This window comes from Oculina patagonica, chromosome 11, assembly GCF_052425735.1.
Source record: "Oculina patagonica isolate OP01 chromosome 11, crgOcupat, whole genome shotgun sequence".
Taxonomy (NCBI): Eukaryota; Metazoa; Cnidaria; class Anthozoa; order Scleractinia; family Oculinidae; genus Oculina; species Oculina patagonica.
This window is the reverse complement of record NC_135768.1, coordinates 20927894-20998160: the sequence shown is the minus strand read 5'-3', so window position 1 is coordinate 20998160 and position 70267 is coordinate 20927894. Positions and strand designations below refer to the sequence as shown.

The 70267-nt window shown below is 38.0% G+C and overlaps 6 protein-coding genes across 14 annotated transcripts in view; 4 read left to right on the top strand and 2 right to left on the bottom strand.

Annotated features, from left to right (window-relative positions):
* The first annotated feature begins 960 nt into the window (after positions 1-960).
* LOC144631034 (dual specificity protein phosphatase 10-like) lies at positions 961-10723 on the top strand. The gene is made up of 3 exons (XM_078489396.1): positions 961-1720; positions 7313-7666; positions 8309-10723. The coding sequence occupies exons 1-3, from the start codon at positions 1261-1263 to the stop codon at positions 8530-8532; spliced, it is 1038 nt and encodes a 345-aa protein (XP_078345522.1). The 5' UTR covers positions 961-1260; the 3' UTR covers positions 8533-10723.
* Positions 10724-22661: 11938 nt separating this feature from the next.
* LOC144630681 (armadillo repeat-containing protein gudu-like) lies at positions 22662-49121 on the top strand. 3 transcript variants are annotated; one of them, XM_078489053.1, is made up of 23 exons: positions 22662-22756; positions 26256-26434; positions 29562-29919; positions 30385-30551; positions 31208-31399; positions 32467-32523; positions 32853-32970; positions 33572-33631; positions 34052-34198; positions 34426-34498; positions 35032-35168; positions 41315-41551; positions 41734-41844; positions 42305-42465; positions 43942-44008; positions 44167-44348; positions 44591-44654; positions 45317-45367; positions 46000-46077; positions 46708-46818; positions 46938-46981; positions 47733-47907; positions 48832-49121. In XM_078489053.1, the coding sequence occupies exons 2-23, from the start codon at positions 26274-26276 to the stop codon at positions 48934-48936; spliced, it is 2856 nt and encodes a 951-aa protein (XP_078345179.1). In that variant the 5' UTR covers positions 22662-22756; positions 26256-26273; the 3' UTR covers positions 48937-49121. The 3 variants fall into 3 exon arrangements, with proteins under 3 accessions (XP_078345179.1, XP_078345178.1, XP_078345180.1); XM_078489052.1 differs by lacking the exon at positions 22662-22756 and adding an exon at positions 25881-25981; XM_078489054.1 differs by lacking the exon at positions 22662-22756 and adding an exon at positions 26034-26108.
* On the top strand, positions 35557-36514 carry LOC144630717 (uncharacterized). Its single transcript, XM_078489095.1, has one exon. It carries the CDS (start codon positions 35666-35668, stop codon positions 36407-36409), a length of 744 nt encoding a protein of 247 aa, XP_078345221.1. The 5' UTR covers positions 35557-35665; the 3' UTR covers positions 36410-36514.
* Positions 49122-52678: 3557 nt separating the features above from the next.
* Positions 52679-55492, bottom strand: LOC144630143 (uncharacterized). The gene is made up of 2 exons (XM_078488435.1): positions 54679-55492; positions 52679-53644 (listed from the first exon to the last, which is right to left on the bottom strand). The coding sequence occupies exons 1-2, from the start codon at positions 55232-55234 to the stop codon at positions 52932-52934; spliced, it is 1269 nt and encodes a 422-aa protein (XP_078344561.1). The 5' UTR covers positions 55235-55492; the 3' UTR covers positions 52679-52931.
* Positions 55493-56889: 1397 nt separating this feature from the next.
* On the bottom strand, positions 56890-59848 carry LOC144630001 (uncharacterized). Its single transcript, XM_078488265.1, has 2 exons — positions 59146-59848; positions 56890-57505 (listed from the first exon to the last, which is right to left on the bottom strand). The coding sequence occupies exons 1-2, from the start codon at positions 59764-59766 to the stop codon at positions 56909-56911; spliced, it is 1218 nt and encodes a 405-aa protein (XP_078344391.1). The 5' UTR covers positions 59767-59848; the 3' UTR covers positions 56890-56908.
* Positions 59849-63069: 3221 nt separating this feature from the next.
* LOC144630186 (peptide-N(4)-(N-acetyl-beta-glucosaminyl)asparagine amidase-like) overlaps positions 63070-70267 on the top strand; it is a 10820-nt gene continuing 3622 nt past the window's right edge. Inside the window, exons 1-7 of one of the 7 annotated variants that reach the window (XM_078488485.1) lie at positions 63070-63165; positions 64768-64808; positions 65438-65648; positions 66206-66394; positions 67946-68181; positions 69212-69322; positions 70036-70179. In XM_078488485.1, coding sequence (XP_078344611.1) covers positions 64773-64808; positions 65438-65648; positions 66206-66394; positions 67946-68181; positions 69212-69322; positions 70036-70179 — 927 coding nt within the window. In that variant the 5' untranslated portion in view covers positions 63070-63165; positions 64768-64772. Of the gene's footprint in view, positions 63166-64070; positions 64146-64650; positions 64809-65437; positions 65649-66205; positions 66395-67945; positions 68182-69211; positions 69323-70035; positions 70180-70267 lie in introns of those variants that run through there. The other 6 variants (XM_078488489.1, XM_078488488.1, XM_078488487.1 and 3 more) reach the window with 6 other exon arrangements.

The window sequence follows — 70267 nt, the reverse complement described above, 5'->3', positions numbered from 1 at the left end:
ATAATGGTATTAGATTACCAGGGTTTTAATTTGACATAATGGATGGAAAATAAAATTCCATTTTATAAAAGACAAAAATTATCCATTAGTCTAAATTGGAAAAAGGGGGTTGGGGGATCGCTGCGCTTTAAGGATTCAAGGCAGTTCGTGTTTCTTTCTTTGTACAGTTTTCCATAACTGACTTAAATCTGTGTCCGGAGAAAAGACTCGAAAAAAAAAAAAAATCAGTGTTTGCGTTTCAGCAAAGAGCGCAACAAGTTCAAATTTAGCGTCTACCTCACCTAGATACCAGCCTTAGCAAGCGCCTCGGCTGTGTATACACAGCTAAACAAGCAGCGTCGCTTCCTTGTCTGACCCCAGTATTGTTCAGCGACGTTTTTGAAAATTAGAATAATTTATTTCTTGAAATAAATACTTTCGTAGTTAGAAAATGCCCGTACATTTTTGAATTCTGACTGGCACCACTTAACAATAATGATAAAGTTTGAAGAAGGAAGTTGAAATTTCCCTTTTGTTTACACTCGTCCTACGCTGTTTAAAACTGTAGAATATGCTAGTACAATCTATTCCCTTAGGAGGGGCTAGTTTCGACTCTACCCTTTTCGAATCTTTTTTCAAAGATTTTTATCACGATTTCTTTCGATCTTTAAAGATTTCACAGATTCTCGGAGATCACGTCCTTGTTTATTTTTTTTAAACGTTTCTTTTGGCACACAATCTACTAAACGTGATCCGTGTGTTGGGCTTACGGAAACGCACCACTACCCACGGGTAATAATTATTTATAGAACGATCGGACGTTCGTTTCCGCATGGGCCTATTCCTCGGTAGAGCCACTCGTAGGTGTTCGGCCATCTTCGTTGCTTACGTAATAGTGATAACTCCATATTTGGGAGGTGTCGGCAACGCTCGTCAGCAGTTTTTTGTTGCTATTCAATCATTGGCTCCGAATGACATCATCAATTCTTTTGAGCAATCTATTTTTGCCTCAATGTTTCTCAACTAGCTATGCGAAAGGTGTATTACAAACTCTGTTTCTGTGGAAAGCGAAAAGTGCTGTTGCTCGCACTGTCGGAAAGCTGGGGATATTCAAGGCAAAGAGAACATTATTTTTATTTCTAGGAAGCGTATTGGGATTTTACGGCTACACGTGTTGTGTAAGATATAGTGAGTGAGCAAAATTCCCTACGCCAGCTGCCCATCTAGCGTGCGTTTGGTTCGGTGTGTTCTTGTCTGAAAGACTTAAAAAATCTCGTCTTAATGCCTCCACTTCTTTTGATGCCAAGACCAGCTGAGTCGAAAGTTGGATGTGTGAATCGCGCCAAAGATATGAGCAGTGGTAAATGGAAAAGTGTGTCTTCAACTGAACTCGCCCAAACCCTAAATAATGATGTGGGGTCTTCATCATCAAGTTCGGCCGAAATTCTCATTGTTGACTGTAGATCGCTAGTAGCTTTTAACGGACTTCATATTAGAGGAGCTATTCATGTAAATTGCACTGGAATAGGACGAAAAAGACTATCTCAAGGAAAAGCAAAGCTAAAAGACTTAATTTCTTCTGCAGAGGGTAAAGAAAGGTTTATCAGTGGTGGAGTGGGAACGAACTTTGTCATATACGATGAACTATCGAGCGGACCCGACGATTGCAATCCGTGTCGACCGATTTGCTTAGTTTTACAAACTCTTTTAAAAGAAGGAAAAAATATTTCAGTACTGAAAGGTAAGTTCTGCTTATTACGCTTTGTTATGCCTGTAATCAACTTTTATTCAAGCGAAGGAAATCTTTGAGTGCCGCGCGCGTATGTCAACAGTAGACATCAGCGCTCAACGATTTTTTCGCCTGACAATATTTCCGATCTCGTCTGGATTAGCGGTTTTGGTTTCAGGAATTTATTTCGTGGAAAATTCTTGATTCTAGCGAAGAATAAAGCGTCCACAGTTGACAGACACTACAGTATTTACAAATGTAACTTGTGTGTGTGTGCATTTACCCATGGACAAAATGGTCACGTTATTCACACTTCTGTTTACGACAAGAATTTTGTGACGCAAAGTGCGGTTTTTGTGTACGGTCAAATACCGAAACAGCGCAGCATTTTAAGCTTTCTTTTTCAAAGCCAGGCTTTGTTTATATGAACAGGAAATAGACTGACGTCGGAATTTCCATTGCACGAATTCTCTTGGATACACGAAATGATTTATTTCTGAAAAGTGAAATTGAAAGTGCGAATGTCTTTGTAGATTTCGGGGGACCTTGTTTTCTTATATTCGTTCCGATTAGAAAGATGCAACGGCAGTATTTAATATTAAATGTTTTCAAATCAGTGATCTATCTTTGGCTAAGAATCCTGGTCTATATCCTGTAATTGTGAGTATTTATGGTAATTCAGCAAAAAACTAAATGTATAGATCAACAGATTTTGCAGTCCCCTTACCAAATTTCACTTGCTCAACATTGTTGTGTAATACTGCCTGAAATCTGTGATAAGGATCTTGCATGAATTTTCGGTATGAATGCAGTTCTATGAATGACATAGCGCAACAGTTATGAAAGGAATTATATGAACACTGAAAACAATGCAAAAATGTGTTGTAAGTAATTTTTCTGCCTTATTAAGTTCATTTAACTCATTAAAAAATGTTTCATTGCAAGAAATTTGCAATTTTTGGAATCTTTGAGACCTTAAAGATCTGCCTTATAAGGCAAGTGTGTTTTCACTGTGTAAAAAAGAAACAGCATGCCTAAGCTTTGAAAGAATGGTTTGATCATCCTGGCTTTTGGAGTAGCCAGGTTAAAGATTCTTTTTTTTCTTTCAAATTAGCATTTTACGCAAAATGTACCAAAGTAATACACACATAATAATATTTTAAAGTGCATGATTTTTTCCCAAGCAAAGAATTCAAGTGTTTTTTAATTGATTTCGTATAAGGACATAAATAGAAGTGACCGGATACCTAATAAATTTACTCCATCCTGTAAAACCATACTTAGCATTTTAGATGGGGATTAAATATTAATGTGGTATTTTTGATCCCTTGATCAATATAGCCATGTTTTGCTGAATTCCTGTTTTGATCAAGAGAGACTTAAAATGGGTCGTTTTGCTTGTGTCAGGGCATGTTCAAGGAACTTTTGACTTCCTGAGTATATTTTCCTGTTTCAAATGCCCTTGTGATCCCTACAGTTTTTTGCTGTGTCATCCCTAGGTCAGCTCTATTTTGTTATGTAACAAAATTGAATAAACCTGTTAAGCTTGATAGTCAAGTTACAAAATCTTCTGCAAGAAAATTGAATAAGCCTGTCAAGCTCAATAGTTGAGATTCAAAATCTCCTTACTGTTTTCATACCTTTCTTACAGTACATGTTGGGAGAATTTTTAGCTATCAAGATTTGCAATTTCTCAAGGCTGATCATTCCCTAATTTCTCAATGCTTGTTACTTGGTTATTTATAAGTGTTGAGAAATTTAGTGTTGATCACACTTGAGACCACAACTGACACTTGGAATGTTGTCGACTCAGCAAAATACTATTTCTTTATTTACTATATTTTGCACTTTTTTCTGTTCGAATATTGGTCAGCCAGACAGTAAAAAGCAAGAAAAGTGTTCTTTTCTTCCCAGCTATGGAGGGACTCACCCAGAAAATATTTATGTAGTAACAACATGGTCAATGAACTGGAAACCATAATGGTTTGAGGTGACTAAATAGGTCACTTAGTCTTTGGCAGTAGAACATGGTTAGGTCATTTTTCTTTTGGCAAAATTATTAATGCAATTCATTTTCACCAAACTGTGCATCCTTGCTTAAACACAGCAAGAAAAATTACGAGTCTCATAGCTGTTTCATAACCAAATAATTAGATTTTGTCAGTTTGTGCTGATATTTATAATTAACGGGTATTGCTTCAGTGGATTTTGGTGGGCTCATGTAATTAGTTGAAGGGTCAGTTAATTTGTTTAATCAATTGTTCTGTTGTAACTGACCCAGAAATTTGCTGGTTCTGTTGTGATCAAATTAGAGACATTAATCTGTATTTGTAAAGGCGGATTCATTACTTATTTCAACTGTGACACTACATAAACATTCAGTAGGGTTAAAACCCATAGACAGCAATATTTGAAAGCGTGTGTTTGCCCACTGTTGAGGCTAAATCTGATTTTTGGATTCTAATGACCTGGATAAAAACCAAGTGGGCGATAATACCCATATTGCACCCGGTCGATACAGACCACTGAAGGGAAAGACATTACAGCATTGACTTCACCTTTCTGATATTTGTTTCACTCACAAAGTGAACCTATCTGGTTCAATAGTGTTATTACTCAGTGGCAGTTGGGTTCAGTAATTAGATCAAGTTATCAAGACCTCCAGGGCTGACATTGTTGTTGTGATGCCGTGTAGAATTTTATCCCTTGCTCCTTTGAATTTACCACTGAAAAAACCTTATGGTGAGTATTTGCACTAAAATAAGCTGCCTCCTAGAGAATAGTTCCTAGCAGTTATTCATTTAAATAGGGTTATTTACACTGAATGGAAAATTTGTGTTGTTCAATTGATCCATGTTTACAGTTTGCCTTACACAATAAGTATACAAAATAATCTAAATGGCAGTTCCCAATCTGCTATAAAGGCATTTTAATTATGATAATCACATTTGCAAACTAATATTTTTGTATTTATGTTTTCTGATACACTGATGTACTGTAATTTTTAGTGAAGTTTTCAACATTCTAATTCTTGCCTTAGAAGTTTGTATTCATGGTCTGCGTGCCTCCAAACAAATTGTATTTATTTAATAAACTACTGCTGTATAAATGTATACAGTGCTAGGGAATAAGCTCTTTAGTTATTCCAGTTTTTGAAGAGGAAGTTTTAGACCTGCAATTAATTTTAAAAGTTTTTAACAACTTTTATTGAAATGTTTACAACTCTGCATTAAGTGTGTTTCGTCTTGAGTCAGTGGATATATAAAAAGCGAAGGTGACCACTTAATAAGAACAATTTGTTTGCGAACACATGTAGGCTAATCTGTTGTGTCAGCAAAATTAGTTTCTATACGTGACTTGTGTCAAACTTCTGTGTTTTTTGTTGAACCAAAACAGACAGTAGAAACAGGGTCAGTCACCCCATACCAGGCAAGTTGAGAGGGTTGCATTTAGGTTCATAGCTTCGCTTGACTTCCAGCTGGGAGTCACGTAGCTTTCGTGTTTATTACTAAAGGAAAGGCCATTTGTCCAAAGTTCACAGCTACGTTAATCTAGCATCAACAGTGACGTAAGTCGGTTATAAATACAGCTATTTGTGACGGAGAGAAAAAAATATTGAAAGTGTTCAGGTTGTTTGAGCGATCTAACATTCCCCGAGTTTTAGTGAAAGGCGCGTTTGAGCTGCGGACAGTTAAGGTAATTGTAGAAATTTACTTCAAACTGTTTTTAAAATTACGGTATGTTTGTATTTGTTCAACAATTTTGTGTAAACATACCATTAACAGTTCTCAGTTTTTAGTATTGTTTTACTTTATTTCTGTTAAAATTGTTTTCCACGAGTTTACGAAGTTTCACGAAAAAGATTCAAGTTCTGCTACATATATATTTTTTTAATTTTGTAGTTTCCTTACGTTGAATTGTGGATGGACTGATTTATTTTCAAGTTTTCGTAAAATTTGTAGCAAACATTTAACGGTCATCCGTGATTCTTTTACGCCTTTGAAAGAAGAAAGTATGAATCGTCCAACGGGCGTGTTTTTTGTTGCAATTCCTTATCTAAACCTTGTATCGGGGCAGTTCTTCCAAATAACGGTTCTTCCCAATGTTTCAATCTTCTAAAATATTGTTTTGTTTATATTCTGTCAGCTATTGCTTTTGATTGGGTTCTGGTCGTCGGGTCGACTATGAGGTCAAGATGATTAAAAACCTCTTCAATCCTTTGCTGGTAGCGCTGGAATTTCGGTGATTCCGCTGTGAAATTTCTCGTTAAGAGCATAAAAATGTTTTTCAGCCAAAATTCTGCCCGGTTCAAGCCCTGCAGGCTTCAAGGCTGTAGATTGGTGCATCATATTTGTTAAGCTTGGGCGAGCACTCGGATGGGTTCTTTCTGTCAGGTGCTGTCAATCTGCCCGCTTGGCCTTCAATTGGTTTCTTTTATGCGCGAATCTTCGCCGCGCCGTTGAAATTTGCTCGCGTCTTTTGCAGAACAAGAAAATATACTTGGCTCCTAGCAAAACTTGCTTTCTCTTTGTGCAGTTTGTTGAAAAAGCTTGCAAACTGTTCAACAGGTGTTGTGCCAAAAGCCACCAGTGCGTAACCCCGGAAAATAATTAGTCAAGCAACATAGTCTGTAATTGTTAAGTCATAATTAAGTAATACCTGCCTCTTCGATTTCCTCAATGATCTAATGGCGACTTCTTCCTTACGTATGTTTGGCCTGTGTAATTCGAAGCTTCGGTGGACGAATTGACTGCAAGATCTGCAAATATTGGAGCGAAATATGACCGCCCGATGCTGCGAAACACGAAACGGGCTTCTGCAAAGACGACGATCTCGCCTGACGGGTAACTCCACACTTGCTAATAGTACTACAGTGCAGTCGCTTTTTTAGCAGGTGGCTATGGTCACAGTCAATAGACGGTGTTGTTCCATGTTGTCGACCCCTTCGCTGCAAAATTTGCGCAGCACAAATTGCTTTTGCTGTAAAAAAAAGAAAACCCGAGCGACCAGTTACGTTCGCTGTGAACGCGCGAAGCCAAGTTGCAAAGTGTTCGAACTTCAATGGTTTTCTTGTTTGCCACTTCCGTTACGACTTCGATTGACAACAAAGTCACAACTCCGAAATGCGGGACTTTGGCTTTGGTATTTTTATTGTGTAGACCGATAATTCATTTTGGATAGCAAGCTTCTTTGCAATCTAGTCTTTGTAAAGAGTTTTGTTTCAAACGGTACAGTCAAGCAAGCTCTCTTCCGGATTTGGCGAACTAACTTCCGGTTGTTTTGTTTGGTACCCGCTGTCTGAGAGGTTTTGAAGTGAAAGTTTGTTTTGCTCTTGTTTGTAATTGTTTCGCAAGTTTTACACAAAAAGTGATAGTTTTGCGCCCTGGAGAAGGGTTTTCAAACTAAACTCATCTTAACAACGATCTCTTCAAGGAAAACTCTCTTTCAGACGAACAGGCGATTTACGAAGCGATTTGACTCATCCGAAAGTTATTTTTGCTTTGAAAATGGTGCTGGCCTTTTTCCAAGTTTTAATATAGTCAAAACTAATAAGAATTTTCCGTTATACTTTTACTAACTCAGCTGTTACTTTTGTTGCTTCAGGCGGATTGAAGGAGTTTTGCAGAGATTACCAAAACCTTTGTGAAAACGCGCCGGTGAACATCTGTCACGTGACTGATTTCCCGCCATCACCGACGACATGTGACTCGTACCCAGGTCGACCGCAGGGAACCCCTGTCACAGCAATTTTACCTTTCTTGTATCTTGGCAACGAAGAAGGCGCGGCTGATGAGGCTTTGATTGACAGGTTGTCAATCAGGTACATCCTCAACCTGACGCCCCGGTGCCCGAATTTTTTCAGTCAGAGATCTGACATGCATTACAAGCAGATTAAAATCAACGACTCGAATCAGGAGGACATTGGTCAGCATTTTGACGAAGCCATTCAGTTTATTGGTAAGTTGCCCGAGAAAAAGGTTATTTCCCCCAAAGCAAGGAGCACTGCTAACAAATGCAGTCTGAAGGTCTTCTCAGAACGACCTCGGTTGAGCCTGGAAACCAAGCGTCACTCTGCCTCTTTCATATGAAGGGGAATGGGCAAGTTGGTCCATGGGGCGACACGTGACCAGTTGTGACGACACGTGACTAGTTTTGTGACGTACTCTGTTCCCGGATGAACGTAGAAAAGTCCAGAAAAGCACCACCGCTCCAGGCTGAATTGGAATTTAAGAGTGTCCATTATGAATAAAACGGAGGAATGGAGAGCCCAAGGAAAAAAAAATCTTGGAACAAGGTGAAAACTAAAACTGACACGACAATCAAATAAAAATCAGAAAGAGGTGAATCTTTTGAGCGAGGAAACCGACAATAATTGCTCAACTGGGGTAGAAGTGGGTTAGTTGTAGGAAACCGAAACGCGATCGAAAGTGGAACAGTCTTAAAGATTTAAGTTTGGTGTCACGGACTTGAATAATGCCCTATAGTTGGCGCAGTGTCACGCCATGCTTACAACAAACAAGAGGCAATGTTAGAGGTATATCGAAAATCGAGTGTTACAACATAAAAAATAACAGCTTTTTCGTCTTTCTTCTTCCATAGATGAGGCCAGAGAGCAAGGTAGCGGTGTTCTTGTGCACTGTCACGCCGGAGTGTCACGCTCGGCCACCGTGACAGTAGCGTACATTATGAAACGGCAAGGCCTTTGCCTGGGGGAAGCGTACAAGTTTGTCAAGGAGCTAAGGCCGGTGATCTCACCCAACTTAAACTTCATGGGTCAACTTCTGAAGTACGAGAAAAACAAGCGAAACGGCGAGAGTGTCTGAGGTATATAAACACAATGAACAGTTGTTTTGCTTGAATTTGTTTTGAAGCGTTTTTTTGGCGTGGAAAACACACGTGACACGCCAGTGTGTAGTTTCCGGGCCTTCTCAACATAAGGCATCCGGGAGAGGGCTGAAAACAAGGGGAAACCCGCGCATTTCACATAACGTTCGTATGTATTTGTATATAGCGTATCAATATTAGTAATAGTTATATCCGTAATAGTAATAGTAATATAATATAGTGTTGACGATAAATTAATCAATATTAGTGGTTAAGAAGCGTAAAAGAGATGCTGCTTACTCTATATTTTGATAAAAGTGAGATAATTTTGTTAAGTTTTGTAGCTAAGTTGTTTTTCGTAATTGTACGCATGTTGAAGTTTTCTTCAAAACAAGTTGTGTCGCGTTCCTAACGTTGCTACTCGCATGAAACTTCGTGGATTGTCGCCCACGACGATTCGTGACGGGATATCATGACGTAGTAAGCTGCATTCCCAATTTGTGAACTCGGGTCTTCTCGGAAGGCCTCGGATGTCTTCGTAGGCTTTCTGTTGAAACGAGACCTCGGCGCCACAGTTTCGTAAAAGCGTTGGGGCAGATCACAAAATCTTCCTTGTAGCCTGCAGACGACGAAACTTTCTGCTCAATTTGTTTCAAATCTTTAGTTGCAGTAGTGCTAGGTAGATAGATTAGCTTACATTTTGACTACATTTCGCTATAGCTTTTACGCTCATTCCCAGTCTCATAAGTGCGTGCTGTCGCATGCTCTTTTTCCTATATAATACTAAGTACTATGTACTTTTGCCGTATGGAAAATTAACTTATATAAAATGCATATATATATATATAAATATATTATAGTGCGAGAGTGAATCGCACAAAGTATAAATGTAAAAAGGCCAGGGTACAATATAGATCAAGTTGTTAATAAGTTGGATGGGAGACTAATCACAGATTCAAGTACAGATTTCTTATTCTTTAGTCTAAAAATCGCGTAGTCCAACGACCCTCCAACTGCCGTAGTAGCTAAGGAAAGGGCTCTTTAACATCTTTGTTACTAACTGAACATGGTTAACCCTTTAAGTTCCAAGTTACCAAGATCAAAGTTCTCCTCATAATATCAATACTTAATTAAGAGAAAAGGTTGCGAGAATTAATAAAATGATCACAAAGGGAACTTGCTTTAATCTTTTTAACAAGTTCTCGCTACTAATACTATAGGAAAATCTATGGAGATCAACCAGGATAATTTGTGTATGGATATTGGGGCTTAAAGGGTTAAGAAACTTGTGCTTGTTTACTACTAGATGGGAAAGGAATCTGGAGGTTAAATGGGATGTTAATTTATTATTAAGTTAAATCAGAAGTGTGTCGAAATATTTTGAATGAAGTATTGTATTGTCAAACCCGAACTCTGTTAGCAAAAATGGAGTTAGCGAGCTAATGCAGACAGCTATTTCAAGATTTAGTTTCGAATTAACAGACGAATGTCAAGTTCTTGTTTAACGGGCGGACGTTTTATTCCAGTTTGTACATAGTTATGTGTGGGGGGAATGGGTTGGGGGAAGGGAACTAAGTTTGAGAGAATTAAGGGGTTTTACACTGGAAGCTCTCGTTGCGTTACTTTTCCAGGTAGCGTTTCGTTACATTGTGACCCTTGGCACCGTTCCCTATAAACAAATCACAGTTTTTCTCTTACTGCTCTTTTGTACCGTTGTTGTCATTGTTCCTCGCTTTTATGCTTAGCCAAGAAAATATTCGCCCACACTGAACTTAGCTTGAAATCGTGAACTATATTGCAAATCGGCTAGACATTTTTAATAGCATTTTTTCTCGCAGTATTATAAACTGTTGTTCAATCGCTTTTGGTACTTATGTCTTAAACGTTTGTCTTCATGGAAGCCCGAACAACGACGAACATCCAAGGAAATCTCCGACGATGAGTCGGAATTTCCGAAGATGAACGGCGAACTCTTTCGTAAGTATATCGTGTTAAATCTCAGTCACTGTTTTAGTTGTAGCTTTCAGACGCAGACGTAATGATTAAGTTCGTAGATAAAGTAAAATGCATGTTAAGACGATACCATAGTTTAGAAAATGTCAGGTTGATATTTTGTAATAAACAAGTTAATTTGTAGGTCATTAGCTGCTAAAATGTGTTGATTTTTGCAATAAAACAGAGTGAACCTAACATTTGTGTTGCTTGAATTATCTGTAAGAATCACAAGTGAAACATCAGTACAGGAGATCTAGAATCCCACTCTCAAAGCGCTGACTTGTATCGCGATTTTCTGAAGAAAACATGCCCCCCTCCCCCCCCCCCCCCCCCCCCCCCCCAACACACACACATTTTCATTGCTGCAAGTATTCAAAGTAAAACAAGGTTAAGTCTGCGTTCGGGCCTAGTGGTCCATCAGGTCAGAGCTTATCCCGGTTTCAGTAGCATTAGCGATTAGGAGTATTGCTACTCCTTCCTGCATGGGATGCTAGTCCATCACACCAACCCACCATTTATACACCTGGATAGAGAAAGGCGCTATGAGAGTAAAGTGTCTTGCCCAAGAACACAACGACCCTGGCTAGGACTCAAAACCTGGACCGCTTGATCGGGAGACCGGCGCACTAACCATTCGACCACCGTGTCTAGTGTAACAAACCCTGAAATAAACATGTCCCGCAAAATGTTCATTGCAGAAAGCGCTGTAGGAAGTATAATCTGCTTTTCTCAACGACTGCGGCAAAATGCTGCAGCTGTATATTGTGTCAATTATGTGGGTTGTCTACAGGTGTTACACTAAGAAACGTTATTTAGGTTTCGTGTAATTTTTCTCGCAACGGCGCAACAAAATTGTGATACAAGTTGTACAGAACATTTCCTGGTGTAACAGCGCCGTAAGGCTGCATCAAAAGGGTTCGGCCGACGAGCTTTTCATGAACTCTCTTTGACTGAGAGTACGAGAAAGGTGATTTCATTGCCCTGACAAACGAAAGTCCAGGAATTCTCGTTTCGGCATGATCCAGCCGGCCTCACGGCCATCTTGTTTTTATACGTAAGACCTTGCAAAAAATTTTGAAACATTTATATGTTCGTATGTGGTCATTCCTCGAAGGAAATGTTTCAGCTTAAAGGGAGGAGTACAACTTAGCAAACGCGCAAAAACCCGATGGATCATGGAAAGAACACCTCGTCAGATTATCGTGTCAAGAACAGTAATTTTTTCCGCCGATTTCATTTGTGTGCGCCCTTTGTTAGTAACGAGCATCGATTGTGAGTTCGAACATAGACTGTTGAAAGCCTCTCTATTTTTCAACGCAAAAAAAAGCAACAGAAACAGCCAGCGAAGTGAGCCCGTTGCGCCTCCCGTTTTGTGCTGGCGTCCAGTTCCCGCGTTCAACGGTCGAAGATAAAATACGAGAAAATAAAGGGCTGTGAACAGTCTAGTTCGAACACTAACACGACCTATTTGTTGTGCATCACGTGGTAATCTTCCCCGCGTGCTGTTACCTTGTCGTGGTGGGGGAGCTTGCGTGCCTTAATGACCCTGTGAGCTATACCGGCGGGGGCTTAAGCTCCTGGCAGGTACAACCAAGCCGGGCAGGTTACAGGGGAGAGCACAGACTAAAAGCAGCACCTGGTCCTCCACGTTGGGGGGGTTGGGCGTGAAGCTAACAACCCCACCCCGGAAAACAACAACTTGTTACCAAAACTGCAATCACGTGGTAACGTTTGTCTTAACCACGTAAACAACAACACCGTTCCCAGGGTGTTTCTAATTAACGCTGAGAACGCCCAGAGATGTATGTTCAAGCTGGTTCACAAGACAGCTGTAGGGCAACTGCTGCATTGTCGCAATTTTTGAAAAATGTAGAACTTTTTTTTGTTAAAAGTTTGCTGACATTGCGCGGAATAGCAACAAAGAAATAAGTTGTACAAAGATTGTCGAAAAGCTTGCGGTGTTGATCATGGAAATAAAGCGCTAAAAGTAATGAAACAGACTCTCGATCGTTTATCTGCCCAAAATAACGGTTTAGACTGGGACCGCCTCGACAATTCATTTTGCTTACATAACGTATCACAACTAAATACAAAAAAGATGGCGGCAGAAAGAAGTTTGAATTATTGGCGGCAAATCTTGCAGCTGTCCAAAGAAGCTATGTGTGTTTTTATAACATCGTATACGTGGCTGAAGCTGTGAAATTTCGTTTATTTCAGCCCCGTCCGCAAACCAGCACTGCTCTTTCGACCGATCGAATTGAAAAGATCGACAACCGTTTCAGAAACTATCCAAGGATTTGAAGAATTCTACTTTAATACCCGTAGAGAGATAGCATGGGATATACCTGTGCGACGATACAGAAGAATGCAGCTGTTAACAAGCCTTGGCAGCAGCCCAGGAAGTCCTGTCCTTCGAGAAGTCCGGGCAAATATAAAAGGTAAGAGTTAAAAGAAACTAACATCTGGGTTCATCCTCAGTGTAATAACCTGTGAGAAACTCACCAGTGACGTAAAACAAAGAACGACCAAGACAACAAAGAACCTCAAAACAATATAGAGCAGGAAAACAGTAGCACCAAAACACAGAAATATTTAACAGATTTTTACTCTGAAGCAAACCTAACATCTGACCTTGTTTGTCTCTGTTATATAAATTCTATAATCTGCCCTACTGGACCCCAGTGGAATTGTATCAAATCGTGACAACAGGGATAGGCAGTAGAATGAACCAATAATAGAGAACATTCTGTGTTTTTGCACTGGAAGCCGGAGGCGCGGTGACCTCTGGTAGTTTAGTGCAACAGCTTCTGGGAGGTCTGGGTACGGGCCTGGCTGTTTGGTGCCTTCTCTCAGCCTATTTTGTCTAGTTTTTTCATTTAAAATGGCGCTAAAAAGATTAATGTCTTGTGTATCACTAAACCATGAAAATGACAGCGTCAGGAATTTACTAATACAGGAAATATTTTATATATCATCAAAAAGTTAATTTGGTACTTTTTTTAAAAAAAAAAAAAAAAAAAAACTACACATACTTAGCTTAACTTTCATACTGCTATTAGTTTGTTTTGGTTGAACTCAGATGCATACTGTGGTGCCAGATAAATCTAAACTAGAATAATATCCGGTGAAAAAATTTCGCTATATAATACCTTGACAAATAACTATTCTGACAAATTATTTAAAGCTATGGCTGGTGTGAAAAGTAGAATAGCACTCGATCTCAATTCATTTTCCTATCGCGGCCTGTCTGAAAATTTAAATTTATATTTCCGATTGTTTGAGCGTCCAAAATTCAAAATAAAAATAATTAAAACATGTAGTTTATGCGATGGCAACGTTGAAAAAAGCCTATAATTAAAAAGGAAATAAGTTGGAGAAAGTGTGAAAAGTTTTTTAAGGTAAGAAAATTCATGCTTTCGATCGCAGAGACTCCGGTTTAATTTTTGTTGCGCGAAAACTAATTTTTGCAAAATGGTAATAAGCTTTTCATGTTAAAAGGATAAAGATGCGAGTCACTTAGCTACGTCAGATAATTGTCATAATAATGGAAAAACATTGAAAGAAAAACAGCTGGTTGCCAAAGGAAAAACAAGATAAGAATCCATAAGAAGTGTACTTTATTAATAATTTGTCAGTCTTGTTTTTCTAGATTAGCTTTCTGGACAAACAAATAAATCTTCCGCATTGCTAACACGAAATATCAGGATTGAACTTAGTTGACACGAAGAGTTATCTTTGAGATTTAATAACTGCTTTAATGAGTGTTTCAGTGCTTTTAACACCAAAACACCTGAGCGAATGAGAATTCTTCTATTAATATGCAAAATACGTGGCCACTTTGAGAATACTGTTAAATTTATTTGCCTCTAACGCATTGTGGAAGAGATCCGCAAATAAGAAGCGAAAACAACAACAGAAGTACAAATTTATATGTGTATATATTTGCCAATCTTTGCCCTGGAATATGTCCGGCTGGTTTTGTTGATTAGATAAATTTGTTTTAATTCAATGTGTTGTCGTCGAAATGTAAAGGTTTTGGAATTACCGAAATATTATTAGCAAATATGGACAGTGACTATTTACCAGGCGAGGAGATGTGTTTTTCAAGGAGCGATATCGATGTTGTATTACCAGCACTTGAAAACTCGACCAAGAAGAAATTCAACAGTTCATTTACTGCCGAACAAAGGCGATTTGAGAGCTTAGAGAAGCAAATTCGCCGCGAGAAACAAGACATGTCTCAACGGTTGTCCTTGGAGAAGAAATACTTCTTGCGAAGTAATTTGGTTTTAAAAGAGCGAAGGGAACTCTCGTCGAGGCGAACAGCTAGGAGTGTAAACAAAGAACTTGAAAAGCCTGCTGAGGAATCACGAGTCCTGGAAGAAACACAACATAAACATTCGTCGTTTGTTTACGAAGAGAAGACGCAATTAGAGCGGTCACCATATTATTTCCCACCTTTGTACAAAACCGTCGAGAAAGGCTTGAAAGAAATACAAACTGCGACACAATTACAAATGGACTTGGCAAAGAAAGAGCAAGTTGAAACGGAAACCATCAAAAATTGCAGATATTTACGACTTAGTTCCGCTCAAGAGAGAGAAATTGAAACTGAGAAATCCGTACCGTTTGGATCTGAATTTGAACAGAATTCGTCGGCTGAATCTTTCGATAACTAAATCGTGTTGAAAAATAAATATTTTGTGTTCAGGCTAAAGTTTATCCACGGTATAAGCTCTTTATTTATTTTTGCAAGATCATCGCACGAATCCTATCTGATTAAGAGCGATTTTAATGGACAGAAGCGAGTAATGTTTACAGATAGAATGAAAATAAAATTACCGTATCCGGTAGAGTGAATGACCGCAAGGTAATGTGGGATAATCCAGAATGTCATGACCCGATGCACGAAAAACTAAAACACTGTTTTTCTTTCAAATTGTCATGTATAAGAACTAACTTGAAGCCATTCCGAAATAAAACAATTTAAAATGCAAGACTAGAACTACGGAATAGAATCGGGCAGATTCAAAGGGACTGTGTCACGGCTGAGTTTAGTTTCTCTTACTAAATTTTGCCGAATACCAGCTATAAAAATTTTAATGTTAGCGAAGAAATTACTTTTATGGATTTAAATAACAAACCCGTAGTTTCATTACAAACAAGTATGTCTCCCGGGCGTTATAATTAAAAGCTGCAAGCAAACAAAATTAACTTTTGAAAACTGTTTAGCCTAACATTTTTTCAAATATCTCGCAATCTGTTTTTACTTTCTTGAATTTTTGTCCATCCGTACCTTCTTTTGTATTTGGTGTGTTATTGAAATGTTCCTTTACTGTTTTAATTGAGCGGTTATTTTTATATTTCACTCAGTTAGTTGGCCATTTTCGAATGTCAAAAAGTAGCTAAAATTCGTGACAAAGTTCCTTTAATGGCCAATATTTTAACTTTTAGAATCACTCTTTTCTACTGGGCTAGAATGAGATTAAGGTGATTCCCTAGAAATAGAACTGCTCATAGATTTCAAACCAAACTTTGCCAGTTGGTTGCTTACCTTAAGGGAAGTTAAATTTTGAAATAAAAAAGGGGGTCACCGTATTCGTTTAGGAGCAGGAAGACCTTGTATTTTCCATATAATTCCTTATATTTCCTTTGCGAGTACTGCTGAAAGTGCACGTTTTCGGTGATAATGTATTATTCTGCCATAGAAATTGATCTGTATTCATTTTATAGAAAGAATTTGATCGCTACTTTCGAACTAAGAGAAAAAAATGATAGGTCACCGAACTCGTTTACGAGAAAACGACGATTTCTCTCTCTCGCGAGCCAAGCTGCATAGAAAAAAGCCGCCATTTTGTTTATGTGCGCGCGCTAATTACGCGTAAAATTCTGCGCAGTAAGGATGCGCAATGCAATACTAGGGAATCACCTTAAGCGTGGGATTCACAATAGTTATTTCATGATCATTTCCCTCGAGGTTTATGAAGGGAAGAACGGAAAGGTTGTTTCTTTGGTCGGTCATTTACGAGGTGGCCATTTTACCCTTTTCATGGTCACCAACTTGTCATTTTCTTGAATGATTGATTGATTGATTGATTGATTGATTGACAGACAACACAGTTAATCATAGCAGCGAGGCAGATTCGGTACAAGGTGAGAAACATTTTGATTCTTTACATTTCAAATCGGGAAATTGCTGCAGTTTCAGTTACCCAAATGACGTCGCTTTTATGTTCTTCTGTACTGTTATACTACTATAAAAGTTATCTGTGAAAATAACAATTTGAAAAGCTGCCAGATTTATTGAATATCAGGCGGCGAATGGTAGAGGATTTCAATATCGAGAAACTTGGAAAAACGTGTTTTGCGTTTCAAGTTTGGTTCGGTTTGCTCCCTTTGAGACACAGTAAATGCCTTCTACATTTAACAAAACACTGGCAATTTGTTGCAATGTGCAATCGTAAAACATACGATTCAAAAGCAAGATGTTCAAGTGAAAAGTTCAGTTTTCGCAAACATTTCGGCTCACTTGTTACAGTTTTGGCCAAATACCCAGTGAAACCGTCTTTGCTTTCGATTCTAACAAGCAGGCTTTCCTTTCAAAATATGAACAGATAGAGCATATGGTTATAAGAATACTGGAATGAAGTGTAACTTACGAAAGGTCACAAAAGTAATCTCAGTTTAGTCAAAACACTGTCCGCCTCGTCCCCATGGCCAGGCATCGTTTCATTTCGCCGAGTTTTGGCATCTTATGTATCGTCTTTGGCATCTTATTTATCGTGTTTTGGCATCTTATTTATCGTGTTTTGACATCTAATTTATCGTGTTTTGGCATCTTATTTATCGTGTTTTGGCATCTTATTTATCGTGTTTTGACATCTTATTTATCGTGGTTTGGCATCTTATTTATCGTGTTTTGACATCTTATTTATCGTGTTTTGACATCTTATTTATCGTGTTTTGACATCTAATTTATCGTATTTGGCATCTTATTTATCGTGTTTTGGCATCTTATTTATCGTGTTTTGACATCTTATTTATCGTGTTTTGACATCTAATTTATCGTATTTGGCATCTTATTTATCATGTTTTGACATCTTATTTATCGTGTTTTGGCATCTTATTTATCGTGTTTGGACATCTTATTTATCGTGTTTTGGAAACTTATTTATCGTGTTTTGGCATCTTATTTATCGTGTTTTGACATCTTATTTATCGTGTTTTGGCATCTTATTTATTGTGTTTTGGCATCTTATTTATCGTGTTTTGACATCTTATTTATCGTGTTTTGACATCTTATTTATCGTGTTTTGGCATCTTATTTATTGTGTTTTGGCATCTTATTTATCGTGTTTTGACATCTAATTTATCGTATTTGGCATCTTATTTATTGTGTTTTGGCGTCTTATTTATCGTGTTTTGACATCTAATTTATCGTGTTTGGACATCTTTTTTATCGTGTTTTGACATCTTATTTATCGTGTTTTGGCATCTTATTTATTGTGTTTTGACATCTTATTTATCGTGTTTTGACATCTTATTTATCGTGTTTTGGCATCTTATTTATTGTGTTTTGGCATCTTATTTATCGTGTTTTGGCGTCTTATTTATCGTGTTTTGACATCTAATTTATCGTGTTTGGACATCTTTTTTATCGTGTTTTGACATCTTATTTATCGTGTTTTGGCATCTTATTTATTGTGTTTTGACATCTTATTTATCGTGTTTTGACATCTTATTTATCGTGTTTTGGCATCTTATTTATCGTGTTTTGACATCTTATTTATCGTGTTTTGACATCTTATTTATCGTGTTTTGACATCTAATTTATCGTATTTGGCATCTTATTTATCGTGTTTTGGCATCTTATTTATCGTGTTTTGACATCTTATTTATCGTGTTTTGACATCTAATTTATCGTATTTGGCATCTTATTTATCGTGTTTTGGCATCTTATTTATCGTGTTTTGACAACTTATTTATCGTGTTTTGGCATCTTATTTATCGTGTTTTGGCATCTTATTTATCGTGTTTGGACATCTTATTTATCGTGTTTTGGAAACTTATTTATCGTGTTTTGGCATCTTATTTATCGTGTTTTGACATCTTATTTATCGTGTTTTGGCATCTTATTTATTGTGTTTTGGCATCTTATTTATCGTGTTTTGACATCTTATTTATCGTGTTTTGACATCTTATTTATCGTGTTTTGGCATCTAATTTATTGTGTTTTGGCATCTTATTTATCGTGTTTTGACATCTAATTTATCGTATTTGGCATCTTATTTATTGTGTTTTGGCGTCTTATTTATCGTGTTTTGACATCTAATTTATCGTGTTTGGACATCTTTTTTATCGTGTTTTGACATCTTATTTATCGTGTTTTGGCATCTTATTTATTGTGTTTTGGCATCTTATTTATCGTGTTTTGACATCTAATCTATCGTGTTTGGACATCTTTTTTATCGTATTTTGGCATCTTATTTATCGTTTTTTGAAATCTTATTTATCGTGTTTTGGCATCTTATTTATCGTGTTTGGACATCTTATTTATCGTGTTTGGACATCGTATTCATCGTGTTTTGGCATCTTATTTATCGTGTTTTGGCATCTTATTTATCGTATTTTGACATCTTATTTATCGTGTTTTGGCATCTTATTTATAGTATTTTGACATCTTATTTATCGTGTTTGGACATCTAATTTATCGTGTTTGGACATCTTATTTATCGTGTTGTGACATCTTAATCGTGTTTTGACGTCTTATTCATCGTGTTTTGGTATCTTATTTATCGTGTTTTGGCATCTTATTTATCGTGTTTTGGCATCTTATTTATCGTGTTTTGACATCTTATTTATCGTGTTTGGACATCTTATTTATCGTGTTGTGACATCTTAATCGTGTTTTGACGTCTTATTCATTGGCATCTTATTTATCGTGTTTTGGCATCTTATTTATCGTTTTTTGAAATCTTATTTATCGTGTTTTGGCATCTTATTTATCGTGTTTGGACATCTTATTTATCGTGTTTGGACATCGTATTCATCGTGTTTTGGCATCTTATTTATCGTGTTTTGGCATCTTATTTATCGTATTTTGACATCTTATTTATCGTGTTTGGACATCTTTTTTATCGTATTTTGGCATCTTATTTATCGTTTTTTGAAATCTTATTTATCGTGTTTTGGCATCTTATTGATCGTGTTTTGACATCTTATTTATCGTGTTTGGACATCTTATTTATCGTGTTGTGACATCTTAATCGTGTTTTGACGTCTTATTCATTGGCATCTTATTTATCGTGTTTTGGCATCTTATTTATCGTTTTTTGAAATCTTATTTATCATGTTTTGGCATCTTATTTATCGTGTTTTGGCATCTTATTTATCGTGTTTTGACATCTTATTTATCGTGTTTGGACATCTTATTTATCGTGTTTTGACATCTTATTTATTGTGTTTTGACATCTTATTTATCGTGTTTTGACATCTTATTTATCGTGTTTTGACATCTTATTTATCGTGTTTTAGCATCTTATTTATCGTGTTTTGGCATCTTATTTATCGCGTTTTGTTATCTTATTTATCGTGTTTTGGCATCTTATTTATCGTATTTTGACACTTTTTTATCGTACTTTGACATCTTATTTATCGTGTTTTGGCATCTTATTTATCGCGTTTTGTTATCTTATTTATCGTGTTTTGGCATCTTATTTATCGTATTTTGACACTTATTTATCGTGCTTTGACATCTTATTTATCGTGTTTTGGCATCTTATTTATCGTGTTTTGGCATCTTATTTATCGTGTTTTGGCATCTTATTTATCGTATTTTGACACTTATTTGTCGTGCTTTGACATCTTATTTATCGTGTTTTGGCATCTTATTTATCGCGTTTTGTTATCTTATTTATCGTGTTTTGGCATCTTTATTATCGTATTTTGACACTTATTTATCGTGCTTTGACATCTTATTTATCGCGTTTTGTTATCTTATTCATCGTTTTTTGGCATCTTATTTATCGTGTTTTGGCATCTTATTTATCGTGTTTAGGCATCTTATTTATCGTGTTTTGGCATCTTATTTATCGTGTTTAGACATCTTATTTATCGTGTTTGGACATCTTATTTATTGTGTTTTGACATCTTATTTATCGTGTTTTGGCATATTATTTATCGTGTTTGGACATCTTATTTATCGTGTTTTGACATCTGATTTATCGTGTTTTGACATCTTATTTATCGTGTTTTGACATCTTTTTTATCGTATTTTGGCATCTTATTTATCGTGTTTTGGCATCTTATTTATCGTGTTTGGACATCTTATTGATCGTGTTTGGACATCTTATTTATCGTGTTTTGACATCTTATTTATCGTGTTTTGGCATCTTATTTATCGTGTTTGGACATCTTATTTATCGTGTTTTGACATCTTATTCATCGTGTTGTGACATCTTAATCGTGTTTTGACGTCTTATTCATCGTGTTTTGGCATCTTATTTATCGTGTTTTGGCATCTTATTTATCGTTTTTTGAAATCTTATTTATCGTGTTTTGGCATCTTATTTATCGTGTTTTGACATCTTTTTATCGTGTTTTGGCATCTTATTTATCGTGTTGTGACATCTAATTTATCGTGTTTTGACATCTTATTTATCGTGTTTTGACATCTTATTTATCGTGTTTGGACATCTTATTTATCGTGTTTTGGCATCTTATTTATCGTGTTTTGGCATCTTATTTATCGTGTTTTGGCATCTTATTTATCGCGTTTTGTTATCTTATTTATCGTGTTTTGGCATCTTATCTATCGTATTTTGACACTTATTTATCGTGCTTTGACATCTTATTTATCGTGTTTTGGCATCTTATTTATTGTGTTTTGACATCTTATTTATCGTGTTTTGACATCTTATTTATCGTGTTTTGGCATCTTATTTATCGTGTTTTGGCATCTTATTTATCGTGTTTTGACGTCTTAGTTATGGTGTTTTGGCATCTTATTTATCGTGTTTTGATATCTTATTCATCGTGTTTTGGCATCTTATTTATCGTATTTTAGCATTTTTTATCGTGTTTTGGCCTGTTATTATCATGTTTGGGAACTTATTGGTCGTGTTTTGGGGTCTTTTTTTTGAGTTTGGAGTCGTATTTTTCAGGGTTTTGAGCCCCTTTTTTCTGTTTTTTGGTTCTTAGATCTCAACTTCTGGGCTTCCATTTTTCGGGTTTTGGTCGTAGTTTTCAAGGTTTGGGCTCTTATTTTTCTGTCATAAAGGGCGGTCTTTGGGGAACATAACGCATAGTGAAATTCTGTCTCAAGGACTGTACGACAATTTTTAATACAAGACATTTTTTGTGATTGTTCCTAGACAATTAAAGTATTCTTTCAAAATATTCTTAAGATTAACAAACTTGTTGGAACTGACGTCATCAAAAAAACAATTGCGATGCAATGTGAAAAGAGTTGCTGTGTAAGTCCATTTGGGCAAATTCTAAAACTTTCGATATTTCAAGCGTTTCGCTTCAAGGATATAAATTATAACCACTATTTGGAAAATATTTCATCTTCGTAACATGCAGTGTTAAAAGTGCATTGACATTAGCAAACGAAGTGATAAAGAGCATTATTTCTGTAATTCTATCTATTTTAAAAGTCTGTTTGTTTTTTACAATATTTATGCAAAAGCAAACGGTGTAAATGAATGGCGGAAATAAGATATAATTCGTTGACCAATATTTTTATATTTTTTTGATTTGGTGCTAAAATGACTAAACTGCAAATCAACACTCTTTTCATGGATTTTATTAACAAAACTGATTTCCATCAGGGTTATATTTTTCCTTTTAAAACAACTAAAGTAAACAAAACAGTTGATTACTGCGTATTTCGATTGTTCTATTTAACGATAAGCGTTTAACCGAATTTTCATTTAGCCTCTTCATTAGTTTTTTATCTTACGAAGGTATGACAAATCTTTAGCATCCTTTTTATTAAGCATTCTTTGTCCAAAACAAAAAGGTGTTATTTTAGTATTTGTGGTCGTCAATGTCTTAAGGTAATTGGATAAAAATATTAAATTAAACGTAATTCATAAACGAGGCTGTAAAACATTGATGCAGCTGTCGTTCTATAGCTTTCTATTTTTTGTTGTCACAAGTGTGTTTGAAGTCAAATTCGATTCTTCTTTTCATACCCAAGCTATACCACCTCCTATAGCTCTCAAGGTAAGCTTAATATCTATTATTTCGTACTATGGGCAGAATCTTTATTTTGGGAATATTTTTTGATCGTAATTTGCAGAAAAGTCTCAAAACGTATATCATTACAAGCGAGTAATTAAAGTTACTTCATGTGGGGTTTATTTTCCTTCGTAAAGAACATATAGATTATTTCGTGTTGTGGGCATAATCTTTATTTTAAACACATTTTGCGAACGTAATTGGACAGAAAAGTCTTAAAACGTACATCAGAAATCTGTATTTTAAAGATATTTTGTGATAGTAATTGTATAAAAAAAAAAAAAATTTACAATTTCAGAAAAGTCTTAAAACGTATATCATCAAGCGAGTAATTAAAGTTACTTCATGTGTTTTTTTTTTCCTTCGTGGAGAGCATGTGTATTATTTTAAAGATATTTTGCGATCGTATTTGGACTGAAAAGTCTTAAATCGTACATCATTATAGCTTTCTTTATGTTAGTTTTATTTTCCTTCGCGAAGCAAAACATAAAATTTCGCTTTGTTTTCATCGCTTAACAATAGACAAATCCATTTCAAGGACTAAAATTTTATAAAGAACTAACGATCAAAATTTCGAAGTTTTTGGAAACGTAATTTCAATTTGTAACGTCGCATTTTCCTGAATAATATTAAAATATTATAATACGATAATCGCGTGTTTGTTGTATATTAGTAACCAGAGTTGTGTGAGTAGAAATTTATTTAGAAAAAACATAGTTAAATAAAGCAGCGTTGTATTATCCGGGCTTTTTTCAACAAATCTCGTGTATTCAAACAAAATAGATCGTTTCCGCTTCGATGCCCGCCAACAATGGTTTAGAGTTGAGGCAAGGATGGACAAGTTCATATATTCACTGTATTTTTGCCAGCGTAAGCAGAGGTTGGAAATCATGCGGGAAAGGTCTATTCTCTTTCCCTACTATTATTATCCTAGCCTGTCAATATATAGAATTATTAATATCATACTCGGATTTTTTGAAATCAGAATATAACTGCTTTTTCTAGTAGTGCAATTTCAGGCAAAAAGTATATCTTTTTGATTCCCCATGGTACGTTCTCTGTAGAAATGTGTTGCCATGGGAACCATTACATATTTAAATACAAATTTCTTTTCAGCAACATTGGTGTAGAAATATGGATTGTTAGTGTTAGGAATTTTTTAATCTTTTATTATCGATATTGATTCTCCTTATAAAATAACAAACTTCTACTTTTCGATACTTTAAGAACAAACTGAATCAATTGAGGAAGATATGCACGTTTCCGCTTTGCTATTCTCTCTAGATACAATGCTAGTTCATTACAGTTGACCCCTGGGTATTTGTCACCGGTATCTGTAATACTGTGAGAGGGTCAAGTCTAAGAACACAACACAAAGACCTTGGGCAGCACCCGACCAAGATTGCTCGAACTGGAGTCCAGCATGCTAACCGTTAGGCTTCCGCGCCTCCCACATGGTATGACATGGCATGACGTGACATGAAATGACATGACACGATACGACATGACATGGCATGACATGGCATGACGTGACATGTCGTGACATGACATGACATGACGTGACGTGACGAGACATGCATCGACATAGCATAGCATGGCATGGCATGACGTGACACGACACGACGCGTCACGACACAACATGACATACATAAATGACATTTAACAATTATCCTGCGAAATCGCGCGGAATATCGCCTGATACTTAGCCGACGAGGCCGTAGGCCGAGTTGGCTAAAATCAGACGATATTCTGCAAGATTAAGCAGGATAATTGGATGATGTGGCATGAAACGACATGACAGGAAAAGACAGAACTGAATGGACTGAATAGGAAAGGACGTGGTATGACGCAACACATGACGTTGACGTATGACGTAACATGTCATAACATAGCACTCAGCCCATAACTCTGCATTCGAGCCTAGTGGCCTAACACTGGCAGGCCGGCTCTTATTTCCGATTTCCATAACATGAAGCCACTAAGAGTGCTTTGGTTTAGGATTATTTCTACTCCCTCCTGGATGGGATGCTAGTATTCCCCCATTCCCCAGTATTCAATTCGCCAGTACCCATTTATACACTTGGGTGGAGAGAGATAGCCTGCGTTCAGAAGTCTCCTATTTTCTCACGCGTGCAGGCTAGAAGACGTGGGCTTTGGGAGTAAAGGTGTTAACCCAAGAACACAACTCGCGGTCCGGAGTACAATGCACTAACCATTTCCAAGCCGCTGCACCTCCCAGCGCAGGAAACATAGCAAATTTCCCGCCAAACAATACCGTGTAAATACATTAAGTAAAAGGGCCAATCAGCAACGAGGCAGTATAAACGCCGAAATGCCCACTGGGTGGACTCTAATATTTTCTCTCTGTTTAAATTTTTATTAAAGCGCAGTTTTTTTTTACAAAGTAAACAGTTTATATGAAATATTATAACTAGTTTTTTCGTGGCTGTTAAATTCAACCACAAAAGACATAGAAAGGATTCGACTTTCTTTTAATGTAAACTTGCCCTTTTCGCCCGGTGAAAAGAGCTCAGAAAATAATCCCTGTTCAAATGAAATACGGTTATTTTAAAAGTTGTTTTTCGTTTCGCCTTTTTAATAGCCTCATTCCATGGTATCAAAGTCTACTCGATAGTGAAGCTCACGAAACTTGAACAAGAGATACAAGAGAGAATAAATGATCCACTTTCATGCTCAGGGAATTTGTAATAAGTTTTTTCTGTGTTAATTAAACCTCCTAAGCGCTTAAAATAATGAAAATTGCCTTCCGTGTATACTGAAAATAATTCGTGATTCTTTTATTCATAAGCATATTCCAAATTATGGTCGAGAAAATTAACATGTGTTGCAAACAAATTAGCAACCTTTTAATCAAGAAGCTGCATTATTTCTTTAATTTTATTAACTGTAAATACAAAGTCCCTCTTTAGTCGCATTTTGTTGTAAAAACAATGAGATGAAAGTGTTGTATTTTAAACAAGACCTTTTTCATAGCTTCAAACTGATTTCATCATCGGACCATACAAACGTTTTTTAAGCCTGACAAATATTAGAGAAGCGTTTGTTAACATTATATTAAAACCCCCCGCAGCAGAGTCTCAGCGGTACATGCAAACACAACATTAAGCATACGGTTAACAATAAACACACTTTGCCGCACGCAGTCTTAGGCACTTTGCGGCGGCGGAAAAAGATAAAGCGAGCCCAAAGGTAAATAGTTTTCATAAAGCGTTAAAGTGAGTAAACTTCTAAATCCTCTAAGCAGTGTTGATATCTTTCAAAGGGTGTCTAGTCACTTAAATTTAATGCAGCCGATATTAATGCCTTAGTTGCATTGGTAAGCTATATTGTTTAGTTTTAAAATGAGCTCCGGGGTTTAAGTGTCGGAGAAGTGTCTGAATTTAAATATCAGGAAGGGTTTAAGGTTCTTACAGGTAGATAGCAAAGTCTGAAGTACTGACAACCAGCTATTTTATCGGCGTAGGTTTAAAAGCGGCGAAAGATGGCTGAAGTCGAAGAAAACGATGAAGGCCGTTTAGAAGTGGCTGAGGAAGCTGTACGTATTGTAAGGCGATTTAACATGGCTAAAGACAAAGAGGAACGCCAGAAAAAGATCATTGAGTTATGCACTGATATTGCTGGCATACTTGACGCAAAACGTCGGTAAGTCCGTCATATTCACCAACGTAAATGTTGGCATGAAAAATAACTGAAATATTGTTTTGGTTCGCTTCCAAACTCTGTCGACGTTTAACGCAGGGAATAGTCCATCTAATTAAATGTAAAAACAGTCATGTTTTAATTTCTGAAGCTGTATATTTAGAAGATAAGAAAAAATTGAGCATTGTTCATTTTATTCATGAAACATTTATCTCGGCTCAGCGTCAAGGAATACGATAACACAAGCAACTCCTCATATACAAGAAACAAGTGTTTTCAAGGGTGTTTATTTTGGAACGGGTAGCCACTTGACAGAAACAGAGGAGTATACGAGCCCAAACGAGTGCGAATTTTTTATTTTATTTTGATGGTTTAAAATTATCTTTTTACTTTATAAAAAATAAAACAGATGGTTTTAAAAACACGAAATGAAAACGCGCGATTGAGGCCGGAAAGGCGGGAAAATGAAGGCGAGAAACGAGAGAAACCAATTCTCATTCTCATTGGTTTATAAACGCACGTGCATCCTATTTCTTGCGTTTGATTGGATATTTCGTTTAATCTGTGCGATGTTTGTTAGGCTGAACATCTTGATCACAAAATGGTTCTCCGAAAAAGTAAATATTGAAAATGCTGCTCATTTAAATGCAAATTTCAAAGAACATCTTTTTAATTTGCACGTCAAACCGAACTGTCGTAATTTTGTTAGCACTTGAATGGCAATAAGTTATCATTAGTGCCTCGGCGTTTGACAGGACAAAATGAATATTTGGCGTTTTTTCAAAATGAAACAACTGTCCTTTTTCTCATCATTAAAATAATGTTTCAAGTCAGGACGATTCAGTTTTTTTTTTCTTGAATGTTTGGACTAAAACTGGTTAAAATTTTCTCATATTTTATTTTAGATATACGGAAGCTAATATCATTAAATATAACGCCATGTTTTTTTACGTATTTTCACACCAATTCAAACCAAATCATCCCATGCGTTAAATTTTGAACTGTTGTCGGTAAAATCGTTCAACATTTAGCCTAAGGTTCGAATTACAGTTGCTCCTAGCATTTTTTTCATATGTTTTTTTTCTTGCCCGTGTTATAAGAATTCGGCGGTTCATAAAAACTATTTCCCTTTTAATGGTTTTCTCTTTTCCTATCACTTGTTTGTGTGAAAATTTACTCATATTGCAAAGAGAAATTATATCTCGATAAATCATTAAATACTCAACGGATTTCATTTTATTTAACCGACGTACTACTACATATTATAAGAAAAATGACAGGAGCTAGAAGATTTTATTGAGTAAAAAATATGGAAATTCAAAATTCAAGAATGTCTCTTAAAATGTTGTTGCCTTGTTAGACAACAGGTGCGTTTGAAATGCGCATGCCCGAACAGAGCTGTGTTGTGATTGGTCGGAACTGCCATTGACAGTGTCAATAAAAACCACACTTCATTCAAAGGGACTGTGGTTGGAAGAAATTAAACCTCAAAACACAGCTGAGATAATGCAAGTGTTGCCATAGAGAACGCAAGCTTTATTTACAGAGTTTTGAAAAACTGTTTTACGGCGTGAATTTTGCGATCAGTCTTTAGCGGAAAGCGACATATAATTACCGCCGAACTCAAAACGGGCCTTTCAGTCATCTAAGCTCACAGGAGGTGGAAATTTTAGCAATCGGTACGTAGAACTTAACGAAAACTTATTTGTTTTCGAGTAATATTATTTTGAGCATGAATTCATTTAATTTTTAATATTTGGGTGATCTTTTGCCATTATTTCGTGAGCGTTGCGGGTTAAAAAAAAAACTCAACGCGATTTAAAGATTTGTTTTAATTTAATCTGTAACCCTGTGTATTATAATTTTTTTCTGCATTTTGTTTTCGTAAGGTTGCCCCTGGCACCAAATTAAGAGCTGATAAAATGTTCTCTTGCTTAAAATATTCTACGCATACAATATCAACTGAAGCATTTATCTTCAAGACAAATTATTGTTCTGTTCGAAAATACACCGTATTGAGAAACAAATTTTGATCGAAGCTTTGGAAGACCAAAATAATTTTCAGTTCATAAAACCAATTATTTCCAATATTGTTAACGTTTCTTAATATAATCAGACAAAATAAAACAAGATAGTATCCCAGTCGGGTTGTTAAAAATTTTTAAATTTAATGAACGCCTCCAGCTCGCCTCTAGATTCAGCTTAACAAAAATTGGTTTACACTTTTTCGACAACAAAATGTTATCTTCCTAGCGCACTTTTTTAAAGATTTGTAAAATGGTTTCCAAGGCATTCGCAGGGAAAATCTTTTAATGCCGAAGACGTTTCTAGGTCATTATGTATTCATTATTAAAATCTTTTGTTGTGATATTGAAAAACAAAGAGGAAGTTTTAACCATTAGGAAATGAGGAAGAAAAATTAGTGCAAATATCCTTGTAGGAAGAACGAGATTGTTCAGCTCTGTTGTCGAAAATAAAATATTCATAAGCGATAGTACATTGGCACATCTGAGGTTAAAGGATGTTTATAACTGGTTTTTTTTTTGTAGTCCTTTGCTGTGAAGTGTTTATAAAAGAAAATTTATGTTAAAAGTAGAGACATTATCACCTAATGTTTGCCAATTAAATTGCGTGTGAATTGAAGTAGCCTATTGATTCGTTTCTGGGGTTAGCTGCGAAAATAATAGGACCAGTTGGTTTACCTCGGCTAGTTTCGCTCCTTTTTCACCCTTTTTTTCCATTATCATGTTCATAACTAGTACTTGATTACTGTACTGTGTGGAAGGATAGGAATTTCCTACATACGCGTGCTGACGGATTATCATCTTTAAGTTAAAGCATATTGTTATGTTGACAAACTGGTCTGTGACGTGAAAGGACCTTTCAGATTTTTTTTGGGAGCGATACATTGTCTTATTTTTCCGTTTAAAAAATCTTTGTCGAACTGGCTTATACGGGCTAAATTGGAATTTTTTTTGTAAGCTTGTGGTCCTCGCAATTTTAGGAGACTCGTTAAACAAATTTCAAAGTGAAATGTAAACGTGTATTCAAAATGTTTGGGTTTTGAAAACTGAAATCAAACATCGCTGGAAAATATTGCTTAATGTTGTTTTCATAATTTTTTTTGTAGACTCGAAGATTTGGTCGAAAAGCAAAGAACTGAACTTGAAGAGCTTCGTCAGCAAACCGGTTCAGCCAACACTTCCTCGTCATCAGGACGAGGCTCATTAACCCCTGAAAACGCGTGCGCTTCGACGTCCACCCCGCAGGTGTCTGGCACTCCTTCCTCAGGGCGAGGCACTGCTGTGTGTAGCAGGGGTACGGATCCATTGTATGAATGGCCAGAGAGGTCTTCTACTTCTACTTGTACTCGATCAACTAGCCCGTTGTTGTTCCCAGACCTCTCTGACATGACGTCACCTATGGAGTCCCACGAAAATTTGACCAATCAGGAGGGAGAGAAAAATAACAGCGACACGGTTGATGAGGTAAGCATTTAACTTTTTCTTAAAACTAACGAAGGCAACGAAATTGCTTTAGGTCAGTCATGCTTCCTCTGAGGCCAAACGAACTGTTTGTAATATATAGGGTAGGGGGTATTCCCTATTGTAGAGGCAAGGCCGAAAGGGGTACCTTTTTCAGGCTGTTGATATATGAAATAATAATGATAAAATAATAATAATTATTTTTTTTATTTTTTTTATTTTATTAACTACATGTACGTGAAAGGGGTTCATTTAAATGTTACCTTTGTTGTTGTAGGGATAGGAGTTATCTTAAATAGAAATGTGGTTTCCTTGAATCAATCTTGGGTTGAACTTTGTGTAAATATAATAAACAGGTGTCTGTATTTTAGACTAGAGATCCCCGCAAAAGAGATTTCGCCGCATGTTTCTTGCATGAAACCATTTTTTTTAATGTGAATAACTCTCAGCTTTTATTTTAACCTGAAGGATAAACCTGCCTATGAAAAAGAAGAGAAACACTCTGACGAAGGTAACACAGATGAAGAAGAACACCAGCCACAGATGAACAAACAGAATGACGAGGAATCAGAGGAAAATGAAGCCGATCAAGAACAACTTGCAGCAAAGGAAAACGACAGGAAAAACAAACAACGGTAATCGAAAGGGTTTTCTTATCAAGGCATCACTTGTGATAGTTTGCTAGCTATGGTGTGAAAGTGAAGTAGATATGTTGGAATCGGCGAGGGACAGTTGATGTTGGTTAGTAGACAGGAATGTCGCAGACATGTTGCAGCGACAAAATCGTATAGTTCACACCAGGGTACATAAAGCAGGGACATGTTGGTACATGTCCCCTCGTGTGACCAGTACATGATTTTGTCGCTGCTTCGTGTCTCTACTTCATGTTCCTTCGCGCGTACCAACCTTTAAGATGCAGAGATTTCGCCATAAAAAATGGGCTTTGTTCGAGTAATTAAGTTTCGAAACGAGTGAAAATATATTATACAATTCAATCAAGACTTTCTTAGGTGTACATTTGATTTATTTCTTTTCCTGGCGACTCACCCAAATGCGCAAAAACGGTTATTTTGAGAATGATCTGCACTGCGAGTCTTTCTATCTGATAGTCACGAGAGGCTTGTTTCAGTGAAAAAAATAACAATTACATTATCCGTATTTTCCGTACGGTCTCTATACATTGGATAAAAGAATTTCATAATAAATCCTGACCAGTGTAGCTGATTTTATATCACTGAAATTTTGAGGAGAATACAGACATTGATCGCTGTTAATAATTTGTTTCTTTTAGCGCTTCACAACAGAAAAGCACGCGGTCCGGCAAACCGGAAGTAGCAAGTCCGAAAAGGCAAGAACGGAAGAAAATCCCTGCGACACGTGATCAGTCTCCCAGAAAGAGCGGACGAGAAAAACAAGCAAGAGAAAAGACATACAAGACGCTATGGAAAACAAACCAGATGAATCTTTTTGACGACAGTCGGAGGTAAGCGACAAAATATAATCATAATATAATTAAATTCTAATTCTCCTTAATGATTTCTTTACATTTCTTTTAATGCTAGTTCTAAGAATCTGGTATTATATCAAGAGAATAGGGACCCTTAGATCGGTGTACGAGTACGAGATCGACTACGAGTACGACTTTCGAATTTCAATGCAGTTACGTTCCCAGAGCCCTCACTCCTCCCTGTTGCTGACCAGTTGAAAAGAAGATTATCAGTACGAGATTGGTGTAAAATGTGATAACCAAAAAATTAAACCTCGCTAGGTTTGAAAATTCGTACTCGTACTCACTCCAATTTGAAGGTCGCTAATAGAGGGGTTTTCACTTGAGTGTCGAAGGTAAATTGCGTTGCTTTGGTTTTACATTACTACGCTTAGTGATTGGCTTAAAAATCTCGCGCCACTTTCTCCGCCAATCCAGAGTAAAACCAAAACCAATCGTGACTCGCTCGCGCACGTTTTCCCGCGCTTCGTGCCAGCTACATGTATTTGCTTCGAGTTTTGATTGGTTCACTGGATTGTCTGTGTCCTTTGTGATTAGCCAGAGTAATTACTTTGGTTTTGGTTTTACGACACTCAATTGAAACTGCTCTATCTCTTAGTTGGTGGTTGCCTTTCTCTCATCACTTGTTTGCTTGTTAAACAGTGTGTTGATATCGAAAGGAGAAATAAAAGCTTGTCAGTTAAACTTGAATGCAGAACTAAACTTCATTCAAAATTGTTTCAACCACTCTGACCAGTCTTCTTCAGAACAAGACAAATTTGTAGCCGTGTGGGGCTCAAGTCTCCATACAATCAGTTGTTGAGAAATCGGGTTTTATCACTTCAAGTTAAACTAAATTTGAAGACTTCACTGAATGACAAGTTTTATTTATACCTTAATACTACGAAATTCGGACCTTTTTCTGAGGGAAATCACTACATAGTTTTTTTAATTGGTTTAGATTTCTCTTTATTGGCGTTCTAAAGACAGGACGTCTCAAATTAGAGCAATAAATATGTTTTCCTATCTTGTTATTAAAAGCTCGTATCGTTGTTTATCACTAGCGCAAAGGAACGAAAGAACAACGCAAAGAATCGAGCGAAAGACAAAACTTCCGCTGGGTGAGTATTGTACCTCATTTCCTCTATTGTCATAAAGAAGCCACGATATAATGCACAATCTTTAGGTCAGGAAAAACTGAAAGTGGCGGTAAAGTGGTACAGTGATAAATTGCCGCGAGTTTTTAAAAACAATCACTAAGCATAGTAACGCAAAACCAAAGCAAACGCGAACAACTTTCGACATTCAAGTGAAAAGCGCCCTAATGAACAAACCTTATGAAACGATCTTCCCATTTCCCATGTTTACAGCGAACACTGTTAAAACAGAACAAGTCCAATATTACCTTTTCAAATTTCACTTTTAATTTGTTCTTTTATACAAAATTCAGGAGCAAATCTAAAGGAGCGCAGCTCAGAGGCTCAAACAAGAATGCCGCTGACAAGTATCAAAGTGAATCGTCGTCAAGCAGTTGCGACAGCGAAGAAGACGAGGACTTGACGAGAACGGTACACAAGCCAACTTAAAGCCTCAGTCCCAAGCCTTAAAGATATATTCTCCTTACAAATCGCCTTATATTCTTTTAATGTTAGTTCTAGGAATTTGCTTCTCCATCAAAACAATATCCCCTAGTTGTCACCTGTCTGCTTGACAGTGTATTAACTTTGTAAGGAGAATTCGATTTTGAGCAAAATAACTCGGTATTTGTGCATTTTCATAACCAAATAGATCATTAAACATACTAAAGGGAAAAGCAACATTCAACGCTATTTTTAAGATCAGCAAAAATGACATTTTGTACCTAAATATTAAAAAACGCTTAATGCAGGGAAACCATGATGTCGTGAACAGTACGTTAGAAATGAGTTAGAAAAGTTTTCGAATTCGAACGTTTAATTTGCTTTAAAGCTTTCCAAAAACTTATATTTCGAACATGCGGAGTTTGCAGACGAGACCAACAATCAGAATGGCTTTGTTATTTGAATCTGTTTTGTTAAAAGTTGTTTCCTTTTTTTTCACGCAGGTCACCATAGTGAGTAATAAGCTGTGATTCCTTAATGCCATAACATCAATGATCAACTTTGCTATCTTGTTTTCTGTTCTTTGAAGGTGAAACCTGAGTTGACATCCGAGTACTGGGACATTCACAAACTTATCAAATTTTTGAAGGTGAGAGTACTGTAAAAAATTAAAATATTAAAGAGCCCTTTCATGTACGATTATCTAACTGTCAGTAACTGAGAGGAGAAGGTCGCAGTTTCAAGTTTGTCTAAATTATAATCCAATTCCATCCTCGCCATCGTAAGTCATCCTCACTTCCTAATGGGTTCCTGTCATTTGTCGAGTACTGTTCTACAAAATCAAACCATTTTTGTTGGGTTTCCTATACGCAAGCCTCGCGTTTTTAAGTTTGTCCGTAATGTAATTTATTTCCATCCTCGCCATCGTTACTCGTTCTCACATTCTAATGGGTTCCTGTCATTTGTCGAGTATTGCCATACAAAATCAAATCATTATTGTTGGGTTTCCTGCCATTTAGGTAGGTTTTTTAGTTTTTGCATATCATGTTAAAATATGTGATACTTTCAGGTGGGGAACCCAACTGCTACAGTTATAGCGCTGTGCGCTCTTCGTGATGTGAGCCTTGAACAGGAATCAAGTCAGCTGGCGATTCTGGAGCTGGGTGGAATTAATATTCTTCTAAACATCCTCAAAACAGATCACTGGCCTTGTGTGGTAAGATAGACTACTTGTATTTGATTTCGTTTAAACAAAGAAAAAGCGCAAATGGGAAAAGTAAAAATATATTTTCACGAGCTGGACTTGAATCTGAATCTTAAAAATAAAAACGTATCTTGTGGCCTTGCAAACAAACAAGCTTTGTTTGCAAGTGCACACATTTCAGTGTAAAAAACTGTGGTTGTATACTTGAAAGTTAAGCATTTAATGGTTTTGTCTTTAAGGTTGGTTCCCTTAAAATTTTAAGGGTAATAACGAATACAAAAAGGATAAACACGGAGATTTATCGTCTAGGAGGTAAGGTAGCATATGCGGTAACAAAAACAACTACTATAATTGCGGAATAGAGCGGTTTTCACTTGAGTTTCGAAAGTAATTTACACTTGCTTTTATTTTGCATTACAACGCGTCGGGATTGGTTAAAAAACTCGCACCACTTTCTCAACCAATGAGAAGTACAACCAAAATTAATCGTGACTCGCTCACGCACGTTTCCCGCGCTTCGTCCCGGCTACATGTATTTGCTTCGAGTTTTTTGGATCACTGGATTGTTTGTGTCCTTTGTGATTGGCCAGAGTTATTACTTTGGTTTTGGTTTTACGACACTCAATTGAGAACAGCTCTATTAAAATAAATGTAACATCTCCATCATCTCCATCTGTTAGGCGCAGGGCAGAAAAACTAACGAGCAACAATTATTGTTGCATTTTTATCGTGAACTCCTTGATGTAAACTGACAACTTGAAACATGAGTTACTTATTCAACCATTCTACAGGCTTACATTGTATGATGCATCATCAATAAACAGCCTTGCACTCGTTTGTTACAGGTATTCAACAACTTATCGACTGTCTTCAGCACAACATGAAAGAGATCCAGTCCCTCGCTGCGGAGACACTCAGTCACTTGGTAACCTTCCGTCTCGCTTACAGTGCTGTCAGGCGGGGCGGAGGGATCAAACATTTGGTGAGTAGTGATGTCATACTTCAGTCATGGTTTCTCGTTCTCCAATCTCGTCATTACGGACGTAAGGATGTAGGAATGAAAACAAGAAGAATGTTTTCCATCTGGTAATTATAAAATATTCTTAGTGCCGCGCTTTTGTCTGAGCCTTATAACTCCGTCGCTTATGATCCAGCGAAAACTAGATTGACGAAATCGCAAGCAGAAGCGGAAGAACAAACCACCACTGTGCTAGCTTTCAGGCCCTCTTGAGTACTTCCTTTCTGCTTGCAACTCCGACAATTTAAAGATTGATTTAAAGATTAAAGACTGGGTCGGGCATGCCTTTAGCATAGTCGGGTTAAATCGAGCTCCGTCTAAAATCTAAATTTTGAAGGCGTTTTATGGAAGAAATTACTCAATACTTCAAACGAAAAGACAGAAAAACCAGCTCTGAGTCTTCGGAAGGCGCTACCCCGGAGGAAAAGAGAACCAAACTCAGTGAATTTCAGGCTAATAACATGCCCACGCCGTCCGACATGGCCGAAGGCGTCGAAGGCGTCCTACCGAAACTTCAGCTTGTTCTCGACAAACTCGTCAGTTTGGAGACAAAAGTTGACAGCATTAACAAGCATGTTTGCAGCATCGACGCTAAAGTTCTCCAGCTTCAGAACAAGGTGACAACACTCGAAAGTTCAGTAAAGGAAAACGCCAAAACAGTAAATGAGATGGAGGCTGGAGTTACTGCTCTAAATGCCGATGTGGAAGAAATCAAAGCAAAAGCCGATAAAACCAGTAACGAGGTAATTACTCTGCGCCAGCAACAGTGGTATTTAGAAACATACCAAAGAAGGGAGAACCTTCGTTTTCATGGGATTCCTGAACGACTGGATGAGCAGGAAAACACCAGAGAAGTGCTGGTTAACTTTATGATAAACGAGCTCAACCTCGAAGACGCGCCACAAATCGAATTTCAACGGGTACATCGAGTAGGCAGGTTTGACGCATCACAGCACAACCCACGCCAGATCATCGCTCGCTTTCCCCGCTATGGGGACCGGGAGAAAGTTTTTTCTCAGGCAAGACAACTTAAAGGCACAGGTATGGGAATATCTCCCGATCTCCCTAAAGGAGTCGTGGATATCAGAAAGAAGCAGATCGAAACCTTGAAAAAGGCTAAAAAAGAAGGCAAAAGAGCTTATTTCAGTAGAGCAGAGCCGGACAAACTGTACGTAGATGGACATTTAATCCCTGTTTCAGAGTAATTCAGTTTTAAGTTATAAAGTTGTAGGCCTTCGGTTGAACTTTGAAAAATTTGAATATTCTGGAGCTACCGTTATGCAAATTGATAATTAGATTGCAAGATTCGGTTGATAGCAGCTAATCAACAGCTTTGCTGGTTGCTTATTTTAATTACTGCTGTGAAGTGTTTTTTTCTTTGTTTTTTTGTGTTGGTTGCGCTTTTGTTTTTTTCTTTACTTATGGTAGTATTAATTGTCGCATGTAGTGTTCTTTGCATTATCTTATTGTTTTCAGCTTGGTGTATTTTATCTAGCGTTGTTTTTGTTGTTTTTGTTTTGAGTCTATGCCTTGCATTCAGTTTATATCATTATCAGTCGCCATATTGCATATTTTTAGAAGTGATCTTGCTTAAAGCCGTTAATATCTTTTTTATCTGATGGAGGGTAACAATTTCCAATTTAAACTGCTTTCTTTAAATGTAAGAGGGATCCGTTCTTTCGAAAAAAGAAAATGTATTTTCAACTGGTTGCTTAAGCAAAATGCAGATATCTTTTTTCTGCAGGAAACGTACAGTACAAAAGAGATTGAAAATCAGTGGCGGAAACAATGGAGAGGAGAGTTGTTTTTCTCTCACGGTACATCGCGCAGTAAAGGCGTCCTTGTTTTAGTGCGGAAAAATTTGGATTTTAAAGTTAATTCAACGCATACCGATGATTCGGGAAGATTTGTTATTCTAGATACCTTAATTCAGGACTCGCCGTTTCTTCTAGCAAATATCTATGCCCCAACAAAAGGCTCTGAACAATGTCAGTTTTTAGACGAAATTGCTAATCACTTCGCAGACAAAGTATGTCAATCTAAACATTATATTATTACTGGAGGTGATTTTAATGCTACTTTCGATCCAGATCTTGACTGTTCGGGTGGAAGGCCTTCCATAAAGAATTGCATTAAGAACCTCAATGATATTATGTTACAAAATGACCTGGTCGATATATGGAGAGTGCGCAACCCGAACAAAAAGCGCTTCACTTGGAGACAGAAAAATCCATTAATTCAAAGACGACTGGACTTTTGGTTAATCAGCAATTCTTTACAGGACGACATAGAAAATGTAGACATCTTATCTTCCGTCAAAAGTGACCACTCCGCAATTATTTTGAATATTGATAGCGTAAAGAACTTAAACCACGGTCCATCCTTTTGGAAATTTAATAATAGTCTTCTCGATGATGAACAATACATTAAATTGATTGAGCAGCTTGTTCCTGATTGGATTGAGGAGATTAACTATTCTGATGATGCTAGAGTTCAGTGGGATTGGCTAAAATACAATATCCGTAAGGAGACCATTACTTATAGCAAAGCGAAAGCAAAAGAACGGAGAGAAAAAATAAAGCGCATTGAACATAAACTGAAAATTGCTGAGGAAAAATTAGCTGACTCTCCAAATGATGATACACAAAATGAAATTGACACTTTAAAAAGCGCATACGAAAAAGAATACGAGTACATTACGAAAGGAGCAATAATACGATCACGTGCAACTTGGTACGAAAAAGGTGAGAAAAATAATAAGTATTTCCTTAATCTACAAAACAATAAGAAGACAAAAAGCACTATAAGAAAACTTGAACGCAAGAATGGTAATATTACTGTTGACCCGAACTGCATAATGGACGAATTACACTCATTTTACTCAGATCTCTATAAAGAAAAGAACTCCGAAGAGCTAATTTCTGAAAATTGTCCTTTCTTAAATTCTGGGAACATACCTAAGCTTTCACCAGCAATGCGAGAGTTATGCGAAGGAGAGCTAACCCTTGCAGAGTGTTTTAATACTCTATCGAGTTTTCAAAGCAACAAGACACCAGGGAACGACGGACTAACCGTAGAATTCTATAAATGTTTCTGGAAGCTCTTGGGTAGCCCGCTAGTTAATGGTCTAAACTACGCGTACAAACACGGCGAATTATCTTCCTCCCAAAAGCAAGCGCTTATCGTCTTAATTGAGAAGAAAGATAAAGATAGACGACAGGTAAAGAACTGGAGACCAATCTCTTTAATCAATGTCGACGTAAAGATTGGCACGAAAGCTATAGCTAAAAGATTAGAAAAGGTTCTGCCGGAAATCGTACATCATAATCAAAACGCATATGTTAAAGGAAGAACTATTTTCGACGCTGTCCGATCCATCGACGATATTATCAAGCTAACATCATCAAATAATATGAGCTCATTACTGGTAGCAATTGACTTCGAAAAAGCCTTTGATTCAGTGAACTGGAATTTTCTTAGACACGCCTTAAGGAAGTTCAATTTCGGCCCATCTTTTATTAATTGGATTACAGCTTTTTACTCAAATATTTCCAGCTGTGTGATGAATAATGGATTTATTACACAACCTTTTAAACTTTCACGCGGCGTGCGTCAGGGTGATCCTCTCTCGCCCTATCTGTTCATTCTGGTCCTAGAAACACTCGCGATTCATATTAGAAATGACGAATGCATTAGGGGAATGAACGTTGATGGCCACGAAATTAAACTTATCATCTTCGCTGATGATTTCACGGTCTTTCTTAAGGATAGCGCATCTTTTCACTGCCTGTTGGCCAAGCTAGAGTTGTTTGGTCAATACTCCGGTCTGAACGTTAATAGAGAAAAAACTGAGGTTATGAAGCTTGGAATCTCTGATATCTCTGCAGAAGAACTGAAAATAGATGAAATTAAAAAAGTAGTCAAAATTCTAGGGATACATTTCACTTATGATCAAACGCTTTCAGATAAGTTAAATTTTCATACCATCATTGAATCAATTAGAAAGACATTTAACAGCTGGAACTGGAGAGGCCTCACTTTGCTAGGGAAAATACAAATAATCAAGTCGTTCGCCATTCCTAAAATTCTTTATCGCCTCTCTCTTGTCTCAACAAATAAAACTTTTGTTAAAGAGGTCAATCAGGTGCTGTATAATTTTGTGTGGAAAGGCAAGGATAAAGTTAAACGGCTCGCTCTCATAAACAGTGTCGAGAATGGTGGGTTAAATATGCCGCACATTGAGTCTCTCATTAACACGCAAAGGATAGTATGTATCAAAAAGTATTTGGGTGATTCACCCTGTTCCTGGAAAATTATTCTCGACCACTATCTTTACAAAGTCGGGGGGCAGTTTGCTTTTCCACTGCAACTTCGAGTACACAAAGCTCCCATTGGACCTCCCTGATTACTACAGAGAATGTCTTGCAACTTGGACAAAATTTACTGCCTCACCTGTCTCTTCAATGGATGAGATCGTTAACCAGATCTTATGGAACAACAAATTCATTTGTATCGGACAGAAATCAGTTTTTAACCGCAAACTCTTCTCCTTGGGGCTACATAAAGTTGGAGACCTTTTTAATGAGATAAACATTAAGCCACACACCACCTTGCAAAATCTAAATGCCCTGGATCTCTTATTTTTGAACGGTCTTTATGATTGCCTTCCACCTGAATGGAAGAAAGTGATGACCAACGACCCTCCATCGGTGCTCATTAAAACTAACCATATATGGGACGATGTGTTTTTGTACTCGGGCAATGATGCCCTTTTATTAAGTGAATTGTCTTCTAAAAAAATCTACAATATTTTGGTGTCAAAGATTTCGATTAGTCCGTCGGCAAAAAAGAAATTCGATGTTTCATATGCTTCTGCAGAGCACGCCCTTGACTGGAAGAGAATCTACAGCAATGCTTTTAGATCCGCAATAGACACCAAAACGCGTGAATTTCAGTACAAGATACTAAATAGAATACTTCCTTTAAATGATTTCCTCTTCAAAATTGGCAAGTCTAACTCTCCTCTCTGCTCTTTCTGCCAATCCTCAGAGGAAAACATGTCCCACTTCTTTTTCCATTGTCCGTTGGTAGCAAACTTTTGGCAATCAATTAAGCATCTATTGGGGGGTTATGAGCTAATTGAAAGAGAAGTGATCCTAGGGATCACCGACGCAGTTGAAAATGCATTTCTAAAGAATCATCTAATTCTATTAGGAAAACAACATATTTTCAGATGTAAACATAACAACTCTCTTCCTAGCGTAATCAGTTTCACAAAAACTTTGAAAGCAGTTTTTGATTCTGAACGTTTAATTGCTAAAGAAAATAACAAGATCAACTTTCATTATGACAAATGGAAGGATCTGTTAGGCTACCTCCTCTCATTTTAAAATAGCTGGCAAGCTCGTGGCACTTCTTGTCTCGAAACAGCTATCTAATCAATTAAAGGCAACTTACTGAACTGTATGTCGTTATACATATATATTGTCTGTAGGCATGGCACTGTCTTTGTGTTTTATAATTTTTTTTAAGAAAAATGTAAATTTATTAGTGTAATGTAAGAAGTTAATTGTAAGTTATGTACTGTAGGTTATTCTAAGCTATATACTGCAAGTAGTGTATTGTAAATAAGTCACAGAGTTAAGTTATAAGTATAAGTAATGTATTGTAACGTGAAATGTAAGTAAGTTATTGTGTGTATTGTAACCTGCTTGTTGGAAAAAAATAAACAAATTCCAAAAAAAAAAAAAAAAACTCCGACAATTTAGTTTTCACTGGATCATAAACGACGGAGTCGTAAGAATAATCGAAAAAATGAAACGTTCTGATTCTTCCGAATCCGATTCCGTCGAGCTTGTGACTTCTCTTACGACTTTGATTTTCGATTTTCGAACTCTGCTTACGACTCTGTCCGTGTGATTTTCACTAGATCGTCTCGCTCTGCGCTTCTGATTTCGATATTCCGACTCCGTCGCTAATAGACAGGCAGACATTACCCCTCTTGTTCAAATTCTGAATTGCCAAATGCATTTGTGTGCATTTAGAGGCAGCAGAAAAAGCTTCTACTTTTTTACGGAACTAAACGATTGCTTTTAAAAACCTTCTTTCAGGTAAACATTATTCAACCCGAGAACAAAAAACGTGGCAGACCTCCACCTAAAGACGAAGGCGACTTTCAGCTGACTTGTAATGCTTGCATGGCATTGTGGAGCTGCAGCAGGAACCCAAAGAATATCCAGGCTATCCGCGCGGCCGGCGCCGTGCCCATACTCGCTTCCCTATTGGTCAGAGGAACGGATGACGTCATTTTACCCGCCATGGGAATTATTCAGGAATGCGCGAGCGAGGTATGAAAAATAATTTTGTTCCATCGAAAAATGTGCCCATAAGAGACCAAATTTAGGGTGTAAAAAAAGTGATGGAAGGGCTTCGGGTATTGAAGTTCTTTCCCGAATACTTTTTCAAATGTTTTATTTTATTAATAATCTTCACGACAGCGTTTGAACATAGATTGTAATTTGTTCTACAGCCCGCCTTTCGTGAGGATATTCGAAGAGAGGGGATGGTGGAGGGAATTGTCAAGCACCTAAAGAGAGGAGACGTGGCTCTCAAGACCCTTTGCGCGAATGCTTTGTTCAAGGTTGGTGTTGAATTTTTTTTTATTACTTCACAGAGAATCTTGACTTGTTTGACGAGGTCGAGGGCTAAAATAAGAACATCCTTAGGCTCAGCCAAATTTTACGCGTTCTTATAAAAAAGAGTGTAATCATGAACTCAGTTTCTGTCAGATTATTCATTGATAAAGATGAAATGTTCATTTGTCATGAGCGTGGGACAAAAAAACAACTGAGTTGCCGAAGGGAATCGAATGAATCTCTCTTCAGTTACACACATCAATATATCAAGAAAAAATCTTCAAAACACAACTAATTATAAAATAAAGGTACATGTAACGTGTATCAGATAACGCGTATCAGATAAAACCGGATGATGATTTTCGTTTTCACCATTTTGTTCTCGCATAACCTCCTGTTTCGATCCGAGTTTATCACCAAACCAGTTTGTAACTTGATTTTCCTGTTATTTTTCCCGCTACTCAGTGCGCCGAGGATGACTCCACGCGCGAACTGATTTTCCGCTTCGGTGGCCTAGAACTACTTGTCCAAATGATGGCGTCCAGGTCCACAGAGAACAAGCAGCTCCTCGCGGCCACAGTTGGTGCTTTGTGGAAGTGCGCCTTGAACAAAAACAACGTTAGAAGGTAAATAAATCAATTTCACGACTGCGGTGATAACATGGCATAAAGGACGTTTTGAGCAAAAAATAATAATTTCTCGTCACTTCTGGGAAAAAAATTCCAGCGCCTCTACCGTCCGCATCCCCCTCTAATCACCGAACTCCAACTACATTTTTTTTCCTATCATCGGCTTAACACCGATACGAAAAAAATGTAGCTGGAGTTTGGTGTACGTCAGGATCAGCAAAAAGAACAAACAAACTTGTTTTTATTTTGTTGAAAAATCAAAGCTGATTAGAAAGTTGAAATGAAAAGCAGATTTATTTTTTCCAAATATTTCGAATGGACAAAACCCAAGGAAGAAAGATGATACAAATATTAATCAGAACTATAACAAATAATTCTTGAATGTGATTGCTTATCAGCAGCCCGATTTGAGCACTAATAGGACAGTGTACGTGACAGGCTTGTAATTGGACAATGTAATAAAACAGTTTACGCGTCATGCCCGTGTAAACATGTGACAGTACGCGTCGTTTTGCGCGCGCTGTTGTTGTGCATTCTTTTGAGGAAACTGTTATGTTTTTCAGTATTCACAAAGACTTTAATGGTAAAGTTTGTTTGTTTCTCGAATTTTGTCATAGTTTTGATTAATTGGTAACTGGATTTCGTGGCGTCCAATTTTGTCATAATCATACGAGTGATTTAACAAATTGGACTCCCGCTTCGCGGTCGTCCGATTTTGTTAATCACTCGTATGATTACAGACCGAATTGGACTTCACTCAGTCCTATTACCATTATTAATATATAGAATAATTCAGGTGCAAATAACTCAGTTTGTTTTTAAATGGGTTGTTATTACCCAGAACTGATCAGCAAAGACTGTAATTTCGGAAAATTTGTTTATGTGACGTCGTGTCTTTAGTGTTTCATTAGTTCCAATAATTAAAGTTCTAATTGTTCCCAAAACCGTTAGGCGACCGCCTCGTTCCCAGTCGCCCGCGTGATAGAAAATAAAATTAAAATTAATCGGCGAAAAAAACCGCTTTGGCTCCACGCTCGTTTCCAGCTAATAGTCGTGTTATAAATGCTCTAATTCCAAGCTCTCTATTTTCATTGAATCCCCAATCCCTAGAAAAGCCTGTGTAAAAATGTAAAACAGATTTATTTCGGCCAAATATTTCGGATGGACAGAACCCAAAAGAGGATAAGGATCATGTAGAATAAAAAGAATATTTCAGATAGAAATAATTCAGTTTGTTTTAAGATGAGTTGTTCTAAACCAGAACTGATCAGCCAAGTGTGATTTCAGGAAATTTGTTTGTGTGACGTCATGAATTAGTGTTTCATCAGTTTCGATAATTAAAGTTCTAATTGTTCCCAAAACCGTTAGGCAATCGCCTCGTCCCCAGTCGCTCGCGCGATAGAAAATAAATTAATTAGGCTTAACGTTACTGGGAAAAAAGTTCAGTGTTGAAGATGGACTTTTTCGTTTCAGACTTGAGCAGTTTGGTGCAGTAAAAGCTTTAATCTTACTGCTGAAGAACCCAGAGCAGTCAAACGAGGTATTACACATTGTTTTTGCTAAGATTTGTTACATGAAGTACTAGAATTTTTTTAACAGTTTCACTTCTAAACCAACAATTGACAGGAAACAGTTTTTGCAGAGCTTTTTCAAACCAGTTTGACCTGATTAATCAAGTAAGATCCCTTTTATTACTAGGTTCTCGCCAATGCCCTTGGTGCTATGCACGAGTTTGCGTACAGTAAGCGAACACTTTTAACTCTCAAAGACGACAGAGTGATTCCTATTGTGGTACACGTGCTGAGCATCACGGAAAGTGCTGTGCTTATAAACGCCACCAGGCTCCTCTCGGTCTGTGCTAAAGAGGGGTCATGCAGAAGGTTGGTAGTGATATTGCCTAGTTTGTTATAAAATTTTCAAGTATACTTTTGTAGACTTCTAGTCGATAATTAATAACATATATTTTCATCTGTTCTCAGTAATAAACTGCTGTTAGTTTAGTCTCTACACGTCGGTGTTCTCAGGGGCGAATTCGTACCGCGCACTTTAAGTTGTTGTTTATATTAAGTACATTATACGAGAGTTGAAAAAGGTTTTTACACATTTTAATCTCTCCATGCAGCACTATACTTCAGACAGACGGATTGAGACTGCTTTGGTCTTTGCTGAAGTTTCCTGATTCAAAGGTTGGTGTCATTTTGTGAAACGCGACTTGAAAGAAAGGTTACTACGTAATCATGGAACTATCTTTGAAAAGAAAAGATTATACATCACTGTATTAGCAATGAATAAAGGCTTAATAGCTTAGCTTTTGTTCGTTTCGGTACCTCTCACCATTTGCAAATGCGATTAAGGGTTTTTAGCGCGAAAAAGACCACCTTAAAGAGTGCGAACAAGCCTAGTGGTTAGGGTGCTGGACTCGGAGGTCCCGGGTTCAAGTCCTCCACCCTGCCACCATTCTCGTCCCCATAGCCCTTTCGTTTCTCTTAGCCGGCTGAGCCTTGGCATGAGAAAACGAAGGGCTCTGGGGACACAGGATTTCCAGTCCTAGATTCTAGGACTTCCGGTCTTCATGTATGCAGTCATGACGTTTCAAAAGAATGTATTAGAGAGGCGTTACGTTTTCGACTTCCGTATAGGAATTCTTTGTTCCAAACAGCCAATCAGAAAAATTCGAATTAATTCAAAAATCCTATGTCCCCAGAGCCCTCCGTTTTCTCGTGCCAAGCCGGCTAAGGGAAACGAAAGGGCTATGGGGGACGAGAATGCCCTGCATTGGATTTGTGTTCAGTAACAATGTAACTCATTTATTATATTTGTATTTATTCTTCTAACATCTGTTTTCCAGGTTGTAGCAGGCGCAGCTGATGCTATCAGTGAGTGTGTGGTCGATAAAGAGGTAGAAACCAACTTGTCGCTTGTTGCGATAGAATTCAACATCGCGACTTTGTCACAGCATAGATTTCACACACGAGCAGCCTGACTAAATTTGTAAACTCAAAACTTAAGTAAACGAAAGTGAAAGCACGTGGTAGAAAAGAAGTTTTTGTTCGGCGTTTTATTTGTTTTGCTAAAAAGTAAAAAAAAAATACTAATGTGTCGTTTTTTATATAACCAATCGGGATCAAAGCCAAGACCAGTGTGAGTGGCCTTAGTGCGTTTTCTCGCCCAAGCCACGTGTTGCATATTCATGCTTTGAGTCCGCATTGGCTCACGGCGATATTTAAGTGTCTTGTAATCATGGAAAGATGTAAAAGCCTCGTTTCTTGTTTTACAATAGTAATTAGAAAACCGCTCTAGAAAGCATGTTTCTTTTACGCTAGTCCGTAGTGAATGTTACACAATCTTATTCAAAAATCGTATAGCAAAGAAACGTATTGGTATTGGAAGCTGTTTGAAAGTAAGGGAAAACAACATTTTTTCACAATAACAACAGACCAGACATCGTTACTGTGGTGATGGATGTAGTTATACTCTAGCATTTCAAGTTTACCCCTGCTTCATTTTACCTTTTATTATTTTGCCCTTCAGGAGTCCGCTGACATGGTACGCTCATTCGTGGGAGGCCTTCAACTTATTACCAATCTCCTACGGTCAGATGATAAGCAGGTAATTTAATTGCTCTTTAGTTTTTGATTTGTGCGCGATTGGTAGATGTAAAAGAAGTGCAAAGCTAAGGTCTGGGACCCAGTACATCTTTGGTCGAAACCTGCGACCTCGTTCCCAGAAACGAGGCTGCTAACCCGTCTCCGAAGTGAGCCAAGAGTGAACCCACAGTTTTTGTTTGTGTTAGGGATTCGATAGCTAGATAGAGGGCTGTTAAGTGGAATCAGAAGTCCATAATCCATGGACGTCTGGTGGAATGTTGCAAATAGTGGACACACGTTGAAGTAATAAGCAATATGATAACATCATTTGCTCAAAATTCACCACCAAGCTTCGTTTACGCGTTTTCCTAACAGTCTGCCACCTTTATGCAGTTTTCACGAAGATATTCTTTTTATTTTATTTACTATTTTGCACTTCGGAAGCGAAGCTTGGTGGTGAAACTAGCCAGTCTGATGTTAACATACATAAGGACTATTCTATTTCTGCAATACACTATAAGATCTTTCGATCTTCCTATTTATCCGGGCCTTTATCAAACCAACGCGTTCGTAGTTTTGCTCGTGAGTTATCCACTTGTTAACGATGAAGGAAGTTTATAAGCTGGTAAAAACAAGTTTGTGTCTTCATCAGGTGTTGATAAGCGTAAACAAAGCAATAATCAACATTGGTAAAGACAGAGAAAACCTTTCCATCTTGACTGATTACGAAGTGGTGCCGCTTCTTGTCCAGCTCGTGTACACGGTAGGTACAATTGAAACAAATTCTGTAAATTATATTCTCTATGCATCCTTCAACCTTTCTATCACAGTTGTGTTTTTTTTAATTCCAACATTGTGCTACTGACCATTTTCTTTCTAAAGGAAGATGCAGAGTTAAAGCGATGGGTAGCCGAAGCAATTGCAACGTAAGACAATGACTGTATTTTTATTTTTAAAATATGTAACTTAAGTTTGTATTAAAAACGTCAAGGTATTGTAACACTGAATGATCGGTTTGCCTTGCTACAACATGTGTGCAACAAAAGGTTTTTCTGATATCAAGGCTGGTGTTTTTGTCAACAAAGCAATCCCTTCAAAAAACTATAACAATCAAGTAATTTTGATTATGATTTTGACTGCGAATTTTTAGGGCGAGAAACAAAATTTCGCAGTTTGTTTTTCTGTTAATTGCGTGCACCAAACCTTCTTGTACACAAATTCAGGTGACCTGGTGGTGCAAAACTTGGGTCGGTTGAGATAAGAGGTGACAACAATGCCCCTAGCCCTGAATAACAATAGAGGTAGTGTTTACAGCGGGCGAATGAAAATAGAGGTTCCAGAGAGGTAGTGTTTTACTGCAAAACTTAGAGGTTTTTGAGCCACGGACGGCAACCGGAAGACGAATGTTTAAGTTTTTGGTAAACATTTACCTTAATTCAAAAATACGTTAGAAACTTTCGTTTTAGCACTTACAACTTGAATTTATAAACAAAATGACAATAATACGCGCCAAAGACGAGAACGTTGCACTTCCGGTTACCGTCCGTGGCTAAAAAACGTCTGCGCTTAAGCTCCCTAATTTTTCAATTCTACGAGCTCGTTCCCACTTTCCTTCCCTCAATACTCGTGTTTCCTATGCTGTTAAACTCTAATCAGTGTCATATAACATTCATGTAGATGCAGCGGATTAGACAAGAATGTGAAGGCCTTCTCGTCAGCGGTCGTTCCCCTCGCTGACAGTCTCAAGCGCTCTTCCGATGTAGCAGTTAAACGAGCGATCGCATGCGCACTGGAAAGACTGTCACGTGACCCCTGCAACTGCTATTTGATTCATCAACACGACGCACTTAAGGTAAACCAATTGTTTTACTTTTTTAAGCTTTTGTATCAACATTGCTTGTCTTTACACTAGAAGCTAAGTTAATTTCAAGTATAAACTTGACTCAACTGCACTTGAAAATCTCAAGTCGCATTTTACAAAATCTGGCTTCACACTTGATGACAAAGTAACTTTTTTGAGGTACAAGCTGTCAATCATCTTCAGTATGTACGCTGTACGCCGCTTTCATTTGGCTTCCATTTCCTATTGGTCAAGTGCGTTCTCAAGTGTGCTGTAGACCATACTTGGCGGCGTACTTCGGCTTCTTTAAACTATGAAAGTTTCCATGATCACCAAGTAAAGTTCAAGAAAGTACGTTTTACCCCTTCACACTCAAAGTAGGTTGTTTTATACTTACGAGCTCTAGTGAGAAGCCAAGTATTCAAGAAGAAGACTCAATCCATCCCGTATACCGTAAAATTCCGGTTATAAGCCCCTCCGCTTATAAGCCCACCCGGTTATAGGCCCATCTACCTGGAAATAAAAAAATACATCGGATTGTAAGCCCCCCTGGATATAAGCCCCCCCCCCCCCCATTACCCCCCCTCTGCCGGATGACAGTACTGAACAGGGCTAAATGTTGCTTTATTATGCGTTTTTAACTTAAAAACTTATTTCAATCAACACTCCCGTGGCCCGTTTCGGGACGTTTTTTTTTTATTCCGCTTATAAGCCCTTCCAGATATAAGCCCCTCCACTTATAAGCCCACCCAAAAACCCTTACGAAGTTGTATAAGCCCAAGGCTTATAACCGGAATTTTACGGTATATCGTTTCTGCCCACTCGAACATAAAATTCATATATTCTCGCCACCGTGTAATATCCTCTATGTATGTAACAATAATTGTTCTTGTGTTCAGTTTGTGACGTAGCTCTCTCTTCTTTTGTCTCCAACAGACCTTGCTTACATTAACAGGCTCAGAAGATGAACGAGTACAGGAGGCAGCGGCTGGCTGTATAAAGAACATGCGCGTTAATACCATGAACATGCTTTCAAGATAGAACAGCTCCAAGACATGAACGTTTAATTTACTTACCATTATATTTCACACTTGCCTTCTGTGCGAAACTATACAATCCAAAAACTAAACCACGAGACTGTTAATCTGTGAAGTTTGCAGGAGAACAATAATTTCAATTTATTACCCCGTGTTCAAACACGCTGCTGAAAAAAAAGTTTCGATAAAATACAAAGTAGTGGTCACTTCTTTTATTAACTACAAAAGCTAATTGCCGTGGTTCAAATGGCCCAACATAAGAGGTCCACCTCAAATTACAACCAGTAAGGGCGATTTTCAAACTCAATTTTAATTGGTAATGAATGCCCTGGGGATGAATTAATGAATGCAAAGGCGGTCCTCCTCCTCCCTCCCCCCCCCCCCGCTCCCCTCCTGGTTGGGCTGTCCCCCTCCGAGGGGGGCCTTGCGGGTCGTCGTCGTCGCTTGTGGTCACGTCCCCCCGCTCTCTTGGTGGTCGCCCCGCTCGCCCCTGGTGTCGGGCGTGCGGGCTCGGGGCTCGCCCCTCGCGTTGGGTTGTTCTTTTTTTCCACTTTTCGTTTGTCGCGCACTGGTAACTCCGATTCGCTTATGGCAGCCTTCGTGCAAAGGCAATCGTGGCCTCCTATCTCTCGTTTGCCGTTTTACGGCGAGGCAAAGGGAGGCCAAACGGCGTCTGGGTACTTGCACTGGACAGTTGGATCGCTTCTCTCTCCCTCTGCGTGTTCTCTTCGTTCGCGTCGCCGCATCTGCGACGTCTGCGACCGATCGCCGGATGACCGGGCGATCGCCCCCGTCGTAGATGTCTCTATAAGTTCTCATATGATCGCCCCGATCTCAAGCAAACTTTTTGAAGCGACAGAGGCGACAGAGACGATCGGGGCGATTATATGAGAACCAGCCTTTAGCCTTGCGCTTTTAATTCGATTTTGACTCCGACTTCGTTGTATCAGCTAATGATGCTATACCATCAAACAACTGAAACTTTACAATATTGGGAAAATAAGCCGATCTAAGGTCAACTAAATGACGTGTGACACTTTCACGAAACGGCTGTTCGGTTTCTCGTCCCCAGTTATGGCGGCCCGAAAACTATCTATTCCCCAGATCTTCTTCAAGCACCCCACAAGCATTGTGCTTTAAACTCTTATCGTGTTTAAATAAAGGATATGATGATGATGATGATGATGATGATGATGACGATGGTGAGCATGGCGCAGCGGTCATGGGCTCCGCTACACTGCAAAAAAAGTCGTTTTTGTCTCCAAAGTCGTTGAAAAGTGCTCATGGAAGGCGCGAAGCGCCGAACGTCTACCGACATTGACTCCATATTATGTACTTCTGATAAAACTTGCAGCATATATGGTTCATTAAAGTTTACCACGAAATTTTCTCTGATTCTGATTGGTTTAAATTGATCGCATGGGCCAAGGTCCAAAACACGAATACATCTTCTAGTAGTAGTCGCTAGACGAGTGACAACGTGCTTTTCCCCAGACAGAACGTTGTCATTTCCGCCTAGCAACGTCTGTCATTTTGCCTTGCAACGCAATCAGTCAACCGTGACAACGAAGGCGACAACAGAGAAACAAGTCTATAAAAGGATGGAAAAAATGGAAGTCTATAAAATTGTGGCCGAGAAACATAACTAACACCACATGCACTCGTGCGATTGCTTTTGATTTCCACCATTCATTATCTTTGTTTTTGTACAACCTTGATACATTTGTCTTTTTTAGTTAATTATCCTGTTAACATCTGTATTTATGAGAGCGTTTTATTTAGTATTATTTATGGCCTGATGTTTGTGTCAAAATACGTTACATGATACTTGACAATAAAGTGTAAGTGAACGATATTTTGTTACATTTTGTTACATAAGTAAAAAATACAATGTCCATTAACTTAAATCGTGCAGTCATTGTTTCAAGAACATTTGCTTGATGACTGTTCAAAGTGACTTTAAAGGTGTTATGTAGGAAAAAAAAGCAAGCCTTATCAGTTTTCAGACCAACTTAAATATTACAAAATTGCAGTAAACTGTATTGCAAGCGACAGCATTTTAATTGGTTATCCATCCAGAAAATAAAAACGTAACTATTTAAAGTTGTCAGATCGAAATGAATGTACCATAAATTTACGATGTAAACTGCAGTGCAAGCGAGCATATTTCAGGGTCCTTTAGGCAAAACCTTGGATCTGTCACGTTCTTGATTTTGTTGTGCGTCCGGGTCTACAGGCTTTCTGCCTGTCAGAGTCCGCAAAGAAACCTTTTTCGATAGTTTTAGATTAATTTAATGGTTGAATAAGTGAATTCGGAGGATCCGAGCTCACAACAACTTTCCTTTCCAACTTCCCCTTTATTCCTTCTTATCCTAACCCAATCCCTTGAGGGAAAGCAGGTAAAATATTGCAAAAAAATCACAAAATTGGATGAAGATTGAGAAAATTTGATGGCAATTGGTGAAGATTGAGATTGGAATATTAGGTGATATTAAACGTAATGAAAATATGCGGGGATATTATTAAGGAGTAAGGGGATTGGGATTGGGATTGGGTTGAGGGGATATCGTAAAAGGGGTTTATTGGGAGGGCGAGGGATATTTGTAAAATGATAAAGGGAGGGATAAAGACGGCTAAATTTAAAAAAAACAACAACAACAACAAAAATTGAAGGGAATATGGGAAAGATTTGTGAGGGGGATTAAAATAAATGGGGAGATATTACTACTACTACTACTAATAATAATAATAATAATAATAAAAATAATAATAATATTATAATAATAATAATAATAATAATAATAATAATATTTCTTATAATAATTGAAGCTACACGGGGGATATTATTAGGGAGTTAAGTGATTGGGATTCGGTTGTGAGGGATATCGGAAAAGGAGTTTATTGGGAAGGCAAGGGATAATGGTAAAATCATGAAGGGAGGGATAAAAAAGCTTATTAAAAACAAATGACTTAATAAAGATAATAATAATAATAATAATAATAATAATAATTATAATAATTATAATAATAATAATAATAATGATAATAATAATAATATAAAAGGGTAGTCACTTCAGTTTCACAATTGCTATTAATGTAAGGTAAGGTAAAAATAAAAAGGAATTTCATTTTTAAGGGATGGTTCTAAACGATGTGGAGGGAGGAAATGAATTGCAAAAGGATTGGGTTGGATAAGGGGGAATATTGAGGTAAGAGGGAAATGGAAAGTTGTTGTGAGTTCAAACATTATTGAGCAAGGTACCACAGGATTGGGTTTGAAGAATTGGAGACGGTTTTGAGAATGGATTGTACTAAAAGGTAAAAACGTAAAAGTTAACTCCTTCCAAGTATTTTCTTTCTTCCTCTAGGACCGATTGAAACACCGAATTTAACCGCTTGCACTGCAGTAACATATTTTGAAAAATTTATAGTTGTAGATTTACGTTTCCTTATAGTTATTATTAAAATATTGTATTAAAATTCCTGAAAAATAGTAATACGGTGCTTGTAGGCTTGCAACGTTATTAATAAAGAAGATTAAAGAAAAATAAACTGAAACAAATGCAAAAAAGTAACATTAACTTCATATGTTGTAAAAGCAAAATTAATTTAAACTTAAAAGATAATTTCTTACCTCCATAACAACCTTTGCTGATCAAAAAATAAAGCGTTTTTTAAGATAAAGTATAGTGTTTATAGAAATAAAATATAGTGTTTATAGAAATAAAACAGTGCTTTTTTAAAAAAAAATGAAGCAGTTAAGTAGCCACAAATAACTCTTGTCGCTTGATTAACACCAGGTATTTCCAGTAAAGTATATATTATTAAAGAGGTTTAGACAGTAATAAAAACATCCAGTGTCTTTGATACACACATAGCTGGTCATCACAATTTGTTTATAAAAATAAATTAATTAAATAGCCATTAAAACCTTAAGTCGCTTAATTAACATTAGTATTTCTATATAAAAAAATATATCATTTATACATAAAAGAGTACTCATTGTCTTCGAGACTTCCTCTCAATTTGCTCCATCAGCTTAAGCTCTTCAGATTCATAAACGATTCCAGGAGCCGCTCTGGGTTTGCTTCCGCTTGTTACAGGTACAGCGGGTGATCTGTGTGTGGCCATGCTCTGTTGGCTTCCAAGTAAGGGTACAGCGGTTTCTCTAGAAGCTCTCATGCGCGGCTTTCGCACGGTTTTGTCCTCTTTGAGGATAGCTGGCAGTGTTTGTCTTCTCTTGGAGAGCTGGTTCCTTGTTGTGTCGGAAGTTGGAAGCTTCACTGTGCCAGAAGAAGAAGAGCATCTCATAGACGCTGTCCTAGAAGATCCTGCCGCCATTGGTCGCATGGCGTCTCCACTGACAACGGAACATCCACTGTCGCAATTCGTTGTTATAATACTAGACGAACTGGCCTTAGAATCCGGGGATTCAATATCCGGGACACCTGTATCATCAACAGCCTGTGCAGACTCTTTCTCGATCTGCTCCATTAGTGTTAGCTCTCCAGTTTCGTAAAAGATTCCCGGACTGGTGCTGGGGCTGTATCCACTGCTCACATGAGCAGGGGCTTTTCTGTGCGTTGTCAAGCTTCCTTGCTTAGGTACAGCGGTTTCTCGAACAGCCTGCATACGCGGTTTTTGGACGTCCTTTACCGAAATTTCGTTGCCCTTAGAGACCGACTGACTTGTGCTGGAAGATGTAGCATTAACTGTATCAGAGGAGAAAGAATCGAAATATTTTAAAGATTTTTATTGACATATTTCAACTAGAGCAGTTTTCAGTTGAGTGTAAAACCAAAAGTGTAAAACCAAAACCAAAGTAATTACTCTGACCAATCACAAGGGACACTTACAATTCAGCTAACCAATCAAAACACGAAGCAATTACATAAATTCGTCAGGATGTGCACAATTGCGAACGCGAGTAAACTCAAGCAATTGGTTTAGGTTTTAATTCTAATTGGCTGAGAATGGGGCGCAGGATTTCTGGGCCAATCAATGAGGGTATTAATGCAAAACCAAAGCGAAAGCAAGTTAATTTCGACACTCAAGTGAAAATCGCTTTAGTACTTACACAAAATGTCACTAATTACAAACAATAACACTGATTACAATTTAATAAACTTGCCTTGGCGGCAGGAGCTTCCATGAATGGATGTTACTGAGGAATGGGAAAGAATAAAATTTGATAGAAGCTCCTGCCGTCATGGGTCGCATTGCATCTTCACTGGCAACGGAACACCCACTGCTCCAACTCAATATTAAAACTTTACCGAATGCTGTAAATGCTTGTTCTTCTAACAGAAGAAACAAGCCTTAGAAACATCCTAGACACCTTTCTATTAGCGAGTTGTGTGCACTACGCAGTTAGCTTCTTAATTATCTATCACACGTGACGCACCCAATGAAATTCTTCCTTGGCTTTGCCAGTCTCTCTTTTTCAGTACTCGTTTGCTTTACGGTTTTACGGTCGTCGTCAAGAGTTAAAGATACCAAAACTAAATGGTGAGAGTGAACCCATTGCGAAGCTCAAGAGAACTGGTAACGAGAGGCAAACAAAGCCGAGAAAAAAAGTTGGAAAGTTGGAAGAGAAGAAACGAACTTAGAAGAAAACATTGACAACATCGTAGAAAAATCCAGAATGTTGTCGATATCCTCTTCCAAATTAGTTTCCTTAAACAGCTTGGGCTGCCTTGTGGTATTCTTTTTCAAACCTGCTTCAACGTAGAAAATGTATTTTTACCTGAAGCACCACAGTCTACTGTTGGAATGTCCAAGATCGCGTTTATTATATTGTCCAAATCCGCATCTTCTGTTTTCTCGGGCTGGTTTGAGTCCTGCTTTGTTGCACGATTTTGTCTTCGAGTGGAATCTTTGGACGACTGCAGCACTACGCAAGAACTTGAAGCGATTTCCATGTTTGAATCAAGTTCTTCTAGTATCAACATGTCTTCTGGTTTCTTTGTGGAATCTTTGTTTGTGCGCTGGACTGCACTAGAGCTTGACAGAGGTTTACCACTTGATGTACCTCCAACAGAGGCATCTTTAGCCAATTTGCAAGTTGAGTGTCTTGTTTTCCGATTATAATCTTGTTTTGGGCGTTGTATTGCACGTGAACAAGAAACGACTGGTGAAGAACTTTGGGTCTTGCTCGTATTCATAGCAAACGCACGTTTTGGATTTCGAGACTTAGGTCTTTGTAATGAGTAAGAGGTACAAGAACTCGATCGAACTGATTCCGCAGTCGATTCTTCTTCCACGATGTAATCGGTACACTTTGACAATGCTTTGTCCTCCATGTTTTCTATTTTCCTCGAGGAATCTGTTCTGGTGTGATGTGTTGAGCCAGATCTCGACGAGAAATCACTTTTCGGCAGCAACGATGGGCTAGGTGAAGAATTTGACGCCTTTGACGTGGTTTCGTCTGCCACGTACTTCGATTTTCTTGTGGGGATCTTCTTTCTGGGACGTGAAGCCTCCCGAGGACCCAAAGAGTGTCGTTCTTTTGAAGTAACCTGGACGGTTTTATCTTGTAGTGTTTGCTTAGGTTTTAACAGTTTGTCACCGCTGTTTCCTTTGATGTCCGAACAGATTGTTCTTTGGGCCGCTGCGCTGATGCAGATCTCAACGGAATTGGTACATTGGAGGCAACGTCGACAAAATCGTCATTTAAGATAAATTCAATATCTTCCTCCAGTTTATCATCCGCCTGGTCTGAAGAATCTATAGAATCAGGATTAAATAATCTGTCCATATCCATTGCTAAGAGAAGCTTTGGGTTACTGGTCTTTGGCCTTGGTATTTCGCTAGGATTGCACGGGGTTGGAACATCTTGCTCAACAGCAAAAATGTCATCACTTAAAATCTCCGCGATATCCCTAGCTAATTGATCATCTGCCTGCTTGGAATGTTTTCTCGTCAAATCCTTCTTGGGAGGTGGAAGTGTGCAAAGGCTCAGTGAATTCTTTGCATTTGGGACCTCTTCGCCAACATCATCTTCAATATTATATTTAATCTCTTTTGCCAAGTTGTCATCTTCCTGAGTTCCTGAAAAGAAACTTTCTTCCTTGGCGAAGCTTTTCCCGAAGAGACTTGACTCTTGGAAATTGATTTAACTGCAGGACGGTCATCTTTCAAGGCATGGTTGATATCCGTTGGAAGTTTCTTGTAGTCTTTGTGCTTGGCTTTTCTTGTGGAACATTTCTTGCGGGGACATTGCGCCTTTTTCGTAGACGAAACTGCACCAGAAGAGATTTCTCCCTTTCTTGCGACATCGTCGTCATCCTTTGCTAGTTTCTCATGCTCTGCATTCTTGTTTTCTTTCATGGAATATTTCATAGGACGCTGTGCATTTCTTGTAGGTGAAACTGTTCTAGAAGAAGTGTCTTTGTTTGATTCATCTGCCAGACCGACATCGTCGTTCAGTATGAATCGAATTTCATTGGCTAGCTCTTCGTCAATCGCCTTCGGTGTTTCCTTGTTATACGTCGTTGGACGTAGTGTCTTCTTCCGGGGTGAAACGGTAACATCACTGGCTTCATGTGTAGCTCGACGTAATCACTCAATATATAGTTAATAGCGTTTGCCAATTCCTTGTCCTCTGCCTTCTTCGTGTCTTGGATTGTTGAATATTTAATGACACGCTGTGCATTTTTGGTTGGTGAAACTACACCAGAGGAGATCTCTGCATTTGAAAAATCGATGTCTTTTGCCAATTCCTCGCCAACCGCGTTCTGTTTTGCTCCCATGGGATATTTTGATGGATGCTGTTTCTTTTTGATGGGTGAAACTGTACCAGAGGTGATCTTTCTGTTTACCTCAGCTGTACCGAAATCGTCGCTAAAAATAAAATAAGTATCATTGGCTAGTTCCTTTTCAGCGGTATTCTTCTGCTCTTTTCTAGAAGATTTCTTGGAAAGCTGCGCCATTTTCGTCGGTGAAGCTTCCCCAGAGGAGATTTTATTTAGTTCAGCTTAGGCGGCATCGATGTCCTTACTAAGTTCTTTGCCTTCTTTGCTCTTTTGTTCTTTTGTGAAAGATTCCTTGGGACGCTGCGGCTTTTTCTTGGGTGAAACTGCACCGGAAGAGGAATTTGGATTTGATTTATTTGTGTCTACATCGTCATTCAAGATATATTCAATATCCAGTGCTAGTTTCTCGTCATCTGTGATAACTTTTTCCGTTGTAGGATATTTCTCGCGATTTTGTTCAATGTCTAAGCTTGCCAATGAATCACTGTGCATCCGTGACAGGCTTGAAGTTGTTGCTGGACTCAAATCAACCTCTTCTACTTCTTGTTCTGAAGTATTCAGATCTGTCCTTTGCTTTGTGGCGTCCTCTGTTCTGGCCTCCGAAGCTCCATCAGCATCATTTGGCGTCGGTGCACTGGGCTCACCATTAAAAGGATCATCCTTTAGCATACTTCTGATCTCTTCCTCTACTCTAATGTCTTCTTCGTCCATCGTTTCTTGAGAAAGATCCTTTTTCAACGTTGGAATTGAGACAGAACTTATCGCAAATGGAGAACTTGCTGAATCGCCTTCTTCAGTGTCCTTCGCTTTCACCTTCACCTTAATAGTTAAACAAAAATCAAATAATCATTTAATCGATTGATAAATCAATGAAACAATCAACCAATGAAACAAATACAGTCAACTCTCGCCTTGAGGACACCCCGCTATTGCGGACACTCTAACGCTACTACGGACAAAATCCAGATCCCCCGCGAAATAGGGTTGAATGGAAATGAATCCCGCTATTACAGGCGGACTCTAATCGGACACTAAGCGACGCCCCAAGCGTGTCCTCTATAACGAGAGTCGACTGTAAATAATCTTAGCACTGTTGTGTTTATATCAGACACAGAAATTAAAGAAAGCATAATTATATAACTCCCATTACGCGGCCACCCCGGCATGTGGACCAAGAATTCAATAAATTTAGTCTTGAGCCTTGTTTTTGAAACGTTTTGTGCCATTAACAATAATAACAATTTTAACATATCATAGTCATAGTCACAGTTGTAGTAATTTTTGTCCAAGGGAAAAAGGCACAATGAGGTTAAACCTATGTGAAGCACCAAGACGTGGAACAAGGCCAGACTTCCCTTCTACACCTACACCGGGAACTCCGTGTCCTACTCTTTGCGATAGGATTTGTTAAATGCCTTGTCTGAGTCCACTGAACAACCTCTGTAACAACAAAGATTTCTTCATTGGACCCAGGTGAAGCATCAATATTTTTTGTCAGTTTCCCGTCCTCTGCATTCTTTACGTCTTTCATCTTTGAATATTTCATGGGACACTGTGCAATTTTAAAAAGTGAAACTCTTCCAGAAAGTATCTGTTAATCTGATTTGTCTCACTGACCTCCTCACTGCAGTGTTAAAATAACTCATTTAATTACTCACAATTACTCTCCGTATTTTTTAGTCTGGTACTGCTACAAAGCGTGTTTCATTAATCTGAGAAAATCGTTTATCATTATTGGTAATAAAATTAATACTGGAACCAGTTTGCGATCGGTAGAGGACGCTCTCTGAAAAACGTTTTTAGAACCGATCTATTTTTTCTTGGTTAAATATTCGTTGACTTCAAAGGTGAACTGAAGGCACCAATTCAAATACATGTACTTAGTCAAGTTCAAACAGATCTGCCAACAGAAAAGGGGAAAATAGAAAGTTTGGAAAAATATTAAATACCTTTACCAGCTTTCCATTTTTCCACTTTTCTGTTTAGGCCAAGGTCCACCATCGCTCAAGTTGTTTTTCATATACAGCTAATTCGTGAAACGTTGTCGGAAAAAAGCAGCAAAGTGCACGCGAAAGGTGGTCAAGACCGAAAGGTGGTCTGGGTATTCAATTCAATTTTGCATATTGGCCTAGAGTAAAAATTGTACAATGCAAGTTTGTATTTTTGCACGTGAAGATTTTGGTTTCCCCTTAGGAGAACTCTTTCTGTAACTTTACTTTTACTGTCGCTTGTCTTTGAGTTTTAAAAATTCTTCTAAAATTATGCGTGGCTAAGAGGTCCTTGTTTCCACATTTCTGAAGGGAGAGAAAACGTGCAAATTTCAGTTTCATGTCACCATCTTATTTGTATTCAGCACGTGCAGTAGCTCGATCTCTACTTCTACCCATACTACCTTTCGATCTTGTCGCGTGCGCTTCGGCTTTTTCCGACAGACCTTTCTCGAATTAGCTGTATCTTACTGGTTTTTCATGTTTCTTCTTCTTCTTCCTTCTTCTCGCTGATGTGTGGGGTGTTACCTCGGAGCTGGTAATACTTGCTGCACGTGATTCAACAGCGGCCGTGTCATCACTCAAGATGCTGTTTACATCGGATCCCAAGGCCGCCACTTCATCTGGGATTTCTGGAATCTCCTTCTCTACAATACTATCAATGTTCTCACTCAGCATAATCTCATCTTTGTATTTAGGCCGTCGAGTACTGTCCTTCTTTTTCAATCTCGTTATTGCCCCGGCACAACGCGGCTTCGTTGCAACATTTTTTCTATCTTCGCCGTCGTTTTCGGCGAAAGATTGATCACTCCGTTTTTTCGCACTTCCAGTCAAACGGTTCCTCTGTTGCGAAGCATTTTCCAAACATTCTCGCTTCCTTTGGTGTTGATGTTTGGGCGTTTCGCGATGTTCCGCGCACATAGGATGGTCATCAGTTTTAATAATTGCTTTCTCCGCAGCATTCTCCACAGCGGATTCTTGTCTGTACTCGTTTTCAGCTGGAAATGGACCAGGAGAGGTACAGACTGAAACATAGTGTCGCGATGACGATGTACCTGTTGGTCTTGCGTCTTTGGTACAACAGACTCCCATATTTCTCAAAAAATAAGTTTTTTTTCTTCGAACGATCTCTTGCACAACTCCTCTCAAGAATTTGCGTCTGAGACTGAATTTTCCTTTATGACGTATGCCGTACGTAACTTAACGAGAAAATTAGGAAAAGATCGAACACAGCCGCGCGCGCGATTTTTTTTAGATTTTGCGGCTTTTTTCGTAGCTATGAGGTGATTGTTTTCAGGAATTTTTAATTTCTGTGGTAAAAAGACGACAAAAGGAAATTAAAAATATGCGAAGAAAGATTTTCGCAAAAATTAAAAACTTGGATCTTTAGCGCCGGTTTTGTAAAAAAAAAAGAGTTATTTATGCGTGTAATCTTGAACGGGTATAAAGAGATAAAAAAGGTTAAGCCTGCTGTTGAGCCAAGTGGCCTATCAGGCCGGAGCTTATCCCGGTTTCTGTAGCATTAAGCGTCTAGGAGTAATTCTACTAACCCTGGATTGGATGCTAGTCCATCGCAGGTTTACCTCCCAGCAGTAAATTCACAGGTACCCATTTATACCTTATTGAAGAAATGTTGGCCCTGTGAAAAGCATAAACCATGGACGATAAGTCCGAATGGTATTCTGGGTAGACAGCGTTGGTATGCTGAGTAATATTCCATTTATTTATAATCACGAAATCTTCTTCTTTTGGAGCCCTAAGAGCATAATTTATGCAACCTGTCATAACATAATGTTTATTTTGGCCACAAATAGGGATTATTGTTTTAAATTTCCCAGTAAACATTTGGGTCGCATCGTTCATAGTTTATGGTTTTCACGGGTCAACGTTTCTTCAATTAGGTATATACACCTGGGTGGAGAGAGGCACTATGAGAGTTAAGTGTCTTGGCTAAAATTACAACGCAGTGCCCGGCCAGGTCTCGAACCCGGACCGCTCGATCCCGAGTCCGGCGTACTAGCCATGAGGTCGCCGCGCCTCCCGTACAGAGGAAATTGGCTACAATATATATTAGTATATACACACTCAGTGATCTTGGTGTTTGAAGCAATCTGATTGGTTCGCTATCTCGGGCTAATGAGCATTAGTATATACACACTCAGTGATCTTGGTGTTTCAAGCAATCTGATTGGTTCGCTATCTCGGGCTAATGAGCATTATTCACTCCCTACGGAGTGAATAATGCTTGATCCAAACTGAAACAAAATGGCCGGCATAAACTCGCGTTTCGCCGGCGTTCCTGAATCGCAAATACTAAGAATACAAGAAGATGCTGAACCAGAAAAGACAAAAAAAGGCTAAGAAATTTGTCCTGATGGTTTTCAAAGAGAAGACTACATATTTTGCAATTTGCAGCACAATGTCCACACAACTCGAGTACTAAAACATTTGCTTACCGTCAAGTCGCTCTTCGCCCGGCATCGGCAGAAATGAATACCGCAGATTTATCGGCAGCAACATCAAGTGTTATTCAACCAAGACCCTCCACAAATATTCAGGAAAACGTCTTTGTGCAAGAAAACATCCAGTTTTCACCACAGTTCTGCACACATTCAGTATAATCCAAACTTTCAGGTGGATCCGTCGCCAACTGCTCTTTCAATTTTCAATTCAAGTGAACTTCAAAACCTTTGATTCAACGGTCAAAATGTTTTGCAAGCAGGTTTTTGATTCAGATTGCAGGTTTGAATGGTGTTAAAGGACCATTTTGCTAGATTGTGACGAGGATTTTATCGAAGATTAACTAGATTTGCCATGTTTGAAGATTCTGTAAACTGTTTCGCGCATATCGGTTAGTGCCGCTTGTATGTACGTTTTCCACGCATGAATTGAGAAGTCAATTAAATCGACTTTAAATGGTTTCCTTCTGAAAACTTTGAGATCGCTTGTTGTTGAGATCACTTCGTGTGTATATACTAAAACAATTATTCTTTGAAATCGAGGTGAATAGCGGCAGAATATTCACCTCGCCGCTCCGCGGCTCGGTGAATATTCTACCACTATTCACCTCGATTTCAAAGAATAATTGTTAGTTGTTGTTTATAACAAAGTTAATAAACTGTTTTGTAGTCTAGGTCTCCACTTATCGTGCGGACTGCCGTAACCTGCGATCAGGCGTTATTTTTCTCGCGGCGGAGGGGTCATCGGAAAAATGAACGCCTGATATTTTCTTCTCCTTCCCTCCGCCGCGAAAAAAAGAAAGCCTGATCGCAGGTTAGGACTGCCGGGGCTATAGGACCCTCTAGTCTCTCGGAAGGGTGGAATTTCACCTTCTTATTTTCCTTTTTCTTGTTTTCTGCCCATACTGCGATTTTGTTTTTCTTATTGAGCGATTTGAAATTCAATCCGGATAGGAAAGCGCACAATTCCTCCCCGATCATGTCAACTATTGCCGCGGTGGCCCAGCGGTTGTGTGCTCTTACCGAAAAACGTTTTCGTCTTCTTGGGGGGCGGGCTGGGAGTGCTCTCCTGCAGTCACTTAACCTTCACCAAGCCTGTATTTTTTTTGTTTCATGTGTCCGCTGAAAACCTGCGCTTTGCTCGCTCAGCTCTCCGATTTTTTTCGCTCCACACCCCACTAAGGATATGTCTATGAAAGGTTTTTTTGACGTGTAAGGCCATCCCCTTTTTTTTCTCTGTTTAGCGTCGTCCGACCGACCCAGATTTTCGCGTTTTCAAAAAAAAAAAAGTGTTATGCAGAAGGTAATGAAGGCAATGACACATTATTTTAAATAATGGTTCATCCTTTTTACGCTGTTCTCGTTTGAGTTTAATCACGACGTCGATTTTTTCTTCCTCCATTGCCGCCATGTTGACTTTGTAACCATGTCTTCTTGTTTCCAGGCTCCACGGATATTTTGCTGAGGTACGGGCCTCCTAGTTCCAGACTCCAAATCCACTTTTTTTTGGTTGGTTTTTTTTTTATTCCGACCGACCGACCCAAAATCAGAAAACGCATACGACGATAAACGAAAAAAAAAGGGATGGCCTAAAGCCCAGCTAGAAGTAGCCTCCCTCGCAGTCGTTCTTAGAGGCGATCGTGTTACAGGAGTGTAACATGATCACCCCTAAGAACCACTATAATAAAAAAACTGCAATATCACAGCGACAAACCGATGAGTGGTGCCGGATCTATTGAAGACCTGGATCAGTAACTTAGTTAAAATGTAAAATATAGACTTTAGCCGTCAGGATCAGTTTGCCGTCTATATTTTACCTAAGAACGACTGGGGTGAAAATTCGGAGCGTCTGCGCCCACAGCTAGTTATTGCAGCGGCATAAGAAACGGCTAGTATGTTCCTCGTGTATGCAGAAATGCAATTCGCAGGAAGTACTTTTCCCGGCGTTTTCATGGTTTGTGGTTGGAAACCTTGAAGGTTGTACTCTTGGAGTCTGTATGCTAGATGACAATCTGAATCCTTTTTTTTGTGAGTATTATTAGTCACTTAACACGGTAGCTGCTAACTTTTATATAGCTTCTTGTCTCGTATTTTGTTTTGTATGCATGCCAACGGCAAGTCAAGTGCAGAAGTGTTAAGGTAGGCTCTAACTCAGCGAATAATGACTCACATAAAACTGACAGTGCAAAGTACACAGCTCAAAAAGGTTTTATTTGTGAGAATTGATTGCTTTTTTATTCACGACTGAAAAGGCTTTAAGCTGTGGCTCGCTGTAATCGTATTAATAACCAGAAATAAATGCTCGATGCGTCCCACATTTTTGCCCTTGTACCTTGCCTCACTTTCGTGTGTATGGCTAAAATAGAATAATTTTGCAGTATGTGAAACAAAAATTTTTTTCAGAAAACCTGGGTATTATTTCTGTGGTGTTAGGGAAACCATTGTTGGTTAGCAATCATATTATTATTGTGCTCTGGTGTGGTATTGCTTATTGTCTATTTTTTTTTTTCAAGGATGAATCTGAAAATGGTGAATTTTTGTTTTTGTTATAATTGTGGTGTATGGAATTTTGAAATATCATCAGCTTTTGGCATATTTTTTAATTCAGGTTTTTTGCTAAAATTTTTAAAATTTTCACTTTTTGATATTTTGGTTTTAGATCAGTGTGTTTTAGATACATGACTCACAGTTTTTTTTTTTCATTCTTAGATATGTAGTTTTTGTCATTTTTGGTTTTGTAGATTTCAGTTTTGGAAGTTTAGGTTCATTTTCAGCATACCTTTTAAATTTTAGGTTAATTTTAGATGTTTGCATCAGATTATTTATATTTTGTTATTTTACTGTTGTGTTGCATTGGCAGGGATCACTAGGATTTCTTTCAGAACATAAATGACATAAACAAGTTGAACGTTCTCATTGAAAAAAAAACATTGATTTGTCACTGAAACAAGCGATTTCCTGTGCAGTCAAAATTCTTTAGTACAAACTCCATTTGAAGGGACAGGAAACAGGGTCTGTATTATACACCCAGGGGGGGGGGTACTCTGGCTTGTAAATGACGGGGATGATTAAATGGAGGCAAAACTCAGGACCCAAAAAAATCCCTTAGTCTTCCGACATAACCCAAAAAAAATCCCTGGACCAAAAAATAATCCCCCAAAAAATCCCTTGTCAAATTACCCCTAAATTGCCAGGAGGGGCAATAATATAACACAAAGAAAATCATAAAAAATTGAACGCTCGTGTTTTTTTATTCATCATACCATAAACACTCCAAGGCCGCGCCAAGGCACATTAGTTCGTTTTTAATACCAAAAAAAATCCCCTATTCAAATCAAGTCACCCAAAAAAATACTTGCCAAATTTTCCAACTCAAAAAAATCCTGGAATCGAAAATTTCAAACCCAAAAAAATCCTTTGATCATCCTTGTCATTTGCAAGCCGGAATACCCCCCCCCCCCCCCCCTGGGATTATACATAGAGGTGATCGTATCATAGAGGTGTCTGAAAGGAGATGTTTAACAGTAATCAGACACAAAAATTAATGGTTGGATTCTCATAGCTAACAATTACTATAGTCTATTACAAATTGTACCTGATTGTATTTCTTTAAAATAATGACCTACAGGGTGAGATGCAATGGCTTCAGTATTGGTGACACAATACCAACTTCAGGTATGATTTTATAAAATCCTGGTTTTTTTTTGGGTTCTGTTGTTATAAGACCTTATAATTACTGTCCTTACGAAGCATGTAAGGAAGGATAGTGGAACCCTGGTAACTCGAACTCAGATAACTCGAACACCCTGCTAAGTTCAACTAACTTCCATTTCCTTGGATTTGACCTCACTTTTCAGTCATTTTTACTCCGTTAACTCGAACTCAGATAACTCGAAAACCCTGCTAACTCGAACTAAATTTTGTTTCCCTTGATCAAAATTTGGGTCAAATTTACCCTGATAACTCGAATTCTGGTTCTTGCAACTTGCTACGGTTCCCTATTGATTAGAGCAATGAACAGATCACGTATTTGACAGCCATTAAATCCACTCTTATCATAAGAATGTATGATCATGTCAGAGTTTCTGACGAGATAAGTTCAATTTGCACTGTATTGTATACTGAAGAGCTGAAAAATCAGTTAACTATCAATTATTAACTTGGCAAATTAAATATTCAATCGACCCCAATAAATCGAAACCCCACTAACTTGAACTGTTTTTCGTTTCCCTTCAGAGTTTGAGTTACCGGGGTCCTACTGTATTTCAAGCATGACAATTTATTTTTTTTAAAATTTAAAACAGAATGAGAGAGAGTTTTTTGCAAGACTGCAATCATTAGATTATGGAGTGTATCTGTATGAAGACCCAGACTTGCAGCGGCAAGCTCTTAATCTTCTCCCAGTATCTGAATTGAAACAAAGAGCAAAGGAGGCAAGTGAAAAAAGCAAAGAGAATGGACAGGATGGAGTGGATGTAAGGGATTGCTTGTTGTTAGAGGTTCTGCGTTGGTTTGGTATGATTGTTTTCTTTTAATTTTGTTTGTGTTCAATATAATTTTAAATACTGGTAACTTACACGCAGATCTTTTATACTCTGGCGGTCTGGCGCTGGATTTAGCTGATTTCGAGCATTGGTCTGCAGACACATTCTTTATTTTCTGGCAGTTTACGGTCAAGAAATATATGGCGGTCTCGGTCTAAGGAGAAAATAAAAGAAATTTGCGGACTAGTTAGAAAGGAAAAGATATGGCAGTCTGTAGACTGAACTCCCCCCTATAATAGACCCTATTAATTGTAATGTCTACTTGCGGAATCTGTACATTGTCGAAGCACATCCATTCAACTGGACGGTGTCTTTTTCTCCACCTTCATCTTTAGTCTGCCACAAAGCCCTTCCAAAAGGCTTTATTTACTAAACAAGCAATGGGTACATATTAAGCAACTTAATTCGGGTTTGTAGAGAACCACACCTGTAAGTTATTGCCTATATATTACAGACCAGTAAAAGTGTCGTGCTACAATTAAATAGTCTCTTGTTTAGCAAAGTTAATTTTCAATCAATTGGTTTCAGGTTCATTTTTTCACTGGAAGGACAAACCAGTTTGTGCAGATTGCGGCACTAAAACAGAAGCCATCGGACCTGTGCAGCCAACAACTGAGGATAGGAGATGGCATGCTGGAAGAGTGGAAGGGTATAAATGTCCAAAATGTGGGAAAGATGAGAGATACCCAAGATACAATCATCCAGGGAAGCTGTTAGGTAAGGTCACTGTACATGTCGGAGGTAATTTTTTTTTGTTTTCATAAAAGTAAATTATACTACAGTCGAACCCCCCCCCTATTAAGCGCCACCCCCTATTAAGCGGCCAGTTATCAAATTCCTGAAAGTATTGCTATTATAATACTGTAAACGAAACCCTTGTTATTTTAGTGGCCACCTCTATTAAGGAGCTGCAGCCATCTTTCACTCATCCCAATGAAAATTTGTCTATTGTTTTTACCTCTATTTTATAGTGACCACTAAGAATTTAATACACATAGTTTGGCCCTGCTTTCACCCCCCCCCACAACTTAATGACAGGCAAGAGTCCAAAAATTGAATTGATGGTTGATAAAAACATTCAAATACACGTTTATTATTGTCTTGACGTGACTGTTGTCATTAAGCAGTAATGATCTTTTGATTTTCTGGCTATAAAGTAATGTTTCTACCACACCTTATGCTAATGACGAACCCTTATTAAGCGGCCAACCTCTATTAGCAGCCACTTGCTATTTCTCCAAGTTGGCCGCTTTATAGGGGTTTGACTGTAGTATGTTATGTTATTAATGTAACTTGAAAATTATCTGTCAAAATAAAATTAAGAAACAAATGTGTTCAAAATTCAAAATAAGGCACCATTCCATGTTTAACATTGATTGGTTTAATTTTTTTAATTAGTTTTTATCAGGCCCTCTCAGAATACAATTGTAGTCAATACCAATACTTAAGTATTATAAGCTTAATTGGTAGGCATTTTTGGCATTTAATCGCTGGTAGCAGTAGACAGAATCAGCTATTACTGTGTTTACATCCTTGCTGCCACCCAACTCAAACCTTGTGCAGTGGTGATTCATTTGCAATGGAAGGTTACAACTGTGCAATTTCTCACACACGACTGAGTGCATGAGAGTGATGTACTTGTACAAACAGGACAACTGTAACCCCCAAAATAAAACATCACATGATCTGAATTGGGTGGCAATGTGAATATGTTAGCTGATTTTGTCTATGCATGCATGTCGATGAAGGGCTTGACCATATGCATCTCTCTCTCTTGAATCCTTTACTTCTCCTCAGGGAGAATAGGGCCTTTGATCAGTTTCCTCCACTCTACCCTGTCTTCCGCAACACTGACCGCCTCTGCCCAGGTGGCAAAACTCATCTTCCACCTCTCACCCTCTACTGTTCTCCTCCATGTTTCCTTTGGACGCCCCCTGCTCCTCCTTCCCTCCGGTGCCCATGTTAGCGCGATGCGCGGATATTTCTGGTGGCCTATGCGCAATACATGGCCAATCCATCGCCACCTTCACCTCCTTATCTGTTCACTGACTCCCCTCCTCATTTGACACCCTCATTGGCCAGTATATTCTCAGTATCCTCCGTAGACATTTGTGTAGAAATGTGTCTAGTTTTGCCTCGTCCCTCTTGGCCATATGCATATTTCTTCCAAAAATGAAATCTCTCTTTGAAAATTTTACATATACATTAACACAGTCATGCAGTGTACATGTGACATTTTTTTAGTCAATTTTTCATCTTTTCATTCAGAGACTCGTTGTGGCAGATGTGGGGAAACAGCAAACTGCAAGGCCTTGGTGCTTCGTTCAATGGGTTTTGAAGTGCGGCATGTTTCTGACTGGACTGATCATGTTTGGGTTGAGGTTTACTCAGATGCACAGCAAAGATGGATTCACTGTGACGGAGGTCAAGTTGATAAAAACCTACTCTATGAACGGTCATGGGGAAAGAAATTGAATTATATCATTGCATTCTCTAATGAAGAGGTATTAATTATCCTCATTTTTTTGAGGGTTGACAATGTTTTTCTCTTGTTTGGTTCTCCCTTGCTTAGAGAAAACCCGTATGCAATAATTATCATCCTTCAACTCTTTGTGACTCATCTTCTTGTTCATATGCATATTTTAAGCATTTGTGAACTTGGTTCCAACAAGCACACCATAGATGTACCTTTAGTTAAAAAAGTGCATGGTGTACACTGTACCAATAGCTGTTTTTATTTAACAATTAGACTACAAGTCCAAGTTTTCTATGAGCGAATAGTCCATGAGGCACAGCCAAGTTGACTATCACTCATAGAAAATAAGGGTGAGTAGTTGCAGTCCAAAACCTACAGTTAACAATTGTCCCTTTAATGAGCAAGGCACAATATACTATTGTGTTCTATCAGTGAATAGAAAACAATGGGAGAACCAATCAGATTTGCGGATTTCAAATGGAATGCGGCTAAGTTTCTATTAATTGCTGTTGGAACACAAATTATTATTGATTTTTAGCTAAAAAATACATACAATTGAGGGTTTTAGACTGAAACCTTACTATACTAGTATACTAAAACTTCTAGATTACTCACCCTCATTTTCTAAGCCTGAAGAGTGATAGTCAACCCAGCTGCCTGTTGGTGACTATTCGCTCATAGAAAATGAGGGTGAGTGGTCCAATTGTTAAATACTCATTATTAATAGTAACACACAGCTAACATGAGCTGTTGAAGGGGTGGTGAATGGTCCTTCAAAGAATGCACATCTCGCAAAATTTAGCCAAATTCCAGGGCTCTCATCGTCTCTTATTTTTGTGGGGGGCGTTCTCGATCTCAGAGTTTTCTTTTTCAATAAAGGAAGTCTCCGGCTCGCAAAATAATATATATCAGTCTCACCGCCTCACAAAATCTCGCATTTACCATTGAACACTCCTTGTTGATGTACATGATTGTTCATTTGTATTGATTGCACAAACAAAGGAAGTTTACTTTACTTTGGAGATTAAATGTTCATTGAAGTTCAATTTCTTTATTAGGTTGTGGATGTGACATGGAGGTATTCTGTAAAACAGGACGAAGTAAGAGAGCGAAGGTTACTGGTTAGTGAGGAATGGCTATCAAAAACATTAAGAACATTTAATAGCCAGGTTAGTGAACAATCTAGTGTATATAGAATCTAGTAGGTCAAGCATTTTTTTATGTTTAATTTTTTTTCAAGTGAACCTTAAGGTTAATGACATAAAAAAATTGTTTCATGTGATTATAGCTTGAGAATAAATTAATCTGAAAACAATTTGACCTACATGTACATCATGTACATGTATCACTTCAATGTATGCAGTAGAACCCTGCTATTCTGAACTCCCCATCTGGAACTGAAAACCATTTCCCTTGAATTTGGTAAATATTTTAAGTTGTTTTACTGTTTAAAGTCTTGAACTGTCCTGACCATCTCAAACAGTTAATTTGTGGTTTCCTTTGAGCTAATTTTAACTTGTTTTAACTTGGCTATAATTTTGAACTGTGAGGACTCAAGAATGAATTTAAAGTCCTGTTGTAGATTTCACAGTTATTGTTGCACTTAAAAAAAATATATTAAACATCATTAAATATACAACCGTACATCAATATTTGTTACTACAGTTGCAATTGAACCCTGCGATTCCACAGTACATGTTCTTAATAAATTGAGTATTTACACGTACATAGACACTGACACGAGACACCAAAAATTAACCAAGTTGCTAATTACTGTACTGTAATATTTTTTTTTGTATAAGAAATATGCTAACCCTGTTATTTTAAACCCCTGCTTTTGAATTTTTGTATTTAAATTTTTTTCTGTGTTTAATTACTACAGCGACAACAGAGGCTTTCTCCCGAGCGGCGTGAAATACTTTTGGGGCGTTCAGCTAAGGAACTAGCTGAGTTCTTTTCAGTTTATGCAGGAAAATTGTTGGGGACTGCTGCATGGAGGCGTATGATTGGAAGACCTGAATCACAGGTAAATTCTATTAAAGTTCTCTATAGTCATTTAACATTGCCACAAAATTTCTTGAAGTGTACGTAACAGATTGTACCCTAACATGAGT

What these genes read in the sequence shown, in the direction of transcription:
- LOC144630717 (XM_078489095.1), top strand. Translation starts at nt 35,666, where the DNA reads ATGCCCACGCCGTCCGACATGGCCGAAGGCGTCGAAGGCGTCCTACCG.
- LOC144630001 (XM_078488265.1), bottom strand. Translation starts at nt 59,766, where the DNA reads ATGGGAGTCTGTTGTACCAAAGACGCAAGACCAACAGGTACATCGTCA. An exon ending in AGAAGAAACATGAAAAACCA is followed by an intron (nt 57,506 to 59,145) that starts GTAAGATACAGC and finishes TTAACTATTAAG; the next exon opens with GTGAAGGTGAAAGCGAAGGA.
- LOC144630681 (XM_078489053.1), top strand. Translation starts at nt 26,274, where the DNA reads ATGGCTGAAGTCGAAGAAAACGATGAAGGCCGTTTAGAAGTGGCTGAG. An exon ending in GCGGAGGGATCAAACATTTG is followed by an intron (nt 35,169 to 41,314) that starts GTGAGTAGTGAT and finishes ACCTTCTTTCAG; the next exon opens with GTAAACATTATTCAACCCGA. An exon ending in TTGTCCAGCTCGTGTACACG is followed by an intron (nt 46,819 to 46,937) that starts GTAGGTACAATT and finishes TTCTTTCTAAAG; the next exon opens with GAAGATGCAGAGTTAAAGCG.
- LOC144631034 (XM_078489396.1), top strand. Translation starts at nt 1,261, where the DNA reads ATGCCTCCACTTCTTTTGATGCCAAGACCAGCTGAGTCGAAAGTTGGA. An exon ending in AAATATTTCAGTACTGAAAG is followed by an intron (nt 1,721 to 7,312) that starts GTAAGTTCTGCT and finishes TTGTTGCTTCAG; the next exon opens with GCGGATTGAAGGAGTTTTGC. An exon ending in CGAAGCCATTCAGTTTATTG is followed by an intron (nt 7,667 to 8,308) that starts GTAAGTTGCCCG and finishes CTTCTTCCATAG; the next exon opens with ATGAGGCCAGAGAGCAAGGT.
- LOC144630143 (XM_078488435.1), bottom strand. Translation starts at nt 55,234, where the DNA reads ATGGAGGACAAAGCATTGTCAAAGTGTACCGATTACATCGTGGAAGAA. An exon ending in AGTAGACTGTGGTGCTTCAG is followed by an intron (nt 53,645 to 54,678) that starts GTAAAAATACAT and finishes CCTCTGATACAG; the next exon opens with TTAATGCTACATCTTCCAGC.